General features: G+C 37.7%; 3 protein-coding genes and 1 pseudogene across 4 annotated transcripts; 2 read left to right on the top strand and 2 right to left on the bottom strand.

Annotated features, from left to right (window-relative positions):
- Positions 1 to 11,104: 11,104 nt before the first annotated feature.
- On the top strand, positions 11,105 to 16,918 carry LOC110887520 (annotated as a pseudogene).
- Positions 16,919 to 50,141: 33,223 nt separating this feature from the next.
- LOC110889154 (cytosolic Fe-S cluster assembly factor NBP35) lies at positions 50,142 to 55,747 on the bottom strand. Of its 2 annotated transcripts, XR_004871888.1 has the most exons (4): positions 55,586 to 55,747; positions 55,382 to 55,483; positions 50,362 to 51,383; positions 50,142 to 50,189 (listed from the first exon to the last, which is right to left on the bottom strand). XR_004871888.1 is itself a non-coding variant. In XM_022136667.2 (3 exons), exons 1-3 carry the CDS (start codon positions 55,629 to 55,631, stop codon positions 50,473 to 50,475), a joined length of 1,059 nt encoding a protein of 352 aa, XP_021992359.1. In that variant the 5' UTR covers positions 55,632 to 55,747; the 3' UTR covers positions 50,357 to 50,472. The 2 variants fall into 2 exon arrangements, 1 of the variants encoding a protein (XP_021992359.1); XM_022136667.2 differs by lacking the exon at positions 50,142 to 50,189 and having other exon boundaries at positions 50,357 to 51,383.
- Positions 55,748 to 56,600: 853 nt separating this feature from the next.
- LOC110889156 (multiple myeloma tumor-associated protein 2 homolog) lies at positions 56,601 to 61,113 on the top strand. The gene is made up of 4 exons (XM_022136668.2): positions 56,601 to 56,757; positions 59,729 to 59,818; positions 60,206 to 60,473; positions 60,569 to 61,113. The coding sequence occupies exons 1-4, from the start codon at positions 56,715 to 56,717 to the stop codon at positions 60,855 to 60,857; spliced, it is 690 nt and encodes a 229-aa protein (XP_021992360.1). The 5' UTR covers positions 56,601 to 56,714; the 3' UTR covers positions 60,858 to 61,113.
- Positions 61,114 to 61,970: 857 nt separating this feature from the next.
- On the bottom strand, positions 61,971 to 67,453 carry LOC110889157 (uncharacterized protein At2g38710). Its single transcript, XM_022136669.2, has 5 exons — positions 67,039 to 67,453; positions 64,743 to 64,862; positions 63,294 to 63,408; positions 63,063 to 63,156; positions 61,971 to 62,355 (listed from the first exon to the last, which is right to left on the bottom strand). The coding sequence occupies exons 1-5, from the start codon at positions 67,140 to 67,142 to the stop codon at positions 62,159 to 62,161; spliced, it is 630 nt and encodes a 209-aa protein (XP_021992361.1). The 5' UTR covers positions 67,143 to 67,453; the 3' UTR covers positions 61,971 to 62,158.
- Positions 67,454 to 72,089: the final 4,636 nt, after the last annotated feature.

Raw genomic sequence — 72,089 nt, 5'->3', positions numbered from 1 at the left:
CCATTGAAAAGATAAACAACTGTACAAGTGCAACTTTTGCGAGTTTCAAGGATAAGGAATCATACTAGCTTACGGTCTTAGTCAACATGATTTGATTTCTGTTTAAAGGTCTTGATAAGTATACTACCTCGATTATCAGTATTGTTGTCCACATAAACTCATGCTTATCAAACGTAATCACACTTAGGAGATACGCTTTACGGTAAGGATTATACTTACAAGTCGATGTGAATCCACTTCACGACACATTCCCGTATCAAGGTATGCACGAGAATTCATCTTACCGGTGAGTATACCGATTATCATCTGTTTGACCGTATAAGATGTGAGATCCTCACTTATTTTGGTTTGAAAACCAAGCCCTATGTGATAGAATCACTTATTGATGAGGAACTTGATTTTCGATGCATGAGGGCACAGGAGCAAGTCCGTGAACAGGTCAGTACTTTCGTACAACAGAGAGACGAACTTGACTCCCAGAAAGATGTGATATTTTATCACTTATTTGTTTGGACATGTGATTGTTGATAACTTATTGAGGTCGAATGCAATATGTACACGTATGTATGATATCATGGAAGATCTAGACTTGCATCCCCATTATTTTTCAGTAAAAGATACAACCATGATACCCAGATGATAAGCAGCATAAAGACCGAATATCTCAGAACCTCAGCAATCAATCAAACGAAATTTCGGTACCAAGACCATATGCCAATGAATGGTTCCACCTGACTTGAAGTCTGTTAGGTTTGTATCATCCTGCACATTTTAGTTTGATTGTGAGCCTACCGATACATCGTTAGAAGAGATACTTATCATTTGTTTAACATTTTTAACCATGTTGACCGACCACACCAGTGAATATCATCACCTTCCATTCTCCAAGAAACTCATTTTTGGGTTTTCTAATTTTTTTTTTATTTTTGAATTTTTCAAACGAAAAGACAGAACATAAAGACATCTTTTTGGATTTTTGAGTTTTTTTTTTAATATTTTTGTATTTTCTTGAAATTTTCTCCCCCTAAAATGCTAAAAGATTACGAAAGTGAAAATCTTTTTGTATTTTTCGAATTTTGAAAGAAAATATTTACAAAAACGATTAGCCAAAGAGGTTTACTCGGGTATCACCTTAATGCCATTGATCAAAAGTAGATAATCAAACCGTGATTTATCAAATGCTTTTGTAAACAGGTCGGCACGTTGGTGATCGGTGGGGATATGAACAACATCGATTAATCTTTTATCAAAACAATCACGTATGAAGTGATATTTAATTTCGATGTGTTTGGTCTTGGAGTGCTGCACAGGATTTCTAGTGATCTGTAAGGCATCATTGTTATCAACAAAAATAGGAGTAGATAGGAATTCAAAACCGTAGTCGCGCATTTGTTGTTGTATCCACAAGACTTGGGAGCAATAACTTAAGGCAACAATGTATTCTGCTTCACAGGTTAATGTAGCAACACACGTTTGCTTCTTGCACTGCCACGTAACTAGGCGACTTCCTAAGAATTGACATCCTGCTGTTGTTGATTTGCCATCAATTTTGCAACCACCGAAATCAGAATCACTGTATGCAGTCAAATCAAAGCTATCATCCCTCGGGTACCAAAGACCGGTGTCTGGGCATCCATTCAAATAGCGAAAAATCCTTTTTGCAGCTGACAAATGGGAGGCCTTCGGATTAGCTTGATATCTTGCAAGCAGGCACGTTGGATACATGATGTCAGGCCTCGAAGCAGTAAGATACATGAGAGATCCGATCATGGCACGATAATAGGAGGAGTTGACGCTTTCACCCTTCAAATCCGGAGTAATCCCGTGATTCTGCGGAAGTGGGGTACCAATGGGCGTTGCATCTGACATCTGGAACCGGCTCAAGATGTCACCAACATATTTAGTCTGATGGATGAATATCCCAGACTCGGTTTGCTGAACTTGTAGGCCCAAAAAGAAACTCATCTCCCCCATGGCGCTCATCTCGAACTTTTCCTGCATAATACGTTCGAATTGCCTACACAAAGAATCGTTAGTAGAAACAAATATGATATCATCAACGTATACCTGCACCAGCAGAAGATCTCCATTTTGTTCCTTGATAAAGAGAGTGCAATCAATAAGACCTCGTCGAAATCCATTCTCCAGAAGATAGTTGGATAGGGTTGCGTACCAAGCTCTAGGTGCTTGATGTAAACCATAAAGAGCTTTGTTGAGCAACCAAACCCGATCGGGATGGACAGGATCTTCGAAACCTGGAGGTTGTTCGACATACACCTCTTCTTGAACTATCCCATGAAGAAAAGCACTTTTGACGTCCATCTGGTAGACTTTGAATCCTTTAAATGAAGCATAAGCAAGAAAGATCCGAATAGCTTCCAGACGTGCAAATGGTGCATAAACTTCATTGTAGTCAATCCCCTCGATCTGACGAAATCCCTGAACGACCAATCTTGCTTGTTACGAATAACTACTCCACGATCGTCCTTCTTGCATTTGAAAACCCATCGAGTGCCAATTTTCTTGTAGTTCTCCGATCTTTCAACAAGCTTCCAAACACCAAGCTTCTGAAATTGCTGCAGTTCCTCCTGCATGGCTTCAACCCAAGCATTATCCTTTAAAGCTTCTTTCCACGATTTTGGTTCTTCTTGTGAAACGTAACACGCGAAGGACCAATCATTTTGAAGACCAGATTCTCTAATGGCTGAATACAAACCAGCATTCTGGTTGTTTCTCAGCTAATTACGCGTCTGCACCCCGCGTTGGACATCTCCAATAATATTCTGCTGTGGATGGATATCGTGAATCCTCATTTCAGGATTTTCAGAAACACGTGAATTGATACCCAAATTGTTAAGATTAAGATCAACAACTAACTCCACACCAGGAATGTATATAGAGGTGGATGCATTCCCTTCAGCAGTATCTACATTCTGCACATGAGGTGTATCAACAGAGGCACCTTGAACAGGAGCAACTGGAGCTGAAGATCCTTCTGCTGCATCATGATATTCATCATCTTCCGAAGACTCATTGTAATCAGCAGCATCTTCAAATACCTCATTCTGTACCGTATTGTTAACCGATGAAGAACCTTGTGGGTCAACAATAACAGGTCTAACCAATGGCGAGTCAGCAGCGTTGTCACTTTCAAATAACATTCTAGCAGCTGCTGATTCTTCGTCAAAGGTCGGCAGATTAAAGGAGTCAAACAGTCCATCATAATCGAACATCCAAGGATCACCCAGAGCCCTAACAGGACTTGTGTACCTTTGAACCTTCACTTCACTCCATAGCTCAATCTTTTTCGTTGCTAGATTCCAGACACGATAATTTGGAGTTGCATATCCAAGGAAGAAACCATCGATAGCTTTAGCCCCAAATTTTCCATCTTGTTCAATCATAGTACATGGAGCACCAAAGGGTTCTAGGTAAGAAAGATCCGGTTTCTCTGAGTTCGAAACAAGTTTTGCCATGCCTCTTAACTGTAAGAACTCGGTTTAATGTGTAGCACGCAGTCGACACAGCCTCCCCCCAGAATTGAACAGGGAGTTCCGACTCTACTAACATTGTTCTTGCAGTTTCGATTATCGTCCGATTCTTCCTCTCCGCGACACCATTTTGTTGTGGAGTGTAACGAGAACTGTATTCATGAAGAATGCCTTTAGAAGTACAGAACTCATCCATCACTTGATTCTTGAATTCCGTTCCATTGTCGCTTCGGATCCTCTTAACTTTCAACGAATAGAGATTCTCCAACATTGTAAGAAGATCCTTGAGGATGCCAGGAGTTTCACTTTTGTGGGCCATGAAAGATACCCAAGAAAATCTAGAATAGTCATCGGTAACTACTAGACAATAAGCATCTCCGAATGTTGTCTTGTGCTTCATAGGTCCAAAAAGGTCCATATGAAGACGTTCGAGAGGCATACTGACAGTGTTGATTTTCTTCAAAGGGTGAGACTTCTTTGTTTGCTTCCCTTTCTGACACGAGACACAGATATCTTGTAAATGAAACTTCTCACAGGCACACCATTCACAAGATTGTTTTTCACCAAATGGTTCATCTTCCTCAAGTGAATGTGCCCCATTCTTCTGTGCCGAGATATAGACTCCTTTTCTGTGGCTTTCGAGACAAAGCAAGTGACTTGTGCAGATGTTGTAATCGCTTGGCTCATATCGAGAATATAAAGATCATTAACTCTCGGAGCCGATAAGAGAATCCATTCTTGTGGAATTTTGAACCCATGCTTAAGCACATAACAACCGGCATCATCAAAATGCACGGTGAACTTTTTATCGCAGATTTGCGACACACTGAGAAGATTATGATCAATTTGACGAACATAATTGATCTTATCGAAGCACACAATACCATTGGAGATACTTCCCTCTCCAGTGATGTATCCGCCTTTGTCTCCCGCAAATGCGACATAGCCTCCTCTAATATTTCTCACGTCATACAGAAGTCGTAAGTCGCCAGTCATGTGTCTGGATGCTCCACTATCAACAATCCAATGACTATTAATAGTTCCTCCTGGAACACCCTGCACATTTCGTTCAAAGATCAGTTGAGGATGGGGACCCAAGCCTTAGTGGTCTTGGGTCGTCCTTGAGCATCACGAAAAGTGATCTCGATTTGTTGATGATTCTCAAAAACAGTAGCTCCCCCTGAACTATCACCCATCTTAGGTTTCCAAGTTTGTTTTTGCCTACCAGATTGAGTGTTGTAAACAGCTTTTGAAGCTTCTGGTTTTACTGGTTGTGAAACACTTGGTTCCCTTTTAACTGTTTTAACTTCAGATTTTAAAGCTTTTTCAACAGTTTTTATGTTCTTACGTCGTTGTTTCGTTTCTTGTTCTTTAACTGTTCTTTTATCATGTTTTGGTGAAACTGAACGACGTTGAGGGTGAACTTTTTCAGGTGGTGCTTTCTCAACGAATTTATCCTTTGGAGCGTTTGGGCAATTTTTAATGATATGCCCAAACTCCCCACATTTAAAGCATGTTCTCCTTTCCACAAACTTAGGAGAATTTGAATGACCAACAGATGTCGAACCCGTAGAGCCTGAGGTACTTGCCTTTTCATCACACCCGTTTGTATGTTGAGTGTAATTGTTATCACTGTTACGTTTTAAGATCGTGACTTGTTGTACAAAATCGGTGTTTGATTTATTCTCAAAAGTCTCAATCTTATCAGTACCCTTTGATGACACGAATTTGACATCTTTCGCTTTCTTTTGAAAACGAGCTCCTTTTGTTTCAGATTTCATTTGAGAGACATTAGGCTTTTGAGCTCGCTTGACTGGTTGTTTACCATTAGAAGCACTAGGTTGTTGCGTGGCTGGTGATTTTTGATTTCCAAACTGTTTTCTGATCTCAGCTTTAGGAACTGGATCACATTGTGTTACGACAATTCCCGGAAGTATTTTTCCCAAAAACTTGTTTGTGTTATCTTCAAAAACTTTATCAATCAAGGATTGATTGACATTTTCAATTGGGAAATCATGATCTGAATAGATTTTGTCACTACCAACCAACGTATACAATACATTACTGCTTTTAACAGCAGACACGGACGTCTTGTCAACTTTGACAGGATCTATCACTTGTTTGACGATTGACGAGACAGCAGGAGTATCAGGATCACAAAGAATGTGATTCTCAAGTGGAATTTCTACTCCTTTCATCTTGTCAAGTGATTTATCCCGATCACTAACATCCAATTCCGATTCATCATCCGATGACTCATAGTCCTCGATAATTGGAGGACTTTGTTTCATGGATGTTGAGATTTCTTGTTGCTTAGAGGATGTGTTTGAAGAACTGCCCGGTTTGAACCCTAGGCCAGTAGAAAATTCCTCAAAATCAAGAGGCACACTGGGTTCATACCGTGGCATATCCTCTTCATCAGGCATTTTGGTATAACTATGCCTCAAAGGGGGCGAACATTTCTTATATCCTATGCCTTTCTGATTTCCTTGCAGTTGTTGAACATCGATGATGTGATCAAGCACAAATCGGGAGTTAGAATAACTCTCCAATTTTTGCTTGATAGCATCATGCTCGCATTTGGCAATGGCTAGTTGCTTTTTGGTTTCCTCAACAATATTTATGTACTCATTTATACTCACTTGTTTATAGTAAACCACTTTGTTCACTTCGGACACGCTTTTCTTTAATGTTTCGATTACAGAATTAAATTCTTTTTCGTTCCGAGTTAAAGCCATATTTGCCTCTTTGCATTTAGATAGTTCAATAACCAAATTTTGATTATGACTATGAAGCTTTTTTGACTCAAGCTTCATATCTGCACATGATTTACAAACAATAGGAGCAGGAGTTTCAGTATTTACCTGACTCGAAGAGGCTGAGACGTTTGCCATAAAGGCAGTTTGAAAAGAAAAAGATCCATCTTCAGAAAAGAACTTCTCCATTTCCCTAGATGCAGTAGCAGCCTTCTTGATCAGAACTGATTTCTGACATATTAACTCCTCAGCTTCATTTAATAAATCTTCAACATCAGACCCTGCTTCCTCCTTCACATCAGGCTCAGATTGATTATCCCCAGAGATAGATCCTTCTTCATCAGAACTCCCAGAATAACCAGAACTGTCGTCACTTTCAGAAAACTCTTCCTTATGAACATGCTTGATGTGATTGATGATCTTTGCGTAACATGCTGTTCCTCCTCCTTGATCACCTTCCCCAAACTGTATAGACCAGTCACATCCTTCATCAGCTTGAACAGTCAAAGCCCGATTGGGATTTGATGGTCCAGACTGGCTCTGATTGTTGTTGACTGCCACAATCCTTCTGTCACGATTCTCTTGCTGGGCATTCACATTTGAAGTACTTGTCTGGTTTCTGAATGGGTTATGATTGCCTTGCTTTGTTGGTCGGGTGCACTCACGTTTGAAGTGCCCTTTCTCACCACAATTGAAGCATGTGACAGCATTTATATCAAACCCGTACTTCGTATCTTTCTTGCCTTCCAACGAAGTTCTTCCAGTTCGAGCTATGAAGTCTTTTGCCCTTCTAACTGCACTAGCAAAAGCCCATTTGATGTCCATCAACTCCATTTCATCCTTGTCGATCTGTTGATAATCTTCATGGGTCATGTTGATGTTTCCAATATGACCTGCAACCAACCCACAGTAAGCACTAACCATCATATTAATAAGTTCCACATGCTCCTTTGCTACTTCAATGCTGACTTGTGAAAGGTTTGAGGTGTCGACTCGGACTGTGTTAGGGTTTTGAGGTTGAGGATTGTTGGAAAAATGAGCTTGTTGTTGTGGTTGGACTTGTGGTTGTGATGGAACAGGAATGTAAGACCTCGGATCGAATTGAGGCTGTGCAGGATTAACTTGAGGTGGAGGTTGAGGTGTTGGAATATAAGCCCTTGGATCGAAAGCTGGAGCGGTAGCTGATTGAGGAAATGGAAAGGAACTTGTATTGGACACAAATGCAGTTTGCAATTTTGGTTGCTGGGCTGCACTAGATCTGGCCAAGGCGTCGAAGCCTGGAAGGTACATTTCTGTATTCTGAGGAGCGGGAACTCGTTTAGCTTTCCTGATTTCTTCATCATTTTTGTGTTCCAGCTTCTGAATGAACTCATAGATGTTAACTGTATCTAGAGTACCCGTATGTTTCAACAACTCAATAAACGAACTCCACTTTGGAGGTAAAGCATCAGCAAACCTATTCACCATATCCTGTTGAGTGGCCAAAACCCCATAAGCACACATTTCACTAATCAAATGATAAAAACGTGTAGTCATATCATTTAGGGTTTCATTTTCCAAAAACTGAAATGATTCAAACTCTTTCTTTAACAAATCATGGCGAGACTTTCGAGTAGCTGCATTGCCTTCTCCTCTCGCAACCAAGGCATCCCACAATGTTTTCATGTCTTTGCAGTAGGAGAACTGATGATAGATTTCTTTGTTGAGCGCTTGTGTAAGTGTAGCAAAAGCCTTTTTCTCCAAGTCGTAGGCTTTCTTGTCATCTTCAAGCATGTTAGCATAACCCGCTGAAGTGGATGCTGCAACTTCGAGATTAGGGTTGAATGCATTGATGAAACACGTCCAAAGTTCGGTGCTTTGCCCTTGAACATATGTGTGAAAGCGGCTTTTCCATGATGGAAAATCGTTCATATGGTTCAACTTTGGTGGGCGATTGTTGCTGCCCGTTTCACTTTCGCTAAGCAGAAGATTTTGAATACTTTGACTCTGATTGGATACCAACGCCCATTGACTTGCACTGATCGCTGGTTGAGGAAACATACTTCTTGCCCATGTGGCTGCGGAAGTTTGATCTTGACCGGGTTGTGGGTCTGTACTCCAGTCCCACGGACTTGTGCAACTCATTGTTGATGTATACTAGTAGAATACCTGAACAAACACTTGAAAACACACTGTTATGATGAACTTGCAAACCTTCTGTTGAAAAATGACAACACTTACGACGAAACACTTTCTACGAAATAGAATGTTGTTTTGACGAAACGACTGATGACGAAACAGGTTTTGTTTCGTCAAAGTAGTTTGGAGAAACAGATTTCTGATTCGTCAAAGGGACCTTTGGCGAAACAACCTTTGATTCGTCGAAGGGACCTTTGGCGAGACGCTTTTGATTCGTCGAAGGGATCTTTGGCGAAACACTTTTCTGTTTCGTCGAAGAGACCTTTGGCGAAATGCTTTTCTGTTTCGTTGACTGTTTGATTCGTCGAGAACTGATTCGTCAAAAAGGTTGTCAGGGGTTGGTAAAGTAGGTGATTTGTTTATACGCAGTCTGTCAACTCACACGACTTTCAACCATGCTTTTACCAACTTAAAAGTATGGTGGATAATAGAGTATACTACTACAATTTTCAAAGTAAGATAACCTTATCAGTTGGATTAAAAAGGTGATTTTGTCAAGAACACTTTGAATACTTTATGAAGATATGAAGAACACAAGAACAACCGGTGAACTTTATAATTTCCGAACACAAATTTTTGTCTAAAACTTTCAACAAAAACCAACAGTTTGCATGAGAACACTCAAACAAGCATGGTTTTCGGTAAAACTCTTAACAAACAAACAACATCCACTGTTTTTAAAGCCCTTTTTCCAGAAAATACTTAGTTTTTAAGAACAAATTTCTGTGAAAAACACACAAACACTTGACAACCAACCGAACTATGTTTGATTTTAAACAAGGATAAGAGCCACTGCTCTGATACCACTTGTAGGTCTCGAAATCGGAGGATCGATTTTCACTACCAAAGCCTTGTTTTTAACAAACAAAGTTAAGTGTGCGGAATCCACTTAACTAAGCCAAATCAAATATAGAACAAAGTAACACACAATAGTTAACCAAAGAAACACACTCGTTTGATTAACTGGATGAGTATAAACTGATACAAACACAGTTCACAGACTTGAAGGGTATTCTCTCATCTCTGAGTTCTAACTGTGACTATCTGTGCCTATTTATAGCAGCTGGGCTGTTAACATCGGCGAAACAAGAGTTGGGCCGACGAAACAGAAACAAGCCCAAAACCAAGCCCAACAGACGACGAATCACATGTGATTCGCCGTTGACTTTGACGAAACAGAATCAAGTATGACCATGTCTGTTTCGTCGACATGTATTCGACGAAACAAACCTGTTTCGTCGAATGCTGCAAAAGTTAATCTGTTTGCTGCAAACAGACAGCAAACATATGGCACAGACAACACTTACATAATTGACAGAATTACCCTTAATATGCGACACGCATTGTTTTACGACCATTACATAAACAAAGAGACAAATAAGTCAGACACAAGCGGATAGGAGGATATCCGACTTGGTCGACTGCGAATACAGACTCGATAACTGATAAAAGACCGTACAAAATACAACGTTAAGTACAAGACTAGTGACAGACACCAAAAATGCATCAACATCCCTACCCATTTCTTCATAAATTTCCTACTAACGCATTCCCACAAGGCGGTTCGATGTTGCGAATTTCCTATTTTAATAAAAAAATATTAATATATTACAAACTCATATAAAAAATAATCATTCCATTAATATAAACTAAGGTTAAGAATACCTAAAGTTGAATGTTGAGATTGTTCACACCAAGCCCTCGCCAATGCAAGTTCTTCAGCGGGGCTCCATTTTTGTTGTTTTCGTTTGGCGGTTTCAACTACTTTATCCTCCTCGGTTTTTTTCTTATGACTTCTTTTTTTGATGGGTTTCGATGCGGAAGGACCCTCCTTGGGTGGTTGAGTTTCGGGAACGGACTCGTTTTGTGAAAGGTCGATGGAGGTTGGTGAAAGGTCGATGGGCGATTGTGAAAACGGGGTAGGTATTGAATCTTCGGTTTGTGGGAAGTTAGTATATATACGATTCCCGATATACGATGCATAACTTGCTAATTCGGGCGTAGGAGAGTGTATGAAAAACGGACGAGCTATTGGACGAGTGGGTGGTGGGTTAGGATTATTTTCTTGGAATCCATACGGGTTGCTCAAGTCAAAAGGACGGTTGTAAGGATACATTTTTTTCGTTTTGTAGAAGGAGAATTGAAGATGTATAGAAGATGTGGTTGAATGTGGTAAAAATGGAAGTAAAATGTGAGTTTTTTATAGTGAAAAAATGGAAGAATTTTTTTTTTTTAATTATAGCCGTTGGCCAACGGCTAGCCCAACGGCTCTTTTCTTTGGGCCATTCACAAACCGCCATGTCACCTTGCTCCCCCGCCCCACGCCCGGCTTGAAACCCAAGCCCTAAGGGGCCACGCCAAAACTCCCGCCCACCCGGGGTGGTGACTTGAGCGTTTTACCCCAACCCACGCCAAAACTCCCGTCCCATACCCCACGGCCTTACACCCTTGGAGTAAAATTGAAAGTTTTTAAGGATAAGGATATCACGCGAGCTGACTGATTAGTTCAGTCGGAGATAGTCTAACTAACCTACAAGATAAACAGAAGACATGTTTATAGAAGATATTAACACATTAAACACAATATATTCAAATAATAACTAATAATATCTAAAGAATATTATCTGTTAACAACAAAAACCTATATAATAAACCTCATTCACCCTATTTTACCGTTAACTTCCGAAAATCACCTGGGTTCATACGATCATTGACTGCAATGGAGCCGTCGATGTTCCAAAAACTCCTTCTCCGCCGTGTACAGGAAACCTACGGCAGCTCAATCCCACCCATCATCCAACTCGTAAACGGTCTCCGCGCCAAATATCCTGAATATCGTCGCCACAAACCCCAACTCTTCACCAGGTGGCTCCAGCAAACCCTAAATTCTGTCCAAAACAAAGGTAAGCGCAAATTAGAAGACCTTCCATCATTACCGCCAATCAAAAAAGCAAAAGCACGTAGACCCACTTCAGCATCAGACTCTTTGGACTCGTCTTCATCGGACTCAGACTCTTCAGATTCGTCTTCATCAGATCCAGACTCTTTGGATTCCTCGTCTTCCTCGTCTTCATCGGATCCAGAGTCTTTGGACTCGTCTTCATCGGATTACTCGTCTTCATCGGACTCAAACTCTTCGGAGGGTTTGACGTCTGAGGATGAGTGTTACAGCCAGCCTAAGTTTGATCCAACAAAATCATTGAACTGTTTGCCTAATGATGTTGCCAATGGAGAAAATGATGGGCCATGGTTTAAGGACTTTGGTGGTATAGATGATGTTTTGATTGAGTTGAAGAACAAGCTGATACTTCCTTTATATAATCCACAGGTATCTGGTTGCTACCCAGGAAGTTTGATGGCTGGTATTTTGTTACATGGGCCGCCTGGCTGTGGCAAGACTAAACTAGCTCATGCCATAGCTAACGAGTCTGGACTTCCATTTTATGAGATTTCAGCCACTGAGTTGGTCTCTGGTGTATCAGGTTTGCATATACCCTTACATTAATTTTCTTATCATATATTCATACTATAATAAAGGATTGTATTACTGTACTATTAGGTTTGGTTTAAAAATTTGCTCACACTTGATGTGGTGTTAGTATTTGAACAAATTATACCGCATTGAGTCAGATCTTTTACGTATGTTTAAGTGTTTTTTAAAGCATGAAGTATGTTTTTATGTTAAGGTATGATGTGGTGATGTAAACGCATTGTAGCATTTGATGTGGCAATCGGTATTTGAACAAATTATGTATGTTTAAGTGTTTTTTAAGTATGTTTGTATGCTAAGGTATGATGTGGTGATGTAAATGCATTGTCGCATTTGATGTGGCAATCTGTATTTGAACAAATTTTACCGCATTGGGTCAGACCTTTTACGTATGTTAAAGTGTTTTCTAAGTATGAAGTATGTTTTTATGTTAAGGTATTAACAACTTAAGATTTATATGCAGGTTTTGATGTTTTTATGGTTTATAAGTATTTTTTTTATAAGTATAGTATGTTTTAACTTAAGATTTATAAGCATGATGTAGTTGACCTTAATTTTTTAGTATTTTGTTAACAACGAACGCGATCTCATGCTTTTATTACCATTCTATTAGGTAACTAGAATAATCTATAATTTCTTTGCATCAATAACTTTATCAGGTGGATCAGAAGAGAATATAAGAGAGCTGTTTTCGAAAGCATACAAAACTGCACCATCTATAGTTTTCATTGATGAGATTGATGCAATTGCTTCAAAAAGAGAAAACCTTGAAAGGGAGATGAAAAGTATCATGACACAATTAATGACCTGCATGGGTGATCGCAAACGGGCATATGTTTTGGTCATCGGTGCTACTAACAGACCTGATGCTATTGACCCAACATTAAGAAGGCCGGGACGTTTTGACCATGAGTTCAGATTAGGTGTTCCAGATGAAAATGCTAGAACAAATATTCTTTCTGCAATTACACAAAATATAAAACTTGAGGGTGCTTTTGATCTGGTCAAAGTTGCAAAGTCAACTCCAGGTTTTGTTGGAGCTGATTTAGAAGCTTTGGTGAAAGAGGCTGGTGGCATTGCTATGCAGAGAATTTTTGAAAAAAAGTTGGAACTTTCTAAAGATAATGAAGACTGGTGGAGGAAGACATATAGTTGGACTCCTGAAGAGATTGCCAACTGTAGCTACACAATGTCTGATTTTGAGGTATCAAAGAGAGAGTTTCTATTTAGCATTTACTTATCAAATTTGTATAATTGTTGCCTTTTTTTTTTTAAAAAAAAAAGAACTTTATATACAGGCAGCTGCCAAGCAGGTTCAACCCTGTTTAACAAGAGAAGGATTTTCGAGCATTCCAAATGTCACATGGGACGACATTGGAGGTCTTGATTCGTTGAGGAGGGAGTTTTACAACAACATAGTTGCACCTATAATATGTCCCGATTTGGCTAAGGTAAATTTAATACATAGATGGTTGCATTCAATTTCATTAAAAGGTATTTTTATGGTTTATTTCCTACTCTTTTAGAAATTTGGAGTAGATTCGAAGCCAGGGTTTCTGCTTTATGGACATCCTGGTTGCGGAAAAACATTGATTGCACAAGCTGTTGCTAACGAAGCAGGAGCAAATTTCATACACATTAAGGTATGTCAGGTTTTTGAACAGGGTCCAGGGTGTGTAGTAATATTTCGACCCCTAAGATCTATAGCTTTGTGTTTAGTAGAATCGGTTTTGCTATTCAGAAGTGGGTTGTGGCACAACTTGTTGTCCGCTTACCACTGGATTGTAATTTGTTGATTTTGGTCTATTATTAATCAGTTTGTCACACTTATTATACTTTTAATATTTGATCCACCTAATTTATTATACCCTAAAGTTTATAATATATATTTTTTGTTTAATATATATGAAGGGTCCTGAGCTTCTGAACAAATACGTTGGGGAGAGTGAATTGGCATTGCGGACTATATTCAGTCGTGCAAGGACATGTTCTCCATGCATACTATTCTTTGATGAGGTTTTCTTTATATGTTTATTTTTTTTTTCTAGAACTGATTTTGACAAATGTCATTAACTCATTATACTTTTTTTGGATTAAAATTTTAGATAGATGCTATAACAACAAAGCGTGGAAAGGAAGGGGGTTGGTTGTTGACAGACTTCTTACCCAGGTAAGCAAATATAGAAATCATAATATTAATCTTTCTCCTCGTGGGTTAATATTTGTAAATATCTATTATGTTTCACTAAGCATATTCTATCTTAAAAAATGAAAGTTCTTTTTATTCTTCCAGCTACTGACAGAGCTAGATGGCGGTGATCAACGCAAGGGAGTTTACGTAATTGCTGCTACCAACAGGTTAATGATAAATGGTTTATAGTTTTTGATCTAGTAGTCTAATGGTATGGTGTTTGTCCACACAAAAGTGGTTTGGGTTTAAACCTTTGCAAGTGCAATGTTAGATGGCTTATAGGTGTAAAAAAAATTGTTGTTCAAAAAAATGTTATTGATCTTGTTGGGGTTTTGATTATTCTAGGCCAAAGGTGATGGACAAAGCAATCTTAGGCCCCGGAAGGTTAGGGAAACATATGTATGTTCCTCCGCCGAACCAAGAGGAGCGTGAGATGATCTTAAAAGCTCTTTCTAGGAATAAGCCTTTAGATGCTTCTGTCAACTTGGGTGCTATTGCTCGGAGCAAGGCTTGTGCAAATCTAAATGGAGCCGATCTTAAAAGAACGGTTCGTTTTTCTTTTCTTCTATGAATGCTAACAAGTTACAATGATAAAAAAATGCATTTAAGTATAAGTTTGTCTATACCTTTTGTGATGCAAATACATAAGTTTATTGATAAAGACCAATATAGCATTATTTGGCAGCATGGATGCTAAACAAGCCGTGTTCGTGGTTGTCAAATCCTACACGGATCTAAAGTTTCAACATGAACTCGAACATGGCATGGGCATTCGTGGGTCCACACAAGCCAAACATGTAGGACCTTGAATTTTTATGCAAATTTAATAATACAAAATTTAAATTTACAACAAAAATAAATGTGTATAAAAACATTATGTTTACTATAAATCTTATCATATGCCTAATTCCCTTTTACTTATAAATTTGGACACAACATGTTAAAGTTTATTATGACAAAAAAAATCTAAGAAAGATTTTAAAAATAAACCGGCCAAAACTTGTGAACCCGCTACAGTTCCCTGGCTTAACCCATTTAGTTAAACGTGTACATAGGTTCAACCTGGAACTGACTCAAACATGGGTAGGAAAAACCTAAACTCGCGAATATCACCCATATTTGGTGTAATTCATGACCTCATTTCACGCTAACCAATACTTTCAATATTATTTGTTTGACTTACCATATTTTAGATGGATATAGCTACAACGGCTGCTTTTGTAGAAGCTTTCACTAAATTTAAAGCTGCTATTCATGAGGGGACATCTAGCTCATCATCACAAAGCTATCTAGATGAGATGCCATCTACTATCAATGTTGCTCATTTTTCGCTAGCATTGGAAGAAATTTCGCCTTCCATCTTTGATAAGGTATAATAAAACTACTTCAATTTGGTGTGTCTTCATATACATCATCACTATCTTTATAAACCGCCATTGTTCATAGCATAAAGACAACATCCAAAACACGGTCGTGTTTGGATTGGCGGCTACCAAAATTTGACACAAACCTGAATATGAATTTGAAAATCGTGTTAGACACATAGACATGAACATGACATGCATTTTCATGAGGTGACATGAATAGAACTCATTTAATCGAATTCTTTTTACATATTAAAATACAATAAAAAATCGAAGCAAGATTTCGAATTTATAACAAACTATGCATATGTATAAAATTATATATGCTTTTTTTTACTTTCTCTTTTAACTTTTAGATTCGGCATAAATTACCCAACTAGCTAGTTTACTTCCTGAAATAAAACATAAATTTTAAAAAGTTAATGACCCATGAATTACTTCGAGGTTGACCAGGACGTCACATGTGAGTTTTATATTAGGTTTTTGTCATGTCTGAAATTCACACTCTATCCCTTATATATTCTACAATGTAAGTTGTGCCCTGCTGTTGATTTGTTGTGTGTATATCTGTATATCTTATATCTGAAGGCCAGATTTGATCTTTGAAAAATGATGATTTCTTGTTTATGAATGCTATAACAAGTGGGGAATCCAAGTGATAGCACAAACCAAGCAATATACAATTAATAACACCAAGATATACTAATCGATGTATTGACTTCAGTAGAGTTTTGTTACAATATACAAATGATAAGCTCTCAACACTTTCTCTCCAAAAGTCAACTGATTGAAACGACATTGGACATTGGTCATGGGCCAAACGACACGTATTGTCGTTTGGACCCCTGACCAAACAACATCTAATCTCGTTTGCACTAACCAAACGAGAATGGTAGTTCCAAGCAACACTCAAAGTCATTTGAAAGAACCAACCAACAACCATTTTTGTTTGGATTCATGCTTGTCGTTTGGATCAGACACACCAAGTCAAACTATAGGAGGATGCCGTTTGACTTTGGTCAATTAACACAAAAGTCAAACATAAACATACTTTAAACGTTTAGACAATGACCGAAAGTTATACGTTATAACCAATCACTAGCTACACACACAAAGTGCATCTACAATATCTTAGCTAGAACTTGGTTTTAATATTCTAGTACATTAGTAATTAATGCTATAATGACTTGCATATTCAGCAATGAAAGTTGTGCCTTGTTGTCAATTTGTTGCGTATAACGTATCTTAGCTAGACCTTGGTTTGAATATTCTTGTATGTTTTCTTGCAGGTAAAACTTCATTACTCAAAGCGCTCTAGAGCATCTTATCATTTATCAAAGTTACCTCCAATATAACTTTAATGATTTTTTTTGTTTGATTAGCACATTGAGTTTTGGTATGGATTTTAGAATTTGTTTTTTTTTTTCGTATCGGAACTTTGTATGGGTTTAAACAAGTACAAGTTGAGCTTGCATTCTTGAGATACAGTCATTTTCACTTTTTCTCAATCTGTAAGTAAACACCTGGTGATCACAAATAACAAATTTTAAATTTCCTTGACTTCTAAACCTTGACGCATCGAGTAAAACCTGCCAACCTAATCCGAATCTGGCAAGAAATGGAGACCTAAGGGTCAAGTTGGACTCGAGTTAGGGTTAGGACCGATTAACAAATTACCATAATGGTATATCAATTGTCGTGTTCAATACATAGATATCATTAAATTCCAATATGAACACAATGATGAAGTAATACATACATTGTCGCCTAATACTTACCAATGGTCTCATAGTTAATTATCTATATCTGTATTGTATATAATGCATAAGATAAGTGCATTTTAAGATACCCAAATTCTGAAGTCTGATAACTTATCCACTTACATCCTCAACAAGATAGTCTCATGTTTTAATATCCTCATAAACTCTTCATCTAGAAATACTAATTGGCGTTCTTCTACTCCATTTAGGCGTTTCGTATGACTGTCCATAGTATGTTTAAGCACTTTATCTCCATAAATCAACGGTAGGCTTTCGTTAAACTCTGCCATCTGCACAAGCCAATGAAGCACAAGATTAGACATGATTTAATGAAAAAGTTGAATTAAGCTCCTAAATATCTTATGTCCTAAATCAGGATCATAACTATGCATCAATTACTTTAACTCACATGTATTATCTTATCTCGTAGGAAAAAAACTAGAGTTGTTTTCAAAAGCATTAGCAGTTGCATCGTCCATTTCTTTCATCCATGACCTAACGCAGTTGCTTTCATTGAGATGGAACTAAATGGCTTATGTGCATCAATTTCTAAACCGCCTTGAAAAGCCAGACTGATACCTTTTGTTGATTGGTGCTACTAGTAGACGTAACCGGGCATTCACAGGGATGCCATGTTTCCAATTTCACTTCCTTTACATGTTCCGAATGAAAAGGATAGAAAGCACATTCTTTCGGTGCCTACACGAGGTATGAAACTTGACGCTAGTTTTGATCCTGTCAAAATTTCAAGGTCGTCTCCACATTTTCTTGGTGCTAATTTAAAAGTCTTGGTGGGGAGAAAGCTAAGCACCATGCTATGCGAAGTATACATTTTACAATAATGTTTGAAGAAGAACATGAACTAAAGCAAGCTCTCATGGACTTCTGAATAGTTGGCTAGCATTAGGGTCAGATAGGCTGATTTCAAGGTATTCTGAAGCATTAGATAGGCTAATTTCAAGGAAATTGATACGTGTTGTTTATCTATCAAGTTTGTTAATCTCTTGTTGATTTTGTTTTTTTTTTCAATCTACATACAACGCACTACCAAACTGGTCGTTCAACCCTATTTAAGAAGCGCAAGATTCTTAGCATTCCAGATGTCAAATGGGAAGACATTGGAGGCCTTCTTTGGTGAGCAATTTGTTCATTTGTAATAAGAATATTAATATGCCAAAAGGTATAAAAAATCAGTTTAAATGGGCCATTATGTCATTCCACTACACTAAGGTCATGTTCGTGTTCTTATATATGATATGGATTTCGAGCTGGACCCACCAACATGACCATTTAGGCTTAGCGGTGTGGGGTAACACCCCTAGTCACCTCAGTTGGGTGGTGCCCCCAACACCAGCCCCCTTTGCCAAAAAGGGCTCCATTCTCCACTTCCGTATCTCAATGGTGAGCGCCAAAGCCTGGTGTAGTGGGGGCCACCTTGAGTGAGCCAATCGGATTTTTTTCTTCAAATGGGGCGCCATTGTTTCCCTAAAACCTACATGGCGCTTACGTTACGCAATAAAGTCCTAGTGTCTTTGTGCCACACCATCCAGCCTTGGTATCCTTATGTCAAAATTAATTCTGAAGCAAGAAAACCTCATCAAAGAATAATATGTATAGAGAACATATCTTTGCATAATGGAATATAATTCTTACCACCAATTCACTCCCATTAACCCCACCAACGTATCTATTCAGAAGCTCAGAAGCCCTTCATGGTAAAAAAAATGTATATTATAAATTTTAGGGTATAAAAAATCAAGTTGATAAAATACTGAAAGGAGTAATGTAATGTGTATGAAATTTGCTCATCTCTACAAGCAACAACTTTGTTATTTAGAAATTAATAACAACTTAAAATAATTGATTGCAACTATGATAAATTGATATTTCTAACACAAACAAACAAAAATTATGACAGGATCCAAATTCTATTGAAGAAAAACCATCCATTTTTTCAACTGTTTGCACTAACTAACCTTTCCTTAATTTTCAACCTTTAAAACCATTTTTCTCAAAATCGGATTTAAAAGCAAACCTACATGTAACTTAAGACATGTGTACAATCGAAAATTTTATGGGTTGTCTGGTTTATTTAAGTAGAAATGTTCTGGTATAAAGAGAGAGAGAGAGAGAGAGAGAGGAAGAGAGAGAGCCACATAAGTAGAAATGTTGTGGGTTATAGGGAAGAGGCGAATCAAAACTGTGGGATTGGGGGTATTTAAATTGAATAAATATGTATAACAAATCAGAAATATAATAATTTATTAAAATGAAATTAGGGAGGGACCATAGTCAGAACTCAAAGTTATCAACAACCCTTACCACCACAGATAGACTTGTACCCTATCGTACAGAAATGGTATCGTACAACATAGTATTGATGCTAACATTTAACTAAAACCAAAATCAAATACGGTATCGTATATGTTTAGTCGGTATCAGTACTGTACCATAAAAAGTCCTAAACATGCATAGTACCACATAGTACCAACACTTAAATTAAGTTAAATTTAAAATCAAATACCGTACCTTATATGTTCGATCGTTATTGGTAAGGCATCGGTATTATACCCATACTCATTCCAAAATTAATCATTGCTACTTACCACTAAAAAACAATATTATATATATATATATATATAGAGAGAGAGAAAGTATAATGTACTTCAAGGCTTAACCTACATTAACATACATGACAAAAATATAACGTGCGTTATTATCATAGAACGTGCGTGATTATAATCCCATGCGTGATTATGTGGTCCCATGCGTGATTATGTGGTCCCATGTGTAATTATGTGGTCCCATGCGTGATTATACCTCTGATCCAACGGTTACCATTGTCTCCTACGTGATGTATGATAAGGCTTTTTGTATGTTAACCTTACTCTATATATATATATATATATATATATATATATATATATATCTATATATATATATATATATATATATATATATCTATATATATATATATATATATTGTCACACCCGCTCATAGGCGGAAGCGCAGGTGGTGCACTTAATTAGTTTTCATTGCATACGATGTAAGTAAACAAACTAAATGAATAAAATACGTACGATGTTCATCCATTCATCAACAAGAAATAGTTTATAAGTCGTAAGTTGTTCTCAAAAGACATCACAAGTTATATTGTTTTATAAAAAGACTTGTACAAAAATAAAGTTTTAACAGATCGAGGTTTTGCGTTCCATCTTTCGCACAAGGGCGGGAAATGTGAACCAAATCCTCCAAAAGGATGACATCGCTTTCTTGACCTGCTCGTTCTTGATTCATGAAGTGCAAGGATCCACTAGTTGCCTGAAATACATATAAGTTTGAAAAGTCAACATAATGTTGGTGAAATCATGCATTTGAGTTCGTATTAAATGAATCTTCAAAACATTTGGAAGTTATTGTATCGAAAACCAGTATGTAAAAGTGTGGTATGTAAAGCGTCTATGAAATCGTTGATCATTAATGCTTTGCAAGGACATTAATATGTTTGCCGACATAGGAAGCAATTGTATTTGCTTAATTATTTTAATTTTGGAAGATTTCATCTCCTAAACCAAAAATAAGATTTTTATGGAAAGCGATACCATCTTTAAATTCAAATATGACAGTTATCTTTTATACTTAGATGATCACCATTTTACATTCACATTTCATTCGTTTTGGATTAAACATGAAGAAATTCTTGACGCTATGTTTTATCAGTTAGTTTTTGAAAAAAAAAATGAATACTATGCATTGTGTTTTATTTCATTATGAGTGGAATGAGATTAATCATGAATAAATTCCTTTTGTTGTAATAATCATGGTTTTGAATTAAACATGAAGAAATTCTTGACTTTATGTTTTATCAGTTACTTTTTGAAAAAAAAAATAATGCTATACGTTGTGTTTTATTTCGTATATGAGTCTGTTACAATAAGCATGAAATTTAATCATGAAAAATTCTTGACGTTGTGTTTTAGCTGTTTGTAACACACATAAAACACACCAGCGTCTTCTGAAATAAGTTAAATAACACATAAAACACGCCAGTGTCTTGACGTTGTGTTTTAGCAGTTAGTAACACACGTAGAACACAGTAGTTTCAGAGGATAGATGATACGTGGTCGAAAACCTGTGTTCGTTAATGTTTAAGTTCATGTATTTGCTTAACTTTTAATCTCGAATAGCCTACTTTTAGTGGGATTTGTGTTTTGCAGGTCTTACGGAGTTTAAGGAGCTATTTGGGAGCTTTACGAAGCACTGGGAGCGAACGGGATCAACTGGGGATGTGAAATGAACAAAACCGGGTTAATCACAAAGATTGGATGTGTTTTAGGGGATGTTAATGGATTTAAAATGAGTATATTGGAAGATGGCATGATAGAGGGCTGAATTACGAGTACGTGGGCGAAAACAGTGAGTAAAACTGAGCTATAACGAAAAAGTTATGAAGAAAACAAGAAATCAGGAAATCCGCATTTACAGGGGGCGTCGGGGACGCCCTAAATGGCCGTCGGCGACGCCCTCCCGATTACTGTGTCGCAAAATTTATCTTTTAATGTTTGGGGACGGGTTGCAAGGTTTGGTTTGACCAATTTTCGGGGGTTACGAGTTGGGGAAGCTGAAAACACCATCTGGGAACCATTCTTGATCATCTTTCTCATCCCTAACCCATCTCTAACACCAGCACTACTCTCCTTCACCTCTAACTGTAATCGAATCACCTTCACCATCATTATCAAACCCTCTACCATCATCCCCAATCGATTCTCCACCAAACCCTAACACCTACCCTCCATCAGTCCTCCAAGACTCAAGGTCATGGCGCCATGTTCGTGCTCATCATCCGGTATCACGCGTCCATTCAACCATGAGCGGCTAGTCTTGTCGGTTTCACCCCGGTGTAGATTGTTGTAAGAATTTTAGGGTTTATGCATTTGTATTTTGATTTGATTTTGTGACAAGTTGTTTAGTATTTGAACCCTTTGATAGTTGTCGTGCATTTGAATTGAATTTGTGAATTGTCGAATGATTATAAAATTTGACTTTTTGAAATGAATTTGTGCACTTATGCCTTATCTTAGGTTAGGATTTACATGTCTGAGGTAACGAAGTGCATTACGGTTCGTTGTCTATGGCGTTGATAGCAATTGGCACCTAAGCTTCGTGATAGTAATCCGTTAATCACTGTATGCAATTGAATCAAGTTAAAACGTGTAGGAACCCTAGGTCTTGCAATAATCGAACCGGGTGTGGAACTTGTCTCTAATTTCTTGTTTTAATCATTTAGTAATTTAGTTGCAATTTTAGTTAATCACAAGTGTTTTAGATAATACCAATTGTCGGGTCACTCTGATTTATTTTCCAACCAAAGAAACTTATAAAAAAATAGCAATCTTCATAATCACATTGTACATTTTTGTAAATAGTCTAACTAGTCGAACAGGTCGTGCGATACTGACCACATGCTCTTCGTGGATTCGATACCCGACTTACCCTAGCTACCTAGGTTTAATTGGGTTTTTGACTGATCGGGACGACACGGTCACGTCAAAATGGCGTCGTTGTCGGGGAGCTAGTGCGCTTAGTATTTCATTACTTGTTCGATTTTTGTGTTAGTTTTCTTTCTTGTATTTTTGTGATTTTACTTTGGGTGGTCGAGCTTGTTTGTGCAGGTACATGTTTTGCAGGTACCATCTTTCAATATGAATTGGGTAGATGATGATCCGTGTGAGTGTTGAGGAAGCGGAGAACATCTATTAGAGGATTGCTTTGTTTTCTACGAAAACGTTCAAGCCTACAAGGATCGGGAAGACTACCTCAGCGGATTGTATGAATATAGGAGGGCGGATTATGAAGATTTCAATGGTCCATCCTCACATTATTCATACGCTAGACCACCACCACCACCAACTTATCAAGGATACTACTATTCAGAAATGGGTTACCATTATGAGCAAGGGCAGGGTTACAACAACTATGAACCCAAATTACCACATTTCTCAAGTTACCGGGAGGAGTATGATGATTATTATAATGAATACCCTCATCCGGCATCCGATGAACCTCAAGATTCAATAAGTTCCAAGCTCGATGCAATCATGAATGCCATCATTACTTCAAATCAAGAGATTAAGATGGAACTGGAGAAGGAACTTGAGGTGAGAAATAAAGCTCATGAAGCCTTGGCAAAGAATGTGGGTCAACTCGCTGAAGAACTGGCTCAACTTAGACGAGACCAAGAGGTGTTGGCTAATGGTACCTTGGTTGATGGTGATGTGGTGGAAGAGGTTATAGATCTTCCAGAGCAAGAAAATGAATGTTTGAACCGAGCGGAAGACATAACGCCGCGAGACGGGTCAGAGCCAAAAGTGTTGATGCACTTGTGTCTGTACTTTGTCTGTATTCGGTCTGTATATAAACGATGTCCTAAGTTAGTCTGTAAGTTGACCAAGTCAACTATCCTCCTAGTTTGACTTGGCCAACAGTTAACATATGTTTGATATGTTTGTCTGCATCGAAGGATAGCCTCGAAGGATATTGTTGATCCTTCGAGGTGCACGAAAGATAGGCTTCGAATGATAGACCTCGAAAGGTGATCTTTCGAGGTCAATGCTGATCCTTCGATTACCTTGTCCTCGATAGATGATCCTTCGGACCATCTATCGGATCCTTCGACCAGACATCACGGGCTGGGTATATATATACCCATGCAGTGTAGTGTGAGAGATAGACAGATGCACACTTAGAAAGACAGACAAGAGAGTTGAGAGCATTCTGTCCGAAACTCACACACACACACTTTGAGAGTTTGCAAACTATTTGTAAACATTGTGCTTGTAACCGGAACCTTCATACGTATTAATACAGTGGTGTTAATCGGTGAACTCTTGTGTGTTTGTTTCTTTTCTTGCTTCATCTCGGTTTGCCTACTAGCTTGGATTCCGCACTTGCTAGTGGGTTAGTATAACAAGGTTTAGGTTCGTTATCCTCCGCGAAAAGGGACCTACAAGTGGTATCAGAGCTTGGCTCTTTACCTTGTTTAAAACCGGGTTGTTCGAGTTCTTGGTGTGTTTGGACACTAGGTTTAGCACCCGTTTTGGTGGTTTTTCTTGCTTTTCTAAACTGAAAAACGGTTTCTAAACCTTCGGGAGTGTTCAAGGTTGGGTTGGGTAACTTGAAAACTTGTTTTTAAGTGACTTTGATTTTTCCGGCCATATCTCCGGTGTGTTTCCGGTGACCAGATCTTGTTGATAAGGTTGCCATTTTGGGTAAACTTTTTAAAAGATCAAATAGTTGGTGAAAAAGTTGTTGGCAGAACCATCCTTTCTGCCGAAAGTTGGCTCACCAACCACATCAACTTTTCACCAACCTGTCGTACTTTTTGTCAGTGTGTCAGAGCATTCGAAAGATATCCTTCGACATCGAAAGATATCCTTCGACATCTTTCGATCAAAGGCAGCTCGAAAGATAAGCATCTTTCGTTTAGTCTTTCGGAGTCTAGGAATTATCTTTCGTTTCTGGAATCTTCTCGAAAGATAAGGATCGTTCGTGTTGGTGAATCTTTCGAGATTAGTGTTCGAAAGATAAGGATCTTTCATTGTGAATCTTTCGAGACCTGTGTTCGAAACATAAGGAGAATCTTTCGAAATCATCTTTCGAAAGATAAGGATCCTTCGTGTGATCAATCTTTCGAAATCAATCCTTCGAAGTCTTTGTTCGAAACTCAACAGGGATCTTTCGAACCTTGTTGATCATTCGAACAAGCATTGATCTTTCGAACAAGTCTGTATCTTTCGATTCTTAGTTGCTAGTGTTTTTAACAGTTTGTGGTGTGTAGGTTTAGTACGTATATTTGATCAAAATGAGCTGTACAAGTCCATGGGATTGGAGTTTGGACTCACGAAACAATCAAGAGTTAGTGACTGCTGCAGATTGGGCAAAGAGTATGATTCCACAGCCATCAATCAGTCCAAGTCAATGGGCTTTGGTATCCAATCAAAGTCAAAGTCTTCAGAACCTTCTGATTAGTGAGAGTGAAACTGGCAGCAACAATCGTCCACCTAAGTTGAACCATATGAACGATTTTCCATCATGGAAAAACCGTTTTCACACATATGTTCAAGGGCAAAGCACTGATCTTTGGACGTGTTTCATCAATGCGTTCAATACTAATCTTGAAACTGCTGCGTCAACTTCAGAAGGTTATGCAAATATGCTTGAAAATGACAAGAAGGCTTATGAATTGGAGAAAAAGGCCTTTGCCACACTTACTCAAGCACTCAACAAAGACATCTACCATCAGTTCTCATATTGCAAGACCACGAAAGCATTGTGGGATGCCTTAGTTGCTAGAGGAGAAGGCAATGCAGCTGCTCGAAAATCTCGGCATGATTTGTTGAAGAAAGAGTTTGAATCCTTTCAGTTTTTGGAAAACGAGACTCTGAATGATATGATCACACGTTTCTATCATTTGATTAGTGAGATGTGTGCTTATGGAGTTGTCGCTACTCAACAAGAAATGGTGAGTAGATTTGCAGACGCATTACCTCCAAAGTGGAGTTCTTTCATTGAACTGTTGAAACATACTGGAACTATAGATCAAGTCAACATCTATGAGTTCATTCAAAAGCTGGAACATAAAAATGATGAAGAAATTAGGAAAGCGAGGCGTGCTCCAGCTCCTCAGAATACCGAAATGTATCTTCCAGGATTCGATGTTTTGGCAAGATCCGCTGCAGCTCAGCAACAGCAACCTAAGCTGCAGACTGCATTTGTGTCCAATACAAGTTCAAGTTCCTTTCTGTTTCCTCAGTCAACAGCTGCTCCACCACAACCTCAATTCGATCCGAGGTCCTATATTCCTGTTCCAACTCAGCCACAACCACAACCTCAACAACAACAACAGCAAGCTCACTATACAAGCAATCCTCAACCTCAACCCCAAAGTCATCACACAATCCGAGTCGACAACTCAAATCTTTCACACCTTAGCATTGAAGTCGCTAAGGAACATATGGAAATTATCAACACCATGGTCAGTGCATACTGTGGTTTGGTAGCAGGTCAGCTTGGAAACATCAACATGACCAATGAAGATTATGATCAGATCGACAAGGAAGAAATGGAGTTGATGGATATTAAATGGGCTTTTGCTAGTGCAGTTAGAAGGGCGAAAGATTTCATGGCACGAACTGGAAGAACTTCGTTGGAAGGAAAGAAAAACACGAAGTATGGGTTTGATATTAATGCCGTCACGTGCTTTAATTGTGGCGAGAAAGGGCACTTTAAACGTGAGTGCACTCGACCAACAAAACACGGCAATCACAATCCTTTCAGAAACCAGACGAATGTGAATGCCCAACAAGAAAACCGTGAACGGAGGATGGTGGCAGTGAATAACAATCAGGGACAGCCTGGAACTACCAATCACAATCGTGCTTTGGCTGTTCAAGCAGATGAAGGCTGTGACTGGTCAGTGCAGTTTGGTGAAGGTGACCAGGGAAGTGGAACTGCTTTGTATGCTAAGGTCATCGAGCAGGTTCAAAAAGAAGAATCTTCTGGAAGCGATGACAGTTCTGGTTATTCTGGAAGTTCGGATGAAGAAGGCTCTGTTTCTGGGGATAATCACTCAGAGCCTGATGTGAATGAAGAAGGAGATGATGATATTCAGGAGCTACTAAATGAAGCTGATGAGCTTAAATGTCAGAAATCAATTCTGATTAGGAAGGCTGCTACTGCATCAAAGGAAATGGAAAAGCTATTCTCTGAAGATGGAGCTTTTTCTTTTCAATCTGCCTTTATGGCAAACGGCTCAGCCTCTACTAGTCAGGTAACTTCTGAACCTTCTGCTCCTAGTATTTGTAAATCATGTGCTGAGATGAAGCTTGAATCAGAAAAGCTTCATATTCATAACCAGAATTTGGTTATTGAACTGTCGAAATGCAAAGAGGCAAACATGGCTTTAACCCGGAATGAAAAAGAATTTAAATCTGTAATAGAAACTTTAAAGAAAAATGTATCCGAGGTTAACAAAGTAGTTTACCACAAGCAAGTGAGTATAAATGAATATATTAACATTGTGGAAGAAACTAAAAAGCAATTAGCCATTGCCCAATGCGAACATGATGCGATCAAACAGAAATTGGATAGTTATTCTAACTCCAAATTTGTGCTTGGTCACATCATCGATGTTCAACAACTAAAGGGAAATCAGAAAGGCATAGGGTATAACAAATGTCCGCCCCCCTTGATGAACAACTATACCAAGATGCCTGATGAGGAAGAAATGCCTCGGTATGAACCCAGTGTGCCTCTTGATGTTGAGGAGTTTACTACTGGCCTTGGGTTCAAACCGGACAATTCTTCAAACACAGCCTCTAAGGAACAAGAAACTTCACCATCCATGAAGCAAAGTCCTCCAATTATCGAGGACTATGAGACATCGGATGATGAATCAGAAGTGGCTGCAAGTGATCAGGATAAATCACTTAGCAAGATGAAAGGAGTAGATATTCCACGAGAGAATCACATCCTTTGTGATCCTGATACTCCTGAGGTTCCATCTGTCAAAAAGCAAGTGATTGATCCTGTCAAGGTTGATAAGAAAGATGTGTCTACTGTTAAAAGCAGTAATGTGTTGTATACTTTGGTTGGAGATAATAAAATCTACTCAGATCATGTTTTTCCAATTAAAAATGTAAATAAATCATTGATTGATAAAGTCTTTGAAGACAATACAAACAAATTTTTGGGAAAAACACTTCCGGGAATTGTGGTAACACAATGTGATCCAATTCCTAAGGCTGAGATTAGGAAACAATTTGGTAATCAAAAATCTCCAACCACTCAACAACCGACTGCTTCTAAGGGTAAACAACAACAACGAGCTCCAAAGCCAAAGGCTAAGGTTGAATCAAAAGGAGCTCGTTACGTGAAGAAAGGAAAAGATGTTAAGTTTGTAGCATCAAAAGGTACAGATAAAATTGAGACTTTTGAAAACAAATCAAACACTGATTTTGTACAACAAGTCAAGATTTTGAAACGTAACAGTGACAACAATTACACCCAACACACAAACGGGTGTGATGAAAGAGCAAGTACCTCAGGTTCTACAGGCTCAACATCTGGTAGTCGATCAAGTTCTCCTAAGTCTGTTGAAAGGAGAACTTGTTTCAAATGTGGAGAAATTGGGCACATTATCAGAAATTGCCCAAATGCTCCAAAGAAGAAATTGGTTGAAAAAGCTCCACCTGAAACAGTTCACCCTCAACGTCGATCAGTTTCACCTAAACAAGATAAACGAACTGTAAAAGAACAAGAGACTAAACAACGACGTAAGAACATAAAAACTGTTGAAAAAGCTTTAAAATCTGAAGTTAAAACAGTACAAAAGGAACCAAGTGTGTCACAACCTGTAAAACCAGAATCTTCAAAAACTGGTAGGCACAGACAAACTTGGTTACCTAAGTCGGGTGACAATTCAGGGGGAGCAGTTATTCTTGAAAACCATCAAGAGATAGAGCTTACGTTTCGTGATGCCAAGGGACGACCCAAGACCACTAAGGCTTGGGTCCCCATTCTCAACTGATGTGTTTAATTGACATGTGCAGGATGTTCTAGGAGGAACTATTAATAGTCATTGGATTGTTGATAGTGGAGCATCCAGGCACATGACTGGCGACTTACGGCTCCTATACGACGTGAGAAATATAAGAGGAGGGTATGTTGCTTTTGCGGGTGATAAAGGAGGGTACATCACTGGAGAAGGAAGTATCTCCAATGGTATCGTGTGCTTTGATAAGATCAATTATGTGAAGCAAATTGATCACAATCTTCTGAGTGTGTCGCAAATCTGCGATAAAAAGTTCTCAGTAATTTTTGATGATGCTGGCTGCTATGTGCTGAAACCTGGATTCAAAATTCCACAAGAATGGATTCTCTTATCGGCTCCGAGAGTTAATGATCTTTATATTCTCGACATGAGCCAAGCAATTACTACATCTGCACAAGTCACTTGCTTTGTCTCAAAAGCCACAGAAAAGGAGTCTATATCTTGGCACAGAAGAATGGGACACATTCACTTGAGAAAGATGAACCATTTGGTGAAAAATAATCTTGTGAATGGTGTGCCTGTGAGAAGTTTTCATCTACAAGATATATGTGTCTCGTGCCAAAAGGGGAAGCAAACAAAGAAGTCTCATCCTTTGAAGAAAATCAACACTGTCAGCATGCCTCTCGAACGTCTTCATATGGACCTTTTTGGACCTATGAAGCACAAGACAACTTTTGGTGATGCTTATTGTTTAGTAGTTACTGATGACTACTCTAGATTTTCTTGGGTTTCTTTTATGGCACACAAGAGTGAAACTCCTGGCATCCTCAAGGATCTTCTCACTATGTTGGAGAATCTCTATACGTTGAAAGTGAAAAGGATCCGAAGCGACAATGGAACTGAATTCAAGAATCAAGTTATGGATGAGTTTTGTACTTCTAAAGGCATTCTTCATGAGTACAGTTCTCGTTATACTCCACAACAAAATGGTGTCGCTGAGAGGAAGAATCGGACGATTATAGAAACTGCAAGAACAATGTTAGTAGAGTCGGAACTCCCTATTCAATTCTGGGGAGAGGCTGTATCAGCTGCTTGCTACACGTTGAACAGAGTTCTTACAGTTAAGAGACATGGCAAGACTTGCTTCGAACTCCTTCAGAAAAGGAAACCGGATCTTTCTTACCTTGAACCGTTTGGTGCTCCTTGTACTATGATTGAGCCAGATGGAAAGTTTGGTGCAAGAGCTATCGAGGGTTTCTTCCTTGGATATGCAACTCCGAATTTTCGTGTTTGGAATCTAGCTACCAAGAAGATTGAGCTATGGAGCGAAGTTAGGGTTCAAAGGTACACGAGTCCTGTTAGGGCTCCGGGTGATCCGTGGATGTTCGATTATGATGGGCTATTTGACTCCTTCAATCTGCCAACCTTTGACGAAGAATCAGCAGCGGCTCGAATGTTGTTGGAAAGTGACAACGCTGCTGTCTCGCCATTGGTTAGACCTATTGTTGTTGACCCTCAAGCTTCTTCGTCAGTCAACAATATGGTTCAAAATGAGGTCTTTGAAGATGCTGCTGATTATAATGACTCTTCTGAAGATGATGAATATCATGATGCAGCCGAAGGATCTTCAGCTCCAGCTGCTCCTGTTCAAGGTGCCTCTGGTGATACACCTCATACGCAGAATATAGATACTGCTGAAGGGAATGCATCCACCTCTACCCACATTCCTGGTGTGGAGTTGGTTGTTGATCTTAATCTGAATAATTTGGGTATCAATGCTCGTGTACCGGATAATCCTGAAATGAGGATTCACGATACCCATCCCCAGCAGAATATCATAGGAGATGTCCATCGCGGTGTGCAGACGCGTAATCAGCTGAGAAACAACCGGAATGCTGGTTTGTATTCTGCTATAAGAGAATCTGGCCAACAAAATGACTGGTCCTTCGCGTGTTACGTGTCACAAGAAGAACCAAAGTCGTGGAAAGAAGCATTGAAAGACAGTGCTTGGGTTGAAGCTATGCAGGAAGAATTACAGTAATTTCACAAGCTGGGTGTTTGGAAGCTTGTTGAAAAACCTGAGAACTACAAGAAGATTGGCACTCGATGGGTCTTCAAATGCAAGAAAGACGACCGTGGAGTGGTTATTCGGAACAAAGCTCGTTTAGTCGTTCAAGGTTTTCGTCAGATAGAAGGAATCGACTACAACGAAGTCTATGCACCAGTTGCACGTCTGGAAGCTATTCGGATCTTTCTGGCTTATGCCTCATTCAAAGGATTCAAAGTTTACCAGATGGACGTCAAAAGTGCATTTTTACACGGTGTGGTTGAAGAAGAGGTATATGTCGAACAGCCTCCAGGTTTTGAAGATCCTGTCCATCCCGATCGGGTTTGGTTGCTCAACAAAGCTCTCTATGGTCTTCATCAAGCACCACGAGCTTGGTATGCAACCTTATCTACATATCTGCTGGAGAATGGTTTTCGAAGAGGTCTTATCGACTGTACTCTCTTCATCAAAGAACAAGATGGAGATCTTCTTCTGGTACAGGTATATGTTGATGATATTATTTTTGGTTCTACTAATGATGTTTTGTGTAGGAATTTCGAGCGCATCATGCAGGATAAGTTCGAGATGAGTGCTATGGGGGAAATGAATTTCTTTTTGGGCCTACAAGTGCAACAAACGGAGTCTGGGATATTCATCCATCAGACTAAATATGTTGGAGACATCTTGAGCCGGTTCCAGATGTCCGATGCAACGCCCATTGGTACCCCACTGCCAACTAATCACGGAATAACTCCTGACTTGAAGGGTAAACCTGTTAGCCCTTCATACTATCGTGCGATGATCGGATCCCTTATGTACCTCACAGCATCAAGGCCAGACATAATGTACCCAACATGCCTACTTGCCAGATATCAAGTTAATCCGAAGGCCTCACATCTTGCGGCTGTCAAAAGGATTTTTCGTTATTTGAAGGCTTACCCCGACACCGGTCTGTGGTATCCTAGGGATAATAACTTTGACTTGGTCGCATTCAGTGATTCTGATTTCGGCGGATGTAAAATCGACGGCAAATCCACAACGGCTGGATGTCAGTTTTTAGGAAATCGCCTAGTCACATGGCAGTGCAAGAAGCAGACATGCGTCGCTACATCAACATGCGAAGCTGAATACATTGCTGCTTCAAGTTGTTGTTCACAAGTTCTTTGGATCCAACAACAATTGCGGGACTACGGTTTTGAATTCCTAACTACTCCTATATACGTTGATAATTCTGCTGCTTTAGATATCACTAAAAATCCTGTGCAGCATTCAAAGACCAAACACATCGAAATCAAATATCACTTCATACGTGATTGCTTTGAGAAAAGGCTAATCGATGTTGTTAAGGTCCACACCGATGACCAACGTGCCGACTTATTTACCAAAGCTTTTGACAAATCAAGATTTGACTTTTTATTATTGGTAAACGGCATTAAGGTCAAGCAAGAGTAAAACCAACATCGGAAAATCATTTTTGTAAATACCTGTGTGTTTTTTTAAATTTATCTTAGTTTGTTGATTTTAGGGGGAGTAAATCCTAAATCTGAAAATCCAAAAACATCGAAAAATTTCAAAAACACAAAAACAATAGAAAAACAAAAATGAGTTTCCTGGCGAGCAAAAGAGAAAATGATAGTACATCAGTGGTCTATCCAAACCTCTTTAAACCTTAAATGAAAAACGATAAGCAGCTCTATATAAGATGTATCGGTAGGCTCACAATCATTTTAAAGTGTGCAGGGTGATATAAATCTTAATCGACTGAAGACCAGGTGGGAACCACTCATTGGCATATGGTCTTAGTACCGAAATTTCGTTTGATAGATTGCAGAGGTTCTGAGATATTCGGTCTTTATGCTGCTTATCATCTGGGTATCATGGTTGTATCTTTTACCGAAAAATAACGGGGACGCAAGTCTAGATCTTCCATGATACTATACATACGTGTACATAATACATACTGCATTCGACCTCAATAAGTGATAAACAATCACATGTCCAAAACAAATAAGTGATAAAAATATCACATTTATCCGGGTGTCAAGTTCGTCTCTCTGCTGTACGAAAGTACTGACCTGTTCACGGACTTGCACCTGTGCCCTCATGCATACGAAAATCAAGTTCCTCATCAATAAGTGATTTTATCACATAGGGCTTGTTTTCAAATCAAAATAAGTGAGTATCTCACATTTTATACGGTCAAACAGATGATAATCGGTATACTCACCGGTAAGATGAACTCTCGTGCATACCTTGATACGGGAATGTGTCGTGATGTGGATGAACACCGGTCGGTAAGTATAAATCATACCTTAACGTATCCCCTCGCCATGATTACATCTGATAAGTTGAGCTTAAGTGGACAACAATACCGATAATTGTTATAGGATGCTTATCTTAATGTTAACTAACTAAACAACAAGAGTGTTTTGGCATGACCGTACACTGATATGATTCTCTTACCCTCGAAACTCGCAAAAAGAATGTCTGTATATATTTATTTACTGCTTAACTTTTATTGTCTTCTTTTAAACAGTTTCGTCGTTTGGTGCATATCAGCACGACATTAGCGGTGATGTCGTTTGATAACACTCAAAGGATTTTAACTTGTTGTCTTTTAATTTCAAAAAAAAAAAAACACGCCTAAAATCTGTGTTTTAATATAAACTTTATAAAAGCCAAAAAGATTTTATTTCTGCTTTATTTTCGATCGTACGATGTTGGAACTCGAGTCTTCGTTGCCTGAAACCTGAACGAAAACCGAATTGACTAAATCTTCATAAACGGTTAAAATTTGCAAGTTTTGAAAGTTAAATCTAAAATTGAAAAATTTATTAAACTTTCAAACTGTCGGACGGTGTTTGATTGTGACATGGTCATTCGTGTGTCATTTGCTTATACTATGTTCCAAGCAGTTGTTCTCATTACGCGTTTAGATTTCTTGCATGTGCAGATTCTAAAGGCTAGGAGAACATGGTCGATGACAAGCTTTGGAATGAAGACACGACGAGAAGGCACTCAAGATGAAGATGATCGAGTTGCCGCTGGCCATCATCAACACCACAAGGATCTCACTTCATAAAGTTAAAGTATTTCACGAGCATAACTCAAGGGGGAGCTTATGTTAAGGGGGAGTTTGTCAACACACTTCCTACATGATACGGGTAGTTTGTTGATACACTCTCTGCTTTCAAGACGTGAAGACTTTGAAGATCCTCCGACAATGAAGACTTGAAAGGACATCAGAGTTTTGGTAACTCGAAGACCAAAGACCGTCGAAGTTCAAGACGAGTCTACAACTATAGAAGATAAAGACAAAGCTACAGCCAAGGGGGAGTTTGTTGATGCACTTGTGTCTGTACTTTGTCTGTATTCGGTCTGTATATAAACGATGTCCTAAGTTAGTCTGTAAGTTGACCAAGTCAACTATCCTCCTAGTTTGACTTGGCCAACAGTTAACATATGTTTGATATGTTTGTCTGCATCGAAGGATAGCCTCGAAGGATATTGTTGATCCTTCGAGGTGCACGAAAGATAGGCTTCGAATGATAGACCTCGAAAGGTGATCTTTCGAGGTCAATGCTGATCCTTCGATTACCTTGTCCTCGATAGATGATCCTTCGGACCATCTATCGGATCCTTCGACCAGACATCACGGGCTGGGTATATATATACCCATGCAGTGTAGTGTGAGAGATAGACAGATGCACACTTAGAAAGACAGACAAGAGAGTTGAGAGCATTCTGTCCGAAACTCACACACACACACTTTGAGAGTTTGCAAACTATTTGTAAACATTGTGCTTGTAACCGGAACCTTCATACGTATTAATACAGTGGTGTTAATCGGTGAACTCTTGTGTGTTTGTTTCTTTTCTTGCTTCATCTCGGTTTGCCTACTAGCTTGGATTCCGCACTTGCTAGTGGGTTAGTATAACAAGGTTTAGGTTCGTTATCCTCCGCGAAAAGGGACCTACAAAAAGAAACCCAAATTCATATCTATCCTTCTCCTAAACTTATCACTCCAACCAACAAAGTAGGGGATGCGGGTTTGGGTATAAGGATTCGAAGGGTGTTCTTGCAAGACATTGGACAATTCGTCAAGAAACGACCCCAAAGAAGTTTAATACGCATGCCACGTAAATTAAAAAGAGAATGGATCCGGCATGCCAACTACCGAGCGTATGTTGGAAACTCGGTAAGCAAATGTGCACTTCGAACACCATAAGAGGTAAATCAGATATAATTGTTGTAGAGTTTGTACTATTATTCATTTTATTTTATTTTCTTAATTAAATGAACGTTGTGGGTGTGTTCCCTATATAACCCTCACGAGACTTATTCGTCCTCTCGAGCTATCGGGAGGTTTAAAAGGGCTTATTGCATAAGCTAAATGCAACCATGATTCCTACGAAAGTGAGTTAGGTTTGTTGTTATTGTAAATTATTTTTCCACATAAATCAAAGTGAAATAATGTATGGCTTGGTAATGTTTCTTTTCATAAAAGTGGTAGAACTAGGTCACTAATGAATTTTGACGGTTGTGAGAAGCATGCTTCTACACAAAGGTTGAGATTTATAGGTACATCGTGTTCGCGAGACGACCATTTTGTTGAAGGATGAAGAGCACTGATGCGTGTCGGTGTGTATATTGTTTTAGGTGTATATTTTAAGCCCTTTTACACTTTTAAGCCAAGTTTTAAATTTATAAAACACGATATTTACTAACACTAAACACACATATGGGCAAGTGCACCCATCGTGGACGTAGTATAGCGTTGGTAAGATACCGAGGTCGTCCAAGGACACAAGAGCTTTTAGTACCAGTTTATCCTCAACGTCTAATCAAATCAAAAAGTTAGAAAAAGATTTTTAAACTAGAAAAATAAAACTAACTAAAATTCTGAAAATAAAAATAAAAACAGATAGACAAGATGAATCACTTGGATCCGACTCGTGTGTAGTGTAACCTTTGATTATTTTCGCACTTTTGCACTTGTTTAAGAGATTATCTTAGTGATGCGTGTTAGCGTGTATATATTTTAGATGTATATTTTAAACCCTTTTTACGCTTTTAGCCAAGTTTTAAATTTATAAAACACGATATTTACTAACACTAAACACACATATGGGCAAGTGCACCCATCGTGGACGTAGTATAGTGTTGGTAAGATACCGAGGTCGTCCAAGGACACAAGAGCTTTTAGTACCGGTTTATCCCTACACTACACATTGTCCTCAATGTGTCCCAAAAATAAATTTTTAGGTTGATTAGATGTGTAATATGGTATTAAAAGCAAAGATTTATGTTACTGGCAGTCTAGACACAGCCCCGTGGGGACCGGACACGGCCCCCGTGTGGACCGGACACGGCCCCGTGTTCAAGTGTCAGTAACAAAAATTAAAGAAAAGAAACAGAAGCCTGGGCATGGGGGCGTGTTTGGTGAACACGGCCCGTGTCCAGTTACCTGAACTGGGCATTTTTCTGCAGGGGGGTCAGCACGGGGCCGTGTTGGTTGGACACGGCCCGTGTTGAACCTTCTGTAATGGAGAAATTGATGTTGGGTTGCCTTGTTCTTGTGCATGGTGTCATTTTTCTCGTTCCCCTTTTCATCCCTTACCACCATGAGTGTGTTTTATTTATTATGAACCATCCAACCCTTAAAACCATCGTTCCATTCAAACAATAGAGAAATACATATAATTCCTAAATAAAATAAAATAAAAACTTAACTAACTAGGTCAGGAGGTACATGAGGTTATCATAAAGGGTTCTACTTTTTTTAAGAAAATTTCGAGAATAGTTTCTCGATATAGTAGGACCTTCGGCCGATGGTTTCCCTAGATGTCGTTTAAAGCCATTCTTCTATCTCCCTTGGAAGGAAGAAGGCGGCTTCATTTTCCTCAGCAACTTGTGGCTGAGGGGGAACATTCACCGGGACTCCTTGCACCACCCTTTGCGGAGGCTCAGGGTGCATGGTGTACCATTCGGCCGGAATGATGACCTCGGGCACCACGTTCCACGCCCTTTGGGTTATCACAGGCACCAAGGGCGGGGAGGCGAGAAAGTTCAACCTCTGGTGCAAGAGGTTCACCTCTCGGAGACATCCCTCCAGTCCCACCGTCAGATGGTTGATACGGTCGACCAACGCTTCCTCCACTCCCGTCATTTCGTCAATAGCCTCCCTTAGGGCGTAAACATAGTTTACAAGAGAGTCTTCTGCCGTTGATGATCTCCTCCCTTGTCGGTTACTTCTTGAAGATGATCCGCTCGTTCTGCTTGCCATTTTCTGTGAAAGAAACCGAAGAAATCTAAATTTTTACAAAACAGTGCCTCGGACACGGCCCCGTGTCCATTTGTCTGCAGGATTTTAGGCTAAGGAATCTTGGAGTTTTAAATTATTTTCATGATTTTTAACTGGGTTTTAAGCTTAGATAATTTAAAACAAAGTTATACAACTAACTTTAAACAAGAATCCTTAGCAAATAATCTTACAAACTTCACATAGAGGGTTGGAATCAGGGAGTTTCCAAGCTTCCATGGAGGAAATGTTGAAAAATTTTGAAAGAAGAGAAATGAATAAAAGTGGAAGGGACAAGATGGTCCTTGGGAACCTTCTTTTAGCACTTACCTAGGATGGTATGAGTGAAGATCCCAGGAATCTCTGTCTATTGAAGTGGTCAAAAATGAGCAGGAATCAGGCTGCATTTAAAGAAAACGACAGCGCACTGGACACGGCCCCGTGTTGGCTGGACACGGCCCCGTGTGCAGAGGAAATCCTGACACATTTTGTCCGTATTCTGACAAAATCAGCAGAGAATCTTTTAGGTGAGCACGGGGGCGTGTTGACCTGGACACGGCCCCGTGTCTGGAGGCTGTCTTATGGAGTTTTGTTACCTCTAAGGATCTCGTTGATATCGGGTGGTTCCTTACTGGTTGGAACAACCCCAAAGTGCCTAAGATACCTTAATTGTCCTAGACTAAGGCGAGAACGCAAGAGGTTGTCGGTGAGGGAAATTCCTATTTTCATTCTAGGTGGACAAGTCCAACCCTTTCTCGGGCTCTCGTTAAAGAAGGTGTGTGCCGAATCGCTCAGGTCTATGTATGCATCAAACGAAGTCGATGGAGAGTCCTTCACGGCACAATCGGCACAGGGACGACTATCGTCCAAGTCTTCGCTAGGTATGCAGGTATTTTTGGGAGCAATGAGGTTGTCGGAATGCGATCCCAACATTTCTTCATGGTCATCGTCTTGGGGTGGATCAATAAAATCCTTCCTAAGCTCTTTCGACCAATTTAGAATTAGCTCTTCTAGTTGAAATAACTCGTCAAGGAGCATTTCCCCTAGAATATCTGGTTGGGCGCATTCGAGGGAGAGATAGTGCTTATTTTTACTTTCGCCCCTCTTAAGGTTATAAGGAATCGGTGGGTCTATGTAGTGGGGCCTATAATTTAGAAAGTAACATTCTAACTCTTTATGTTCGCCTCCACATAATTGACACCACGTACCATAAGAGTGCCGAAAGTAAAAACAATTACTATCACTCATGTTTATGTCAGAAATTACCAACCGCCGGGATCTAACGGTTCTGTTTTCAGTAAGTGAATCTTGGGCACGGGGGCGTGTTGAGTGAGCACGGCCCCGTGTTCAGCTTACTGTCTGACTTAAAACAGGATTGCCAGTTCCAATGATTGAGCACGGGGGCGTGTTCAGCGGGCACGGCCCGTGCTGAGCTCTGCAGAAGCTGAAAAACTAAGAAAATCCTAAAAAAAATTAAAAAGATAAAAATATGATTAGGCCGTTGATTCCTAACTTTCTTAAAATCCTTGTGTCCCCGGCAATGGCGCCAAAAACTTGATGCGTGTTAGCGTGTATATATTTTAGATGTATATTTTAAACCCTTTTTACGCTTTTAGCCAAGTTTTAAATTTATAAAACACGATATTTACTAACACTAAACACACATATGGGTAAGTGCACCATCATGGACGTAGTATAGTGTTGGTAAGATACCGAGGTCGTCCAAGGACACAAGAGCTTTTAGTACCGGTTTATCATCAACGTCTAATCAAATCAAAATGTTAGAAAAGATTTTTTTAAACTAAGAAAATAAAAACTAACTAAATGCTGAAAAAATAAAAATAAAATAAAAACAGATAGACAAGATGAATCACTTGGATCTGACTCGTGTATTAGTATAACCTTTGATTATTTTCGCACTTTTGCACTTGTTTAAGAGATTATCTTAGTTATTGTAGTAGGCCCCTCTTTTGAAGGCGACGTTACCCTCAACCCAGTAGTTTGAGTCAGCAAGGATACAATCCTAAAGGGTTGGATTATTGGAAGATAATGAATTAAGTTATTAATGCAAATTGTGGTAGGCCCCGCTTTTGGCGGTGACGTTACCCTCGGCTAAGTAGTCTGAGTCAGCAGGGATACAGTCCTAAATAGTAGGGTGATAGTATTAATAGTAGTTAACTTATGAGGGGTCAAAGAGTTTGGATCCCCGCCATCCAATACCTATGGGCATTGAAGAAGATCCTACTAAATTTGACCCAGGTCCCTTGCAGGACCTCTAAACGCTGAACAAGGGCAAGACCCTTACCAAACCGTTCCCTTAACCCCCGACCAGGTAGCCAACATACCTCCATATAGACCGTGGAGATATGAATGGTGAAAATCTTTTATTTTATATAGACAGTAAAATAATGCCAAGACACCACGGACAAACGATAAGGAAAGATCACCTTCAACATAAGCAACTAGTTATTAAAGTCATTATACAAAACTAAATAAAAGTGCAAAAGATTAAAAATAAAAAGTATTATACTAAACACTTGTCTTCACCAAGTGATGTAAGAGACTTAGGCAAACATGGCCTTGATTGTCAAGAACTCTTACTATCAATCTTGGATCCCGAGACGACTCACACACTCTACGATGGATAATGGATGATGGTGGTGGATGATGGTGTTATGGTGGTGGTGGGTGGTGGATGAAGTGTGAGAGAGGTGGTGTGCCAAGGGATGAGTTGCAACGAAACCAAGCACTCCTATTTATAGGCTGAACAGAAGGCTGGGCACGGCCCCGTGTCCGCTGGACACGCCCCCGTGCCTGTCTGACACTCTCTCTCTTCATTAATTGTAATTCGCAATTACAATTAATGCCCCTGCTGTACTTTCGCCACGCTCCCGTGTTCACTGGACACGGCCCCGTGGTAGGCAATAGAAGCTTCTATAGGTTTGTCTTTTCTGCTGCTTCTTGGGCACGACCCCGTGCTGGCTGAGCACGGGGCGTGTTCAGTCTTATGCCTTCTCTATTTTGCTTGGGAGGATGCTGTCAAGGGGTCGGTCAATCCACTTTTGTTCCTTTTCTTGTATTTATGTTAGATTTAGCTGTCTTTTTGCTTCTTTTGTGAATTTGAGCTCATTTAATCCTGAAAATACAAAAGGAAGACAAAAACACTATTTTTCCAACATTAGTACTTAAAAAGGGTTAGTTTTATGCCTCATTTGATGTAATTTATATGTTGTATTTTACACACATCACTTAGTTCTTGTAGTAGGCCCCTCTTTTGAAGGCGACGTTACCCTCAACCCAGTAGTTTGAGTCAGCAAGGATACATTCCTAAAGGGTCGGATTATTGAAAGATAATTAATTAAGTTATTAATGCATAACATGGTAGGCCCCTCTTTTGAAGGCGACGTTACCCTCGGCTAAGTAGTCTGAGTCAGCAGGGATACAGTCCTAAGTAGCCGGGTTAAATTTTTAATAGTAGTTTAACTTATGAGGGGATCAAAGAGTTTGGACCCCCGCCATCCAATACCGGTGGGTATTGAAGGAGGTTCTACTAAATTTGACCCAGGTCCTTTGCAGGATCTATACACTGAACAATGGCAAGACTCTTACCAAACCGTTCCCTTAACCCCCGACCAGGTAGCCAACATACCTCCATATAGACCGTGGAGATATGAATGGTGAAATCTTTTATTTTATATAGACAGTAAAATAATGCCAAGACTGTAAGTTCCCAACCTGAACAGGCTGACGTGACACTCATACAGATATCAAAACTAAACCAATCCGTAACGTTGAAAACAAAAGATCCTAATTACATTTTCATTACATTACTGAAATAAAAAAAAAATCTTTATCTTCAATACACTCTTCACTTATTTCCCACGTTTCCCAAATTACCTGTCAAACAAATAAGACAAACACAAGAAAGAAACTACGGCTGAGCCAAAAAGTTGCTTAGTAACGGAGAAATCAATAGTACATATAAAGACGAGTAAATGAGAACAAAACACCGCATACAGAAACTGAACTGAGACTAACATTGAAACCGCACTTGAAACTTATATATATTTAATAAATAAAAAAAAGAGTTAAAAAAAATTAGATAACCCAAGTTTTGAAAACAGAGTCATTTAGTACTTATAAAATTTTGTAAACCAATACCGGAAACAAATCAGTTTTAAAGACAATAAACTGAGGCGGACACCGGAACAAATGCTGAAACATATACTGGCGAGATACTGAGACAAAACCGATATAGAGACTGAGTCGAAAGAACTATAACTAAAACAAAACAGAACTAAATACTGAACATAACGACATGCATAGAGAAAGAAACATCAAATGGTACTAACACTAAACAAATCTAAATTCTGGCACTGAAACAGATACTTTTATAACTTGAATCCCAAACCTTATACTGAACATATGACAGATACTGAACATAATCTGATGCATATAAACATATCAAACATATCATAACAGAGACAAGACATTCGTGACAACATATAACAGTAAAACAAGTCACGTAATATAGAAGCACCCACGAGCCTAAACAGGGGGTACATAGCTAGCTAGTCCATGCACTGAGACGGTGCGTGTAGGGGTACACACATTATTCCATCTCAACAGGAGTCAGGAGTCAGAGCTAAGATCGATCTATTCGCCTCTAGGGGCCATGTGCTACACAAGCACAAACTAGAAACGCCGTGAACTTTAGTTATGCACCGTCACGATGAGTGCCATGTCGTTGACGCCCCAACGACAGGTAACTTATAATTGCTCGGGTGACAGAGTACAAGCCGTATAAAAATAAATGTATCTTGACATTAGTCTAAAGGGAACATGCAATAATAGCACAAGGTATAAGGTCTGTTGCATGCTACAATATATACTAGTCACATAACAATACGAAACAGAAACTACCGACGAAAACATCCGTACTACAAAGTAACGGATTTGAATAAAAATACTATGAGGAAAAGAAAACAGAATCCGTACCAACAATTGACGAAAATAATAGTATACTATAATGAAAAGAAAACAGAATCCGTACCAACGAGTAACAAAAATAAAATTATACTATGATGTGAAAGAAACAGAATCTGTACCTTGGGTTTAGCAAAGCGAAACCAAAACAAAACAAGTCGTTCCCAAATGCACATGAGCCTACATTTTAATTCTCGTTGATTTAAATTTACAAAACACTAAGTTGGTTAACAGATTCGTTGGCGTATTGATTTCCGGCGACGAAGACGTTTCAGATTGCTATTTAATAATTAGGCCCTTAATACAATATCAAATCATATATATAAAAGTTTTGATATAGTTGATTATTGAAAGTGTTGTTTTAGATAGATGTATTTATTCTAAATTACATTCTACATGATAACAGGTTCATATATATATAATAATGATATAAATTATGATATTAAGGATGCTATGATTATTAGCTTTAATTCTAGCCAACCATATATACGTACGTATACATGGACCTTAAATGATATTAACATGGGTCCATATTTAGTTTTTTTTTTTAAACACATGAAAAGGAACATGGGTTTTGATGGTTGGATTGTGATTCAGCCATCAAAGGAAACATAATCGAAAATACCCGGTTATGATTTAGCCTATAATGACATTTGTTTTTCAATCAACATTACAAAATTATTCAAGAACATGAACACATCTTAGCTGTAGAATTTGTTTGAACTACCTTTTTTTTTGTCAACTCAAAATAAATATGGTTTAGTCTTAACAAAAGGGTGTGGCTAAATGCACCTCCATTTTTACTGTTTATACCTCCATTTCCAAAAATATCATTTTTATGATTTTTAAATTCCACCCTTTACCTTTTATATTTCATTGTTTTGTTATAATTTTTAAATTCCACCTTTTACCTTTTATATAAAATTATTTTGTTCAACTGTTTACGGTTTTTTTTTTTTGTTCATTCCTTGTTTGTTTTTTTATCAATTCTTGATTGTTTAGTGAATCGATACTTCAAAAAAAAAGGTTAACTTTGTACAATAGTAACCAAGTTTCAAGAGTATTCTAATTAGGTCACTCATAATTCTTTTTGTTCCAAATAGGTCATTCAAGTTTCATTTGATGTTTCAATCCTATATATTTTACCTAAATAGAAGGTCATCCATCCTACATGGCATTTAATTAGTTTTTTTTTTAATTTGTTGACATGGCACATAAATGCCAAATGGATTAGAAAAAAAAAAGAGAAAAAGGTTTAAAAAAATTTTAAAAATTGTGGAAAAGTTAACAAAATGCGATTTCTTTTTTAAAAATTGTAGAAAGGTTAAAAAAATGCGAAAAAAGTTAAAAAAATGTGATTTACCCTATTTTTAATAAATAAATTAATAAAACCTCCTAAATCATTTCGTTTAAATTACTAAAAATTATGAAAGTTTTATTAAAAAATTAAAATGGGCCAAAAATTCAACTACTTTTTACCAAACCCTTCATACTACTAATAATACTATTTTAGAAATATGTAACACCCCAAAAACCCGAATGTTTATGATTGCTATGTGTTCTTATATGACTTAGCATGAAATAAATGACTAGGTTATTTAACCTAGTTAAGTGACGCCCCAAAAACTCGAATTACTAAATTTGCTAATGAGACCCCATGTTTAATAAAATAGAATGTAGTAATTAGGTTATTATACCTAGTCAAAAGTTTAGCAAAGCAAACAAGGGAACAAACTTGAGGGGCCATATATGAACAAGGGGGAAAGTTATGTTTTATTAAACAAAATCATAACACACAACACACATACATCGTGTGTGTGTGCGTGGAATGCTCTGGAGAAGAACAAAGGGGTGCAAACCCTAGTTCTTAAAGAAGTTCCAAATTGAAGGCTGAATCGAAGCTCAAAATCATGAATAAACACGGATTAATGCTCACCATCACAAGAGGATCAAAAGGTATGTCTCAAAACTAAGATTGGTGATCTTGTATGAAATGGGTTATGTCTTAATCCATGAATTGGGATGAAATTAAGCATGAACTTATGTTAGAATTATCATTTGGAATGTGAATTATACAAGATTTGATGTTAATTGAGATTTGGAGGTGAAACCCACTTGGGCTAGTAGAAATGGCGACATGGGTATGTCACCCATGTCCAACCTTTGTTTGATTCTTGATATGATATGTTGCATGTGACCAAATTGTTAGTTATATTGAACATGGTATGAAATTGAATTGTTATTGGTAGTTTGGATGATTGAAAACAAGAACTAGGAAGAAAAGAATGAAGGTTACTTGTGCATCATGTTTAGAAACTTGTACGCATGCCAAGTGTTCGATGAAATGACTAGGTGAGTTTAGAAGGTGAAATAGTATGCAAGAAAGTGGTAATTAGTTATGGAATGTGATAAAGGGGTGTTTGATAGTAAATTAACATGAGAATTGAGTTTAGATATAGTTCATTGCTAAGTATGAATTATGGTGCAATTGTAGAATTAATGAGGTTTCAAGTATGGTGCGTACATGTAAACAAGTGATCATGCGATTAAATGAGTGTCTCACCATGAGTGTACCACATGTTATTGATATGATTAATGGAAGTCGAATGTGAATTGTGAATTAATATGGTTGTTCTCTTGTATAATTTCATATGCTAACAAGAACGGGTGTGTAATGAAACGAATGTATGTGTGAGTAAATATGTATGCGTGTATGATTACGTGTTATGTGTGATAACGAATTTGGATTTCGAAGATATTGAACTATGTGGTTGACAAATTATGTCGTATGCGTGTTAGTGAAAGTCAATATAGATAAAAGTTGGAAAATGTGTGTTAATATGAATGAGCATGAATACTAACATAATTATGACATGACGACATGAAAGAATAGGAACCACACAAGCACGGACCAAGCATGGAAGGCTAATGGGTCAAGATGAGGCAAGGAAGCGGTTACGAACACGGATGCACAAGGTAAGTGACTTCCGACTCACTACTTAGTATGCATATAGAATTTTCATGTTCATGATTGTGGGGAAATTATGTAAGGTTATGTAATGATGAAAGCATTAAGGTAATTGGATGGGTTTAAACGGGTCGAATAATTATGTATAAGTAAGGTAGCGGTAATGGAATTCGTAAAGATTACGGACCCGGGGCAAGGATTCTTAGTCTAAAATGCAGGGAAGGGTTTTACGGACAATTAGAAACAAGTTATGTTGAGATATGCATGAACGGGTCAAAATTCGGTAAAAGGGAAATAAGCCGAAGGCATAAGAGTCATAAAATTAGGTAGTCCAAATATTGGATTTTCGCTCCATGTGATGGAGAATTAAATTACGGTCACGTAGGAAAAAGAATCGGGTAAAACGGGTCAAAAATGAGTAAGTTATGCGAGATTTAGTATTAAAAACGAAGGCTGAACTGGGCATCACCGTAGCTTACGGTGCCCACCGTAAGCTACGGTGGGTGCTGGGCATTTAATTCTGCCGTAAGGCAGTAGGTTGTCACCGTAAGGAATTGGTGGCGCATGGTCGTGCGCTTGGCCGCACGGTCGTGCATATCCGAGTAAATCGATGCACGGGCTTGTGCACTACCAGTGCCCCCGACGTTGTAGGTACCGCACGGTCGTGTGGTTGGTCGCACGGCCATGCGTCAGCTGCAGGTTCATTAAAATGTGCAGAATTCGTCCAAATCAGTCCCGTAGCCCATAGGGTGTCCCAAAATGTAATCTAACTCATTGTAAAATGTTCATGAGCTGCAATGAGCGTGTGCGCAAGCATAAAATGGAGCAAGATAAGTATAAGAGGCATATGTAAGTTTATGGAGGTACGTATGTGATAAGGCATGTATGAGTTAGATATATTACTAGTAGGAATGTATATTCGTATATATATATGTATAATGTCGGAAGTGTACGCAATGATGTGGGGATGGGTGTATGTTGATACGCATGAAGTGACGTAGATGCGTTATATAAGGGTACGAACGTATGTATGTAATTGGTTAAGTGTGATTATATAATTATGTACAAGTATGTAAGAAAATAGTTACGCATGTATCCAATGAAATTAGTGCTAACGATATTAATAGTATGTCTGGTGAATGAAGTGGAACGCAGGAATAGCAAGGAAGTCTCACCGTGGATCATATGATCAAATGGAAAGCTGGAACGTAAAGAGTTAATGGAACGAAGAGTAAACGTGAATAAAACTTGTGTGTTATGATGTGTGCTAATGTTATGACTTTATATGGTGAGCGCAGGTAGTACGAAACACGAGGATCATCAAGGGATAGAGAACAAGGACCGAGTCACATGAAGGATTGTACGGGGTGTATAAGAATGTAATTTGTTATATATAAGTTATGTTTTATTCTATAATTGAGTTAGTTTGATGTATTCAATATAGAGGAGTTATTTTGAAAGCGAACTTTCAAGTAAGACATAAGGTTTATAATGAAAGAAATTTTATGGTACGAAATTCCGCTGCGTCTTTTTAGTAAAAGCGTGTTAGGGCGTTAAAAAATAAGGATATGGTGGGCACAGTTCATGTGAATTCCATCTTATCGTGTGACTTGGGAGTTGGTCCTGAACCAACACATCCACTTTCATTCAATGACAAGCAAAAAGGTCTTCTAGGTTGAGCTTTGCTGTGAATATTCTTAGGATATTGATGTTAATAACAACTATGTCACACCCTGAGTTTTGCGGAAGCGTGATTATGTGTGACTTGCTTAATATCATTGCATTCAATCATAACAACAACTATATGATAACACTGAAGATGTTCGTCCATTTAATAAGTTTAAAAACATTACAATAACATTATTTTAAAACCAAGCGCAGACTTCAAATCCAAATACAAACCATACAAATGTTTTAGAGTTCCACAAGGACTCGACAAAAGACTTTAAATGAAACCAGGTCTTGCGTTATTCGCAAGCAACGGTAACTCAAAGATCGGATTATCCGGTTTTCGGATATCCGAAAACCGTATATCCGAAAATTTCGGATAGTGAATATTGATATCCAAATCCGTATCCGAAGTTATAAAAAAAATCAAAAAATCCGTTTCGTGTATAGATTAAAACTAAAGTTATATTCGATTTCCTAAATTTCCAACATTTAAAACTAAAAACAATTATAAATTCACATGAATACAATTATTTACTAGTTTTTTACTAATATTTACAATACTTTAAACTAAATATAATGCTCATATACTATATATACTTATAAAAAAAATAATTAGTTTTCGGATAATCGGATTATCCCAAATTTTTTAAATTCATATCCGAATCCGAAAATTCGGATTATCCGGTTATCAGCCATCAGCTAATCCCCCTGCATCGTCTCTTCTGTCTTCCTGCGAACGTGAGCGATGCAACGACCCCATGAGGGGCGGTGAGCGATGTGAGGGACTATCCGAGACGGGGAGGGGACGACCCCCATACCCCATGGTCTAAGTGGAAACTGAACCACAATCAAGTGGGTGATTGGATAGAGGGTGAGAAGTATTTATTGACTTATAAAAAGTTAATAAGTTCTTTTATAGTGTTTGGATAGAGAGTGTGAATAACTTTTATGGCTTGAAAAAGGAGAAAATGAAAAGTTAGAATTTCAAATTTCTAACTTTTGACTTATTAAAAGTTACAAACACCCCAAAATCTGAAAAAAAAAAAAAAACGTATAACAAAACTGATTAAAAAACTAAATCATTTAACTTTTGTAGCACGATAATAAACAACCAAAGTTTTATTGAAGAAAAAAAAAACCCTTAAAAGATGACTATGCAAAAGTAAAAAAGAGGAAGAAAAAAACCAAAACCCCATAAAGACAAAAAAAAAAAATCATTATTCCTTCCAATATTATGAATTAATACATAGATATAGATGTACACTCACTTTTAACTAGGGATGGTAATACCACATATGTACATGTTAACCCCACACCAACCAACATGTTTTTAACAGATTTTATGTTTGGACTTAACATGTATCGTGTCTTAAATAGGTAAACACATTAACATGTTAGTGACCTGGCAATTTCAGACAGTGACATGTTAACATGACACGAACCATCACATTCTTGACAGGTTTTGTGTTTAGGCTTAACAGGTTTCGTTTTGGGCTTAACAGGTCGACACATCAACCTGTTGGTGGTTTGTTTAAATTTGTAATGGATGTTTATGATTTGACTTTGTTGGAATTCTGTTTTAAATTTGCTAAGACTACGGGGTATGGAGATAGCGGATTGGATCATGGATTGCCACGTGAGACATGGTTCTCGTGGTACACGTCCCCATTTCCAAATCATGGTGGTTCGTATGGTTTAATTCATGGCAACCATGACTCTCTTTCAATTAATTTGGGATTTTGATTAGTTGGGGATGATAGTAGGGTCATGATCCACCCCATATAGGATTGTGGATTAGGTTGGTGAATGAGGGTAGGGTGACATGACGCTGACGCGGAAGATGGCGGTGGTCATTTAGGTCAGGTCATAACCACACCACATAGCCTAAGGATTAATATAAATATATTTAATGATTATGTACTAGTTAATACTTTTTTGAGCTTTTAGCAATTTTTGTTTCACTAAACAGGTTCCTAAATATGTAATATTTATGGTGTCTCTAAACATGTTTCTTAATAGGTCGTTTCATGTTCACCTATTTCTAAACAGGTCGTGTTCATGTTTGGAAAAATGACATGATAAGCTATCGTGTCATGTTCATGTCTAGCATCTCTGGTCATCGTGTCTTATCGTGTTGTGTCCGACATGTTATCTCAGGCCTACTTTTAATAAAGTTTTATCTATTTTATCATAATTATACCTTTATTTCTCTCTAAACCAGATCCTCCTATTCACCCAAATATAATCGGTGATTGGAGCAACGACTCATGTTCGTGAATGATGTTCTAGAAGTTAATCTCGGTGGTTGGGTGGCGGTGTTTGCTGTTGGTAAAGGGCAGAAAAAACAAAGTTATAAGGGTGAACGGGGTGGGGCGTCTTCAAGATGGAAGAGCGAGATCACTATAATCAAATTTAAGTTAAGAAATAAGAGAAATAAAGAAAAAGAAAAACAAAATCTAACAAAATCTGTAGGATAAAACAAAAATTAAAAAATAAATAAGCATTAAATTGACAAAAAAAAAAAAAAAAAAAAAAAAAAAACCCTAATATGCTTTGCATTTAACTAAAAGAACTAATAATAATGTGAGTAAATGTTTTCATCAAGTTGTAAAAGGTTATCCCCATAATAAAATATCACGTTATATATTGATCTGAACCATTTTTAAACCGAAAGGCATAGTGTGCAATTTTAGAAGTACATAAAGGTTGTTTTATGCAATTTTGTTTTGTTTTTCAATTGGCACAGCCCCTTCAAACCGATTTGTTCATTTTTCTTGTTACTCTCCACATCCTTTTTATTAAATAAATGAATATAAAGATCTATGTATAAATTAAAAGAATTACTAGTAATAATGTGAGTCATCAAGTTGAACATCATTAAAAAAATCATCAAGAAAATGAACTTTTTACATGTAGAAATCAATTTATAATTGGATCACTTACAACTTACAAGAAGTGTCGTTGGAGACGACAATTTCTAACCGGATCATTTAAGATTGTAAATGAACCGACCGTTAAACAAGCCGTTGGTCAACGGTTTGACTAGAAATTGGTACTTGTCATTTAGTTATTGACAAAATTTTATGTTCGTTTAGTTGTTAACTGAATCAACACAAACAAGCTTCTCGTTTTGTACGTTTACTTTCACAAACCATTCAGTAAATTATTCATTCATTTGTGTTCGTTTATGTATAAACAAAAGAATATTGTGCATAAATTGAATACTTTTAATGGTATGGTAGATTACCTTTCTAAAAATTTCATAATACAATACAAGAGAATTTCTTTGTTCAAGTGTATTTTCCGTTCATTCGTTCGACTAAACTTAAACGAACGAACACAAACACGAATTCGTGTTTGTTAAGTTCATCTAGAAAACTTCATGTTTCCTGTGAGTTATTCATTTCCTGCATAAACTCTAGAATATAAACCAATGTTTTAAAATCCGGTTTTTACACCGTATCGGATTTGACTCAAAAACGGTTTAACCAGGTGTATCGGGCGGTTCAACCGGGTGTACCGGGCAGTTCAATCGGTTTTACCGGATGGTTCAACCGGTACAACTGGCCGGTTTGAACCGGTTTTTAAAACATTGATATAAACATTAAAGTTTCTTTATTTGGTATCAAAATTCACAATAAACCTTAAACCCTAAACCGAAAATCACATAACAAGATTCACAAAATCAGAATATAAACTCACATCATTTCACACTCACGCGATCGTATCGTTCTTCAACAACTTAGCAATTATCGCAGAAAGCGCGGAAGCACTCACCCGACACTCATCACCCGCAAAGCAAGATCTACCTTCTTCAGCCGCTTTACATAACTTCGGATCCAACGGCACTTTCCCGAGAAACGGGACCCCCATCTCGACACACATTCTCGCCGCCCCGCCACGGCTGCTATCGAACACCTCACTACACGCTACAACATCCAACAATTCGGGTGCTTTTTCTCTCAAAACCGCCATCACCCGCTCCGTAACATCCTCTTCTTCTTCTCCCCCGTTCTTTAACGGTTTCACATACTTGAAATCCGAAAGCGATTGACGTAACCCGCTCATGTTCTCAACAACGCCGAGAACGCGAATCCCGACTTTTTTACAAAAGCTGACTTCTTTCCTCACGTCAATTAGCGAAACTTGTTGCGGGGTGGTGACGATAATCGCACCGTCGATTCCCGTTTCTTTTAAAAACTGGACAATCGAGATGTGTTCGTCTGACGTCCCGGGCGGGGCGTCAACCACTAGAAAATCGAGCTCACCCCAATAAACGTCTTTGAGAAACTGTTTAATGATCCCGTTTTTACGCGGGCCACGCCAGATGACCGCGTCGTCCGGGTCGGGAAGCATGAACCCGATCGACATTACGCCTATGGAGTCGACGTAAACAGGGGACCATCCTAGGTTGCTTTGGTGAATCTCTTGGCCTTCTAATCCGAGCATTTTGGGGATACTGGGCCCGCAAATGTCGATGTCGAGTAGTCCTACTTGAAAGTCCATGTCAGCAAGGGCAAATGAGAGCTGAGCCGAGAATGTGCTTTTTCCAACTCCGCCTTTACCGGATAAAATTAGTATCTTGTGCTTCACTGCAGCCATTCTTTCGGCAATTGCAACCAAATCTGTTCCCAAAAAACAAACGAATTTAATCAAAAATCAAAAAGTTGAATATTAGTAAACGCTATGCAGTTAATACCGTTGATATATCCGTGATATATTGGTTATCGCTCCCAATGTTGCGGAAATCGGCCTAGGCGGACGATTAATCGGCGCCTAGGCGCTAGTCGGTGGGTTACTGCCTAAATTTAAGCTAGTCGGTCAAAAAAATCGATTATGGTCAAAATCGGTCAAAGTCAGTAAAAGTCGGACAAAATAGGTAAAAATCGGTCAAAATCGGACTAATCGGGCCCATGATTTTTGACCCAAAAAACCCAATTTTTGAAACCTGGCCCATGGTTTAAAGCCCAAATTTAGTTATAAACCTATTTTAACATTTAAGTTTAGGTATTTTAACATTTAACCCCCTCTATCTTTCACTAGTTTACATATGGTTCCTAAACTTTAAATATATTAATAAAAGAGTAAATTACGTTTTTGGCCCCTGTGGTTATATCACTTTTACTATATTAGCCCAAAATAAGAATTTTTAACATATCTGCCCCCATGGTTTCTATAACTAACCATTTTGGCCCCTAAGTCTAGAGATCATGGGGGCCAAAATGGTTAGTTATAGAGACCATGGGGACTAAAATGGTTAGACTTAGGGGCCAAAATGGTTAGTTATAGAGATCATGGGGGCAGATATGTTAAAAATTCTTATTTTGGGCTAATACAATAAAAGTGATATAATCACAGGGGCTAAAAACGTAATTTACTCTTAACAAAAAGTATAAAGTTATCTCCTAAACTTGTAAATTTATTAATAAAAAGTATAAAGTTATCTATATATATATAAAAATTTGTAAAATTATACTTAAAAAGTCCAATCCGATTAATCCCGATTAATCCCTAGGGCCTAGCGCCTTCTACAACATTGATCGGTCCCCATGTAAATATCGGTGTCAAATATCGATCAGAATATATTTTCGATATTCCCGATATCAATACCTTTCTTCTTAGTTCTACCGTCTTTCTTCTTATTGCTGCTATTGTTGGTTTAAGTCTTAATTGTTAGTGTTAAATGTTGGTGTTTTAAGTCTTAAATTGCTATATACATATATTCTGCATGATATTAAAAGTACCGATATCCCGCCGTGATAACCTATATCTCAAATATCGGTCCTTGACCGATATCCGATATTTTACTGCATTAACTGCTTAGAGTAAAAGATGATCTGAGTATTATCATATATGCAAAACACATCACATTCAACAGGAAAAGGCATAAAAAGCAGGTGAATCTTCCATTAGGGTGCTTATGAACATCCGAAACGTCAAAACCGAAGAAAGTCAACCGGTTTGAGATATACACGGTCGGTTAACAGTTCGGTTTTAATGGTTTGACACTTTGACGGTTTATGGTTAGGAACCGGCCATGAAAATTAAAAAACCTTTTGTTTAACATTTATCATTAATTTTTTTCATTTAAGGAATATAAAGTTATGTTATGTGTGTGTGTGTGTATTATATTCATCAACAATGCTTTTCATTTTTTAAAATTAATACAAAAATGGGCTTTAGTAAAAAAAAATTGGTCTAAAACCGCTAAACCAACAAACGGGTTTAGCGAACCGTAAAACTATAAAAACTAACCGGTCCGCCAACCCAACCTATCTGACCGATTCTCGGTTAGTCTTTTTCCAAAACCGTAGTTAGCGGCTCACCCTATAACTTTCCGTCCAAAACCGGCGGAACCAGTCCATGAACATCCCTACTCAACCTATATCAATGCTATCAACTCATGATTGATTGATTACACAGGCAAATAAGTAAGTATAAGTGTATAATATGTCCCATAAAACCAAAAGTTCTGAATTTCCAATGCCATCCAAATAAAAAAAAAAGGAAAAATTACAAGTTTTGTCCTTTATCTTTAAACCACTTTTCAGGCGGTGTCCTTTTTAACGAATGTTGACAGGCGGTGTCCTTTACCAGGTATTTTGTTGCAAGTTTAGTCCTTTACACCAACCCAGTTAAAAAAACCCTGTTAATTGTTGACAGGCGGTGTCCTTTACTAGGTACTTTGTTGCAAGTTTAGTCCTTTATCTAGGTATTTTGTTGCAAGTTTAGTCCTTTACACCCAACAATTAACAGGGTTTTTTAACTGGGTTGGGTGTAAATGACTAAACTTGCAACAAAATACCTAGTAAAGGACCCCGCCTGTCAACATTCGTTAAAAAGGACACCGCCTGAAAAGTGGTATAAAGATAAAGGACAAAACTTGTAATTTTTCCTAAAAAAAATCTTCAAATTTATGAAACTTGCTTGGTTTTTGTTGAATTCATGAACTATTCTCGACTTCAAATTGTATACACTCATCTATTATCTGTCAACTAATTTGAGCTAGTTCCACAGCAAAGTATCAAATTCTCAAAGTTTTTTTCTAATACAAAACGACGAAGATTAAACATGTAAACAGATCATAACTGTTTGGAAGCTGAATTTGTTTGTGTTTGTTCATTAAATAAACATGAGTTTAATGAACACCATAGTTGTTAAAAGCCATCGCCTCTTGCGCCTACGCCCATTTTCCAAGCGAGGCAATTGCGCTTTAAGTCGAGGCAATTGCGCTTTGATTCTCCAAGTGATGGTTCAGGCGCAGATTTCGATGAGATTCCTAGATTTCCGATATTTTCTTTTCTGGCCAAATTCTCTAAATTCCGACAAAATTGTAGCTAGGTTTCTACTTTTATCAGGCAGACTACTTTTCTACACCAGTACACTAAATATTTTAGAACTTCTTAGGGGTGAGCAAAAGGAAAAACCCGACCCGACCCGACCCGACCCGACCCGACCATTACCCGACCCGACCCGAGAACCGATCAAGCATAAAATACAGAACCGATTCACTACCCTAAATATAGGGTCGGTTCCAGTCCATAGGTCCAAGTCGGGTTTCACCATGAAAAGAACCGAGAACCGACCCGATCCGACCCTATTTTATATGAAAAATTGAAACCGATCTAAATACCTAGGTACTTGAGTTCGGGTCGGGTTGGGTATAGTTTCGGTTCGGTTCTCGGTTATTTTCGGTCCGGACCTAAACTTGCTCACCCCTAGAACTTCTGGTACTAAATATATGATATTAAATGTTATATAATACATAATATCTTATTATTTTTCTAATACATGATATATTTTTCATTGTGCGCTTTTCTTTTCTCAGGCCCTTGCTTTATTTGCGCCTTGCGCCTAGGCCCCAGGCGAGGCCTATGCGCCTTGAGTGTGCTTAGCGCCTTTAATAACTATGATGAACACACGTCAGGTTGTTTAGTCCAACTCCATTTGTTCATTTACGTTCGTGTATACACATTCATAACTTCATTTATGTTCGTTTAAAATTCGTTAAAACATTCTTTCAAACTAATTCTTTTAATTTGATTTTGTTTGGTGTTCGTTTTCGTTCGTGTTTGTAAACTATTCGTTTAAAACCGACACGTTCATCTACTTAACAAACGAATAAGAACAAGAAAATCCGGTTTAAGTGTTCATGCTGGTCCGTTTGTCAACTTAAAGTTAAGAGTAAACTTCCGTTTTGCTCCCTGTGGTTTGATCACTTTAACGGTTTTGCTCCAAAACTTTAAAAATAGCCATTTTGCTCCCTGATGTTTTGGTTTTGTTGCCAGTTTGCTCCCGAGCAAACTAGCAACAAAACCGAAACATTAGGGAGTAAAATGGCTATTTTTAAAGGTTTGGGGCAAAACCGTTAAAGGGGAGCAAACTGGCAACAAAACCAAAACATCAGGGAGTAAAATGGCTATTTTTAAAGGTTTGGGGCAAAACCGTTAAAGTGACCAAACCAGAGGGAGCAAAACGGAAGTTTACTCTAAAGTTAAACTTCCATGCCTAAATGAACCTAATTAACATAATATAATAATAATAATAATAATAATAATAATAATAATAATAATAATAAAACAAAAGAATCGAGTAATTATTATGCAATTAACTAAGAGAGAACCTGGATCGGGGCCTTTAGGAGCAGAAGCACAGGCTTCTTGATTAGGGCAACCGGCACACGCATCAGATTTTCCGGCATCTTCTGATTGAGTTCCCGGACAATCTGAAACAAACCGGAACAAGCAGAGATTATATTATTAAATACGGCAAAATTAACAGAGAAAGTAAAAGTGATTGAACAATAATAAGAAGGTGTTGATCATACGTTCGTTGGCGTCTTCTGGGACTTCTTTGTGGTTGCCGTTTTCCATTTTTGCACTTCCGTTAGGGTTTCTGTTTAGCAGGAGATGAAAGTCCACAAACAAAAAGGTGTTTGATTAACCATAAACGGCTGCCGTGAGTTAAATATAACATCTTTAGTCCAATAGTTTTTTTTTCTTGCATTTTTAGTCTTCTACCACATAGGTAGGGATGGAAAAAAAGCCCAAGCACGACGGGTATACCTGAAACCCGAAACATACGGGCCGGGTATACCCGAAACCCGAAGGGTATGGGTCGGGTATGGGCTTAAAAATATAAAAATATTCGGGTACGGGTATGGGATTCAGCGATACCCGCCCGATACCCGGCCCGTTTACCCGAATAATACCCGAAAAGCATATTATTTTAAATTTAATTTTCCATTTATATAAACTTTTGTACATACACTTATTCATATTATTTTGCTTTGTTGTTTGTCTTCAAGACTTTAATATACAAACACAAGATTTTATGTTTAGTTATGTTGTTTCTATGCAGATTAAAAATGTGTGTTAGTTTTGGAATTTTCTAAACACATTTCAAGTTGTTAGAGAGATTACTTGGGTTCTGATTAATGCTACTATTTTTCATGTTTGGTGTTCAATTAGATGCAAATTATATAAACTAACATTATGTGTTTCAAAGTAGCAGTACATTATATGCAGATATATTTTTCAAATATGCATTTGAATATGATATGTTTGTATGTTATTGGTCATATTTTCCTTTGTTGTAGTTATTAAAGTAGTAAATTATATAAACATTAGAGTAAAAAATGCACATGAGAGTTTCAGTGATATTTTTAACAAATTAATGGGTATACCCGTTACCCGTGGGTATACCCGATACCCGACAAATTCCCGACAAAAACACAACAATATCCTTTTATTTAACATAGTTAACGGACCTTACCGGACAATACACATAAGTATAGGGACGTTTTCTGTAACTATCGGCTTCTAAATTCTAAAAATCATTTAGGTTCACATAATCCATACAGACGATTTCATTCGAACGAATTCGCTAATTTCTTCGATCTTCTTCAGCGATTCGAAGACTATAGATACAGCGCAACAATATATATAGCAGCAATCATGTATCATCCGTCCAGAGGTGGTGTTCGTGGCGGTCGAGATCGTAAGTTCAAATCACATCTTTACTTTTTAGGGTTTTGAGATTTGTAATATGAATTGCTTATGTTTGTGTATGTATATCTGCAAATTTTGTTGATTTGGCTCTGAAATACTCGATAATGAGTGTTTCTGTTGTTGATTTGATGTTTTGGACACATGATTTGTGGTGAATGTTTGTGAATTTCGGTGACGTAAGCAACACGTAACAAATTAGCTTCGGTTTTTAGGGTTTTGAGATTTGTGATATGAATTGCTTATGTTTGTGTATGTATATCTACAAATTTTGTTGATTTGGCTCTGAAATACTCGATAATGAGTGTTTATGTTGTTGATTTGATGTTTGTAACACGTAATTTGTGGTGAATGTTTGTGAATTTCGGTGACGTAAGCAACACGAAACAAATTAGCTTCACTTTTTAGGGTTTTGAGATTTGTGATATGAATTGCTTATGCTTGTGTATGTATATCTGCATCTTATGTTAATTGGGTTCGGAGAAACTGGATGAGAGTGTTTATGTTGTTGATTTGATGTTTTGGACGCATGATTTGTGGTGAATGTTTGTGAATTTGGGTGACGTAAGCAACACGTAACAAATTAGCTTCAGTTTTTAGGGTTTTGAGATTTGTGATATAAATTGCTTATGTTTGTGTATGTATATCTGCAAATTTTGTTGATTTGGCTCTGAAATACTCGATAATGAGTGTTTATGTTGTTGATTTGATGTTTCGGACTCATGATTTGTGGTGAATGTTTGTGAATTTGGGTGACGTAACCAACACGTTACAAATTAGCTTCAGTTTTTAGGGTTTTGAGATTTGTGATATGAATTGCTTATGTTTGTGTATGTATATCTGCATCTTATGTTGATTTGGCTCTGAAATACTCGATAATGAGTGTTTCTGTTGTTGATTTGATGTTTTTGACACATGTTTTGGGATGAATGTTTGGGAATTTGGGTGATGACGTTACAATTTAGCTTCGGTTTTTAGGGTTTTGAGGTTTTTAATATATGTTTTATGTCTATGAATGTATATATGCAAATTTTGTTGATTTGGTTCTGGAAAACTGGATGATGAGTGTTTCTGTTGTTGATTTGATGTTTTTGACACATGATTTGTGGTGAATGTTTGTGAATTTGGGTGACGTAAGCAACACGTAACAAATTAACTTCACTTTTTAGGGTTTTGAGATTTTTTGATATGAATTGCTTATGTTTGTGTATGTCAGTATGTGCATCTTATGTTGATTTGGTTCGGAGAAACTGGACGAGAGTGTTAATGTTGTTGATTTGATGTTTTTGACACATGTTTTGGTATGAATGTTTGGGAATTTGGGTGATGACGTTACAATTTAGCTTCGGTTTTTAGGGTTTTGAGGTTTTTAATATGTGTTTTATGTCTGTGAATGTATATATGCAAATTTTGTTGATTTGGTTCTGGAAAACTGGATGATGGGTGTTTCTGTTGTTGATTTGATGTTTTTGACGCATGATTTGGGATGAATGTTTGGGAATTTAGGTGAAGTAAGTGACTCGTTACAAATTAGCTTCGCTTTTTATGGTTTTGAGGTTTGTTAATATATATTCTTATGTTTGTGTATGTATCTCTGCAAATTTTGTTGATGATATAATGTTTTTGACGCATGATTTCGGATGAATGTTTGGAAATTTGGTTGAAGTAAGACACGTTAGGCATTAGCTTCACTTTTTAGGGTTTGATATTTGTAATATAAACTAGTTGATGTCCCGCCCGCGTTGCGGGGCGATGGCCGAATAATTCTCAATCAATTAAAAAACACTATTATAGTTTTGTTAGGAAAAAAAAACTAAAACGATGACAAGACCGTAGTTCTGAGCTCAGGGCAAAACTGTAGTTTGTAGGATTAATGAGCGAGTGTTAGGCAGCTCCTTCACATGGAAAAAATTAAATCCAGTCAACCAATAAAAAAAACACTCTTATAGTTTTGCTAAAAAACTAAAACGATAGCAATATTGTAATTTGAACTGAGGGCAAAGTTGTATTTGTTGAGTTGGGTAAAATCGTAATTTGCCAAAAGTTAAAGTGATGGCAATACTATAAATTTGAACCAGAGACAAAATCGTAATATAACTTTGTACTAAGGACAAAATCGTAATTTTAAGCTGGGGAGAAAACTATATTTTTAATTTGAACTGGGGTAAAATCGTAATTTTGATTTGGGGGGCAAACGCATACTTTTATTTTGAACCGGGCAAAAACATAATTTTAAACTGAAGACGAAGTCATAATTTTTGAAACGGGGCGAAAGTGAAAAATCGTCATTTTTAGTTTGGGGCAAAAGCAAAAATTTATTTTGAAATGGGGAAAAAAATGTAATTGTAATATGGGGGATAAAAGCATAAGTTTGAACCGAGGGCAAAATCGTAATTTGAGCAAGGGACAAAAAGCATAATTTTATTTTGAAGTGGGGGCAAAAACATATTTTTATTTTAAATTAAGGACGAAACCGTAATTTTAAAATGAATATAAAAGAATAAAACGGTTGGTCCAATAGGGAAGCGCCACGCAGCTGCGTGACACTATTCCTTTAACTTCCTTTTGTATATGTAGGAAATTTCTTATGTTTGTGTATGTATATCTGCAAATTTTGTTGATTTGGTTCAGAAAAGTTGGATGATGAGTGTTTCTGTTGTTGATATAATGTTTTTACACATGATTTGTGGTGAATGTTTGGGAATTTGGGTGACATAAGCAACACGTTACAAATTAGTTTCGGTTTTTAGGGTTTTGAGGTTTTTAATATGAATTGTTTGTGTATGTATATGTATATCTGCAAATTTTGTTGATTTGGTTTTGAAAAACTGGATGATCATTTAGTTACCACTAATTTCTTTAGATTTATAGTTGCAGCTCTTGTGTGAGGTATGTTGTATCGCATCGTAGAGAAAGAATCATATACGCCGTATATTAACACAGTTTACGTTATCTGTGTGCAGAGTTTAGCTGGGACGATGTGAAGGTTGATAAATATAGAGAAAACTATATTGGTCACAGTCTCAAGGCTCCTGTAGGGAGATGGCAGAAAGGTTAGTTACTTTATAGTTTCTCGAAATATGTAATATCGATTCTTTTAAGGGTTTTCATTATTATTATTTAGAGTTAATTACTGTTTTCGTCCCCTTGGTTTGTCAAAAATCACTATTTCAGTCCATTAGTTTAAAAATTGCGCTTTCAGTCCCTGTGGTTTCACTTTTGTAACCATTTCAGTCCATCTCGTAACCATTTCAGTCCCTGTACTAACAGAATAAATGGATTGAAATGGTTACGAAAGTGAAGCGACAGGGATTGAAATGGTTACGAAAGTGAAACCACAGGGACTGAAATCGCAATTTTTAAACTAATGGACTGAAATAGTGATTTTTGACAAACCACAGGGACGAAAACAGTAATTAACTCTATTATTTATTCAACAGGGAAGGATTTACACTGGTACGCTAGAGACAAAAAAGCGAACCAGGCGGATATGGATGCTGCTAAAGAAGAAATAAGAAGGATCAAGGAAGAGGAAGAACAGGCTATGCGGGAAGCTTTGGGTTTAGCTCCTAAACGTTCTACAAAACCTCAAACGAATAGACTCGATAAACACGAGTTTTCCGAACTCGTGAAACGCGGCTCCACCGCAGAAGACTTAGGGGCCGGACATGCTGAGGCCGCTCATGTTCAAGGTCTCGGTTTCGCTAAGTAAGATTCTTTAACTCAACTGAATTGTAGTAATTAGATGAGATTTCGGTTAAGGATTGAAATTAACGTCTGTTGTTTAAACTTCTTAACTGCAGGGCGCCTAAAGCGTGGGAAGGACCGAGTTCGAGTTCTCTACCACCCACTGTAACTATGACGTCGGAAGTACCTAAAAACACAAATGTACCTGTAGTAGATGCGAAGGAAGACTCAGAAGATGAAAATACGCGAAAGAAAAGAAGGCGGGAAGAGAAAAAACAAGAGAAACATGAAAGACGAGATGAACGTAAACATGAACGAAGAGAGAAAAGGCACCATGATCGTGACTCGGATGACAAGAGGAGGCATAAAAAAGACAAGGGTAAAAGAAGACATGATTCTGACTGATGTTTTATTGTTGAAATGTCGCTTCACATGTGATTGATTTTAATCGGTCTTAAGTTGAACGGGTTGTGTTTTACGGTCTGTATGCATATTTCTATCTTGTGGCACTACTCCCTATTAACAATGCTACCATAGTTGTTCACAGTCTGGCTTTAATCGGTCGTAAGTTGAACGGGGTGTGTTTTACGGTCTGTATGAATATTTTTATCTCGATTTCGCCACTCGTTTTACAATGTTGTCACCTCTACTTTGACATAAATGGTTTGGTTTGTTTTCACAGTTGTACACTGTAAGAATACTTGCATATATCTATTACGCTTGCAAACGAGCTGATACCATATGTAAGAGAAACCAGTATGGTTAAAATTTTCTAAGCCGACCACTATGTATAAAAAGGCGCAAGGCGCTCCAAGAGGTTTATGCCCCCAAAACGCAGGCACAAGGTGCAATGTGAGACGATGAGAGCTTCACATACATGAGACGTTTGGTGTTAAAAAATACCGATAAATTGATTTATATATAGTATTTTATTAGGGCTGGCAATCATGTCTTATCGTATTTAACAAGTCAAGTGTTAAAACATGAATACAACTAGTTTAACTTGTATTATGTACTAAGAAGAAAGGGTGGATCCAAGTTTCCTAATATTATTTATTCACAAAAAAAGCCCCGCTTGCGGTATGCACATATAATGTATATATGTGTGGGCGCTCGGGGGGCAAAAGTGAAAGCGCACTAATTTTGACGTTATTTTAATAATTTCGAGAAAATAACGTTAAAAATCATGCATCATGCGGTGGCGTTGATAGCCGAAAGACAAGGGGGTACATGCGCTAATCGACAGTTGTCTCAATTGCTGAGTGTTATGTGCCTTATGTCCTAGGCTTGATGCAAAACTACTATCGAGCCGGGGGTCTCACTGGAAGCAGCCTCTCTATTCCTACTGGGTAGAGATAAGACTGTCTACATCTTACCCTCCTCAGACCCACCTTAGCTTTGATGATTTATTCACACAAAAAACATGTAAAACAAATCTAATCGCGTCTTATTCACTAATCGCGTCTTATTCACTTAAAAGCAAACCAATAACCAGTTAGGATGATTTAAAACGAACCATAAACATCGCCAATCAAAATACATATATTACAAACACCAAATATCAAGAATCATAAACTTTATCAACCAAATTAGAGAACAATTAAGATTGCAATAGTCACAGCAACTTGAAAGCAGAAACAGATAAACTGAGAATACAACCATTGAACCCATAATAAGTTTCCGGAACTCGATGTTAATTAGCTTAGTTAAGCTTTGAGGCCCGTAACAGACGGGGCCGCACCCCTTGTCGTTTTCACATAGTTAACATAGTCATTGTAGTGCATAGTGAACAATGTGCTTTGGTAGCGAGTGAGTCGAATACGGTTCCTCACGGAGTCGGTAATCGCACCTCTATAACCGGCTTTCCTCATCAATGAGTCGATCGCTTCGATTGTTGTCCAGCCTGGAAAACCAAAAACAACCAAATGAAACGTTAACGTTCTATTATACATTGTAAAATGTGTAAAAGTACGCTGTCTCGCTATATATACTATAAACAGGGGCGATGCTTTGAAGGGGCCGGGAGGGGCGCCCGACCCCCCGAACTTTTCGGCCGTCTTGTATATGTAGTTTTCGTATAGAAATTTTTGGGTATGTATGTTTTCGACCCCCCGGTTCTATAGAAATTTTTGGGTATATACGTTTTCGACCCCCCCCCCTAAAAATTTCAAGCTTCGCCACTGACTATAAATATGCTATTTTGTTTCGCCATTAATCAACTTTAGGCCTTCAACTATAATAATAACATGTTTAGCCCCTCAACTTTGGTAATGACATGTTTAGCCCCTCAACTTTGATAATAAACAACTTTAGCCCCTCACCTTTAATAATGACATGTTTAGCCCCTTAACTACATCAAACAACTTTAGCCCCTAAACTTTAATAGCAAACAACTTTAGCCCCTCAACTTTAATAATGACATGTTTAGCCCCTTAACTAAAACATCAAAAAACTATAGCGATCGCTATTTGTTTATTTTCATGTAAGTTTCGAACCCGCTGCGGAGCACGGGTGGTAACCCACTAGTCTGAGATAAAACTGGAAATACATTGTATTTTAGATACAAAAGGACCCATTTTAAATCTGTTATAACAAGCAACAAAAACGAACCTTCTTGAGAAGCGACATCAGGTAAGTATGTCGCGCTTCGCTTGGTATTATAGTCAGGATCAGTGAATTCAATAATTATACCATGCTTTCCAACCTGCAAGATCACATGAATTCAGAAAAAAAAAAAAAAAAAAAAAAAAAAAAAAAAAAAAAACAATTCCGACCTTTGAAACATTATGTAATAATGAAAAGTAACAAGCTTAGATTTGAACAAAATATATAAAAGCTTACCTCCCAATCGAGATGGTTAGCAGCATCTTCATAATTTGTAAGAATTGAAACCGTACATTGCAAGGACGGTAACTCCTTAGCTTGTATTGGAGGAAATCGATGGTCCCTCAGAGCACTGCAAAATAAAAAAAAAAAACATTCTTAGAAATAAGAGTTAATTACTGTTTTCATCCCTGTGGTTTGTCAAAAATCACTATTTCAGTCCATTAGTTTAAAAATCGCGATTTTAGTCCCTGTGGTTTCACTTTCGTAACCATTTCAGTCCACCTCATAACCATTTCAGTCCCTGTACTTAACAGAAGAATGGATTGAAATGGTTATGAAAGTGAAACCACATGGACTGAAATGGTTACAAAAGTGAAACCACAGGGACTGAAATCACAATTTTTAAACTAATGGACTGAAATAGTGATTTTTGACAAACCACAGGGACGAAAACAGTAATTAACTCTAGAAATAATTAAACAAAACATACCTAGAAAAAAGTATGCAAAGAATAATACAAAGATAAAAAATTTAGAAAATGTTCAAAATTTCATATAGATCCCTTCTAAAGGTTCGAAAATTCATTGTATCATATTTACTCGGTCAAAACATTAAAAATGTCATTTTTACCCATTCCATAGTAAAACTTAATCGATTACGGATTACTTATAACACTTATTAAACAAACGAATAGAAAAAGCGTCATCACACCGTATCATTTTTTTGGGAACCATGAGAACCTATTACTTGAAAACTCATGGGACCCGCCAATATCCTGCTAACAAAGAGGATCGGGTAAATCACAGCTTGTGATATTATTTATCATGGAACATTAAACATGATACTTTTAGTGTTTCGGAAGGATAAATGTGACATTATATTATTATGTAATTCGGAATGATATGTATGAAATTTTGCCTTGTAAAATAGAAAGTTACGCGTAAATGCATCAACTCATTACTTTAAGGAGATAAATAGTACTGATTATCTTGGTTTAAAAAAGCTCGCCTTAAGCGCGATTAAGCGCGAAGCGCCCCTAGGCGCAAAGTAGATCGCCTTGTGTGACATAAGGCGCAGGGTGTACAAGAAGCGCAGCTGAGGCGCGCTTTTTAGGGGGAAATCGACATAAGGCGCCGCTGAGGCGCGCGCTTTTTGTACATGGGGCGTTTCTATGCTTCTGAGTGTTGTACACCAGGCTTTTTATGCTGTAAATTTATGTTTTTTTTTCATTTTAAAACATATATAAAGCTTAATTATAGCTAAATCATAGGTATTGGATGCTAAACACTTATGGGATATATAAAATAAATTATATAATCACTTTGCGCTTCGCGTACGAAAAGCTCACCGCTTTTGCGCCTCGCTTTTTAAAATCGTTTTTAGGCCTCATCGCTTTTGTGCGCTTCCCACTTTTTTAAACCAAGCTGATTATCATAAAATCTTTTTGATGCATAGAGTACAAACCTTGTTAAAGCATAGTCCTTGAAACCGTTGACTATATCACGAGCAGAAAGTGTCCCTATGCATCCACGTAAACGGGGTTCATAACCATTTACCACTTTCTTCCAAGTCACAAATAATGGGCTGAAATCATACATATCATCGGTTAATTCGAATATAAACGTTTCTATAGTCTAAATCATAAAAAAGGTACAATACAACTTGTGTACGATGAATTGCGCGTCACTAAATTTACGTTGTGCACCACCAAGATACAATATATAGGATCAAGGTGGTGGTGAACGCGTTTAATCTGATGGTGTACAAATCAATTCAATAACATATAGGTTGACTAAAAGAAAAGAATGTCAACTACATAAGACGAAACAAAAAAAGTCAGAGCTTTAATTTTTCTACCACAAAATGTGCATTCTCTAGCATAGTTGTCAACAGCGATCGCCAGCGAATAGCATGGCGCATAGGTCGATGCTCGCTATATGGTCTGTAGCGATAGATAGCGGCCTTTAATTTTTTTGTTTTTTTTTAAATATAAATAGCAACTAAATATGGCTATAAAATAGCTACATTTTAGGTTTTTGTTAAGTATACATGTAAAATTGCGTATATACCAGGGTATTTTGATATAATATACACATAATTTTTTTCTAGTGTATCACTATTTAACTTTTATACCACAAAATGTGCATTCTATAGCATAGTTGTCAATAGCGATCGCCAGCGAATAGCATGGCGTATAGGTCGATGCTCGCTATATGGTCTGTAGCGATACTGCGATAGATAGCGGCTTTTAATTTTTTTGTCTTTTTTTAAATATAAATAGCAATTAAATATGGCTATAAAATAGCTAGATTTTAGGTTTTTGTTAAGTATACATGTATAATTGCGTATATACCAGGGTATTTTGATATAATATATACATAATTTTTTTCCTAGTGTACCACTATTTATAAGATAGCGCCCACTATTTATTGTTATTCGCTATGTAGCATATAGGTACTTTATCGCTATTTGTCGCTATTCGCCATTAACAACTGTGTTCTCTAGATGAATAAACTAACACATACACAAGATTTATAAATAGACAAAGGAACCAACATAACCAAGAGGCACCGGACATGTTAGTTAAAGAACTCATTTTAAGTAGAAAAGCGCAAGAACCACATATTGCACTTGTACTTAGTATTTGTCAAAGGAGAGCTAGAAAGAGAGTGTGCGTTTACGCATCACATTTACGGCAAAAGGTATGAGTGTTCGTATGCACATCCAAACACCCCTCCCAGACCCTATCAATAGCTTGCCATAAGTGAGATTTTACTTGGTACGTTTATTTTTGTTTTGTTTTGTTTGTTTACATTATATTAATATACACATTTAACCACCCCTCATCAATATTCAATAATATAATGACCATATCCACTAACCAAGATAAAATACAGAAATCGTCTTTTATGTATGTCACTTATTGCAAAATGTGTTATTTGTCTTCAATAATTACAGAAAACGTACTAGATGTTTGCAAACCCTTGCAAGTTATGTCCTTTAGCCCTAACTCAGTTAATTTTTGTGGTTTAATCTGACCAAATGGATGCCACATGAGGCTATTTTGGTCAGATTTAACCACAAAAAAAATTAACTAAGTTATGGCTATGGCTAAAGAACATAACTTGCAAGGGTTTGCAAACATCAAGTACGTTTTCTGTAATTATTGAAGACAAATGACACAGTTTGCAATAAGTGACATACATAATGGACGATTTCCGTAATTTACCCTAAAATAAAAAAAAATGACATATATTAATACAAAACTTAAACAACTACACATCCAAACAAACAACCAATATCAATAAAATAATATCTCAATTCCCAAAACATCAAAGATCAAAACTTTACACTTCCCTTCAACATCAACATTAATATTATATTAGAGTAAATTACGTTTTTGGCCCCTGTGGTTATATCACTTTTACTATATTAGCCCAAAATAAGAATTTTTAACATATCTGCCCCTATGGTCTCTATAACTAACCATTTTGGCCCCTAAGTCTAGAGATCATGGGGGCCAAAATGGTTAGTTGTAGAGAGCATGGGGGCCAAAATGGTTAGACTTAGGGGCCAAAATGGTTAGTTATAGAGACCATGGGGGCAGATATGTTAAAAATTCTTATTTTGGGCTAATATAGTAAAAGTGATATGACCAAGGGGGGCCAAAAACGTAATTAACTCATTATATTATTATCCATACACACACATATACATACATAAATATATATATAGATATAGAGAGAGAGAGAGAGATTACTGTTGACCCTCATCAAAAGCAGGAGGGGGAACTTGTTCATCATTGTAATGAGCCACAAGTGTATCAAAGCAATAAACCACCATCTCCCTATTTGCAGACACCATTTTCCTGTAACTAATTAAACAAAAAAAAACCACAACAATACAAAGGGTAATAAAGGGTTTAATCAGAAAAAAAATCCGATTACAAAAATCGGGTCAGAATCGAATAATTTAATCGATTTAAAGAATTCTTGAAAAAGGGGTTTCTTGAAACCAAAAAATCTCAAACGGGTGTTGTTCAAAATCGGTTTTTTTTTTAATTCCCAAAAGCACTGAAACAACACCAGTTGAGGGAGATGAAGAGGGTTCGAAAGATGAATCAAAGTATGGTTTTTGTTGTTGTTGTTGTGAAAAGAGGGACGAAAAATTATTTGGGAGATGGACCCCTTCTTATAGGAAAGTAGGTCTAGTTTTTTAGAATATATAATTTACATTTTGGTTCTACAATTTTGGTTTAATTACGAATTTGATCCTTGATTATGATTCATGTTTTTTATAAGATCCAATGTGGCATTGTTTGCTTTAATAGATGATCTCTTTGTTTGGGATAGCAATCGAACCCGAACTCGATGAGTAAACCCGAAACCCGACACATCTGGGACGAGTTTGGGGTCGGTTAATCGGGTTTGGGACGTGTTTGGGACTAGTTTTTATTTTTTTCGTAGGGACGAGTTTGGGGTCGGTTAATCGGGTTTGGGACGTGTTTGGGACTAGTTTTTATTTTTTTCGCGGGTTTGGGATGGGTTTAGGATTTGGTGATATACCTGTTTACCCGACGCAATTACCTGATAAAGTAAACTCGTTTACCCGATTGTATACCCGATATAATTTCTTTTATATTTTTAAATATGTAAATATATAATACATCCTTTTTTCTATACACATGGGTATTTTATCCCGTATACATTATAGTTATTTGATATAGTTCTTTAGTGACAATACTCAATGTAACTGGTTAGTAGTTATCCGATGGATTTTGGGTCGGGTATACCCTACAGGTAAACTTTTTAAAATTAATGGGTTACCCGAAACCCACGGGTATACCTGATGATACCTGATGGGTATTTACCCGCTAGAAACCGACGGGTTTTGGGACGGGTTTGAGACAAGCTTATCTAATCGGGTTTGGGGTTGGGATTACCTAAACCCGTCCCAAACCCGACTCATTGCCATCCATACTCTTTGTTTAATGAGGGCTTAATATTAGGTAAGAAACACCGGTTCAAATTCTTAAGGAACTAAACTAAAAAAATTGGTATCTCGAATCCCGATCGGGGGTTAACTTTAATATATCTTCTTCAATCGGTATAGCTCTAGCTCTGGATGATATGCAAAACTGACAATATTGTTCGCTCATTAAGAGGAGAAGAGGGGTTCTTCTCTTAACCAAGCTTTGTCGTGATAATAAGTAACTGTTCAGAGAGGGAAACAATATGTGTATTTGGAGAGAGAGTAGAGACCGTGAGAATAAGTAACTGTTTAGAGAGGGAAACAGTATGTGTGTTTAGAGATAGAGTAGAGACCAGAATGCTTAATCCTTTTGTGGAGGTTGGTATTTATAGCCAAAGGGTTAAAGAAGGAGATGGAATCATGGGCCTGATGCCATCAAGGAATATCCATTTGGTCCCCTCTGACACGACAGGTAGTGTCTGTAGAGATGTGGGGACGTTGGCGCATCGTAATTGGTTACACGTCGCTGTCATTTTGTATTTTTTGTCCCCTGCACGATGATCATCATGGGGATTGGTTGTGACAGACTCGAATGCATGTTGATTGTCTGCAAGCTGCGGCCACTTGTAATGGTTGTACTTTATGAGTTATCATGGTGCGTGTGCGCGGGAAAATCCCACGTAGGAACCTTGGAACTAGCTAAGTGTTTTGGGAATTAAGTGTGAGTATAGTCTTGCACGCGTGTAACTTGCGTGGTATTTGGGGCCATACCCTTTCACCAGATTTAGCTTAGTAAGACAATATTGTTTGTTAATTGAAGAACAAAGTAACATAGATGGCTGCTCTAGTATGTTCAAATTGTTGTTTTGGTACGCATGTTTATAAATTTGCAAGTTTAGCTCAAAACTTTGTACAAACTTAACATGTTTGGTTTGTGAAGTGGTTTTTCTGTTAATGTGTGTGAAATCACCAAAATACCCTTGTCATTTAAAAACAGAAATAGAAACGAACGATAATTAACTTAAAACCAAGTATGACCCACGTATTATAAAAAATCACAAATATAATGCCACTATAACGTAAATTCGACGAGGTTTCAGCAACCACGTCATCTCCCCTATCTTCTTCTTCAACATCCAAAACTAGCAAGCACACTATCCCCCTGTATCAGTGACCCAACCAAGTTCAAGATCAAGATGAAAATGGAGACCTGTTGTCTATACCACAACTTTCCCATGTTTAATTTATGTTTTACCATCATTTATTAAACTAACCATAGTGTTTTGTTTACGTAATTTACATAAACTTAATAAATAACTCTTATTCAGTGGAGAATATTTATGAAAGCAAGCAGTGTCATGTGATATTTGTTTTTTCAGATGCAAAAGGTCTGCAGTCTGCGGACCATATCTGCAGGCATCTGCAGGAGAAGAGGTGGACCAAAGGTCTGCAGTCTGCAAAGAAAATAGGGTTTGTTTTTTTTACTTCTACAAAAACCACTTCACAACACACACAACACATACACATCCTTTCTCTCTGCCTTCATCTACCACCACAACCATCCGCCACCACCTCCTCCACCGTCCACCTGCCACCACCACAACCAACAACCACCGTCAAGCACCACCGCCCCCTGTCTCCTGCCGCGAAGCCAAGCACCACCGCAAACCCTAGCCCCCACTCCAAGAACCCACCCCCGTCGCAACCACCACCACCTGAACCACCACTATCACTGTCGTCTCCAAAGCCTCATCATCAACAGAATCATCGTCTTCGTCATCGGGCACCATCATCATCAACTTCATCAGAAAACAGCCGGAGAAACCTAATCCAGCCGAACGCCGGTGAAATTGGTAGTCGGAGAAACAGAGTCGCCGGAAACGTTGCCAGAACAGACGAGAGGAGAAGAGAAGGAGAATAACCGAGGGGGGCGCTGTTTCCACTGCCGCTGCCGTGAGCGGCGGCATGCCTTCATCCGTCGCAGTGTGCCACCACCGGAGGGTGGTGGCCGGTTGTTTTTCTCCGTTGGAACTGAGAGAGACGAGAGGGTGAGGGGAAAATTTGGTCAGGCAGTTTGTGTGGTGATGCAAGAGAAGAGGTGAGAAGTGGTGAGAAGAGGTGGGCTTATGTCTGCGTGGGGAAGAGGTAAAATGTGAGAAGTGCTTCTGGAAAACAAACAAGCTGCAGGACCTAAAGGTCTGCGCGTGTCTGCGCGACGCATACATAAGTGGTCAGAAGTGCTTCTGATAAAAAACAAACAATACCTCAGTGTCATCTGAGATTTAATTGGTAAAAGTTATGAATCATGGATAAATGTGTAATCTTGTTTATAGCACATGTACTAATAATGTAAATTTCTCTTTCTAGAAATACAATAAAAAAAGTCCAAAACATGATGCATGTATCTCAATTCTTATGCATTCTCACACTTTTTATGAAAAAAGTACTTTTTACAAAAACCTCACCCTATATTTATGTATTATTTTTTAAATGAAATATGTTGGTTATAAAGAAAATTCGGGTTGGAGATTAATCTATTTTTCTTCAAGTAATTTGTTTAATTTGGGTTTAGGTATTTCTATGTCTTAACGAAAATTGAATTAGGGGCTGTTTGATAGCCTCTTAATGACCATTCAGATGCTACCTCTTAATGGTTTAAAATCTCTGAATGAATAGAGGTAACCTCAAGTCTGAATGGTTAAGAGGTAACCTCTGAATGGTAAATCATCACATGTCACATTTTTCTACCTTCTCATTGGTAAAATTCTTAATGGTTTCATTAAGAGGTAGCCTCTTAATAACCATTCAGAGGCTACCAAACAGCCCCTTAGTAGTTAGATTGTTAGAACTTAGAACATTCTTAAATAATATTTTAATTTAAAGTATGGTTAATATATGAATTTTCTAAATGACATCTTTTATTTCTTAAACATCCTACAAAATCAAACATCAACGAACTTTTGCACAAATAAACAGATTGAAAACATAATTAAGCAATTCTAAGGTTGATTTGATTCAATTTACATTTGATATGACAAGATTTGGTGATAATTCTTCAAGATTTACCAACAAACATAGGTAACCACCCAACTGAGCACACACAAACGCCATTGAAGTAGCCATCAGACCATCCGAAGTCACCATTAGATTAGCCTTCGGACCATTTGAAGCCGCCATCCGAAGCCACCATCGGAGGATTATCCCCTCTGGTTTCTCTTCCTCTCTCACTCTAGAATTCATTTCTCTCACCATAGACAAGACGAGAATAAATAAGAAATGATTTTTTAAGGCGGTTCAACCGCCTTAAAAAGTATTTTGAGACGACTTTTATTTTTAGAGGCGTTCTTCTTTTTTTTTGAATAGGTTTTTGAGGCGGCTTTATTTAAAACCGCTTCAAATATAAGTTTTGATCGCCTGAAAAGATCGATTGTGTGCTAGTGGTTAATGAATGCACAATCATTTCCACGCACCATGATTGCTCTCATACGTTAGGTTGTTCGAGTGTTTGCAGTGCGAATTGAGGAATAGAAGCCAACTATGGTCGATTTTTAGCAAAAGACTCGGGAGGAATATCACAACTACAATTTGATACTATAACCCCTTAAGATTACATCAAAATTCTAAATACAAAAGTTACAAATCAAAGTTAATATCGAATCATAACTTATTCGTGAAACATATGATAGTTGGGGCCAAAAGGGTTAGAAAAAAAAAAGACGTTGGGGGCTCAGATGTTAAAAAAAAATTTTTTAGGCTAAAAGTGTAAAAATAATATAAACACAGGGTCCAAAATCGTAATTTACTCATCTTATTAACATAACTAGTTACTAGAATTGACAT

This window comes from Helianthus annuus, chromosome 11, assembly GCF_002127325.2.
Source record: "Helianthus annuus cultivar XRQ/B chromosome 11, HanXRQr2.0-SUNRISE, whole genome shotgun sequence".
NCBI lineage: Eukaryota > Viridiplantae > Streptophyta > Magnoliopsida > Asterales > Asteraceae > Helianthus > Helianthus annuus.
The sequence above is the reverse complement of the archived record's forward strand: the minus strand, read 5'-3'. Positions and strand labels throughout refer to the sequence as shown.

What these genes read in the sequence shown, in the direction of transcription:
- LOC110889156 (XM_022136668.2), top strand. Translation starts at nt 56,715, where the DNA reads ATGTATCATCCGTCCAGAGGTGGTGTTCGTGGCGGTCGAGATC. An exon ending in TGTTCGTGGCGGTCGAGATC is followed by an intron (nt 56,758 to 59,728) that starts GTAAGTTCAAAT and finishes ATCTGTGTGCAG; the next exon opens with AGTTTAGCTGGGACGATGTG. An exon ending in CAAGGTCTCGGTTTCGCTAA is followed by an intron (nt 60,474 to 60,568) that starts GTAAGATTCTTT and finishes TCTTAACTGCAG; the next exon opens with GGCGCCTAAAGCGTGGGAAG.
- LOC110889157 (XM_022136669.2), bottom strand. Translation starts at nt 67,142, where the DNA reads ATGGTGTCTGCAAATAGGGAGATGGTGGTTTATTGCTTTGATACACTT. An exon ending in GCTTTTGATGAGGGTCAACA is followed by an intron (nt 64,863 to 67,038) that starts GTAATCTCTCTC and finishes GTATGATTTCAG; the next exon opens with CCCATTATTTGTGACTTGGA. An exon ending in CTAACCATCTCGATTGGGAG is followed by an intron (nt 63,157 to 63,293) that starts GTAAGCTTTTAT and finishes GTGATCTTGCAG; the next exon opens with GTTGGAAAGCATGGTATAAT.
- LOC110889154 (XM_022136667.2), bottom strand. Translation starts at nt 55,631, where the DNA reads ATGGAAAACGGCAACCACAAAGAAGTCCCAGAAGACGCCAACGAAC. An exon ending in CCCAGAAGACGCCAACGAAC is followed by an intron (nt 55,484 to 55,585) that starts GTATGATCAACA and finishes GGTTTGTTTCAG; the next exon opens with ATTGTCCGGGAACTCAATCA. An exon ending in TCCTAAAGGCCCCGATCCAG is followed by an intron (nt 51,384 to 55,381) that starts GTTCTCTCTTAG and finishes TTTTGGGAACAG; the next exon opens with ATTTGGTTGCAATTGCCGAA.